The following is a 55,524-nucleotide window of genomic DNA, read 5'->3' as shown; positions in this document are numbered from 1 at the left end:
ATTATTAATTTATTAGTTTAATTAATCAGTCAAAATCATTACTTTGAGCTGTTTTTTAACACTTAAATCTGAATTAATTAAAAAATAAATAAGAAACGATTAAATTATAAAAAAAAATATTAACAACTAAATTATAGTAAATACCAAAATAAAATAAATAGTATTAATAATAAAAATTTTTATTTAATTTCTTTTTCATTTTAAACATGCTTTAAAAGTTTGATAAATATTTTATTCAAAAAAATTTAGTGAAAGATTTCTAAATTTTACTTATTGTTTAAATCTATAGGAAATAAAAAAAAAAATTATTATCGTACATGCATAAAGCACATATATTTATGTTATTAAATTTAACAAAATATCTCTTTAAAGAAATAACTTTATAGATTACATTTTCTATTTACAAATAAATTAAAGAAAAATTAAAAATATAAATAAAATTTGAGCACTTCACTAAAATTTAAAAGAGAATATAATTTTAAAATAAGATAAAATACAAGTGTATATAAGAATAAAATTGAGTCTAAATAAGGATTTAATCATATTTAAGACAGCTTAAAATCTATTTTAGGTAGTTTTATTCTGGTTCAGATTTTAAATTAATATTTAATGATAAAATTTGATATAAATATACTTATATCATCAAACCCACACAGTATGTTTCTCCACCCAAAAAAGAAAAAAAAAAAAAAAAAAAAAAGAAAACGATACACCATATGTGTATACACACATGCATACACCACATATAAACCCATACGATCAATACCATCATAAATTTTATAATTATAATCATTAAAACATGAAATAGTATTTTAAATTTGATCAAATCTAACCCATCATTTCTCACGGCAAGGGATGAGATCTTGAGACTCTATTTAGTATACGAAGATATAAAAATTTTAAATGTCGAAAAAAATTCTAATATATAAGTATAATAAAGTCGATAATTAATTTTAATATATTAAATTATCACGAATTTAATATGTAGAGATCAAATTATAATTTTTTTAATTTAATTTAAAAAAAGTTATGGTTTCAATTTAAAATTATTTAAAAAAATTTCTTTCTCTATTTAATAGAAAAATTTACAGTAATAAAACTGAGAATTTGGGTAAAACAGTAAATTACAAAATAAATAATAAATTTTGGTACTTTGTAATAATAATTATTATTCAGAGTTGAACCCCACGGTAGCGCTTTATAACGTTTTAATTCTGTATTTGATTTGTAAGGGATTGCAGCAAGCAAAAGAAAGTTTGTAAAATAAAAATAATTTATGTGAAATTTGTAGGGCCAGTCGTTTCTTTTTGTATGTGAAAAATGCGAAACGTGGCCCATTTCTCCATGGTCTTCGATACAAATTTTCACTTTACAATTACAACTTCCTTTCAATTCTATCTTTTATCTCTCCTATTTCTTACACAAAAATCAGAAATTTAAAATAAAAAAACAAAAAAAAGCACATCACTATACCATTTGATTAGATCAAATGGAAGTCCACTCAAATATTATTTTATCCTCGATGCCCTACATTCATCTCCCACCTCAGTCTGTTTAGAATTAGGGCAAAGGGAGGGGGGAGTGCCCTCTCTAGAGGATCCCACGGAGGGTACCCAAGCATTAAATTATGGGGGATGGATGATAAACCCACGAACCCATTATTAGTAATCACTAATTTAGGGACACTTAATAATCATCATGCCACTCACAAACAAGTATAGTGGAGCTATTATCAACTTATTCAATCTCTTACATGGATTTCCTCCGCCGTCAAGTTCATTCGAACTTTGTTCCTTAAGAATTATATACAATTAACAATTGATAAATGATTATGTTGGTCTTTTTCTTTTCTCTTAAATTTTATAATTAAGTGATGCATATTTTAATTAAAGAGATTTTGATGCAAGATTGTCTTGTTTATTAATTAATAATATATGCTTTTTTCCCCCCTTCCTTCTATGTTAGATACATATATATATATATATATAAAACCTAACAAATGATTAGGCAGTAGCTACAGGCAACGCTATCTTTTGAGCAAATTGGACCAGTCAATATTCTGTGTTTAGGAATTTTCAAAGGTTAGGTTTGGAAAAAGGCTTGTCAAATTTAGAAGGTAACCCATGAAAGGAAGGGAGGCCATAATGTCAAATTTAGAAGTTTAGGGCTAATAATTAAAACACTTCTTCGTCATAAAATCTAACTACAACTAAAACCCATTGAATGGTGTGTGCGTACCACAAACAAAATGGTCCTATACATACACTAGTCTTCTTTAATCAAAACACACAAAAAGGAAACAAAAAAAAAAAACCCAGAAAAAAATAACAAGTACCCTCAAAATTTGGACAATTGCCCTTTGTTCCAGAGACAGAAAACCTGAGATGAGTGAAGGAAAAAAAAAAAAAAAAAAGACAGGCTGCAGATTGGTTAGCAACTTCACAATCATTCAACATAACCAAACATGCACAATGCTCCACAATTACATATAATGTTAAAATATTATAGAAATGGAGGGTAAAACAAGACAAATGTATATGTATAGTTTGTTTTAGATATTGTGTAAGATCCAAAATTTTCAGAAAATCCTAAAGAAACCCAAAAATAAAAAATAAAAAAAATGGGATCTTCTTGTCAACATCCCTGATCCCTTACACAAGAAAAGAATAAACCCAGAGAAAATTTGAAAATAATAAAATAAAGAGAGGGAGACAAAATATAGTACAACTATACATAACTTCCCTTTATCTTTATCTTTCTTTAACTGCTTTTACTTTGATTGGAAGACCAAAATGACAAAATGTAGAGGGAGTGATGTTCTTCTACAGGGGCACATTACACACACCCTCCCACTCACTTTACTATCCGCTGTCGTTTTAGTCCACCTGCTCATTTCAACTAAAATTCCCTCCTCAATAAATATATATTTTTATTTTTTAAAAAAATTATTTATCTCCAAAGTTAAAAATGAAATCCTTATTTTAAAAAGAAGCCATTAAGACTGACTCTGTCTGCTCTCCTCTCTCTCTCTCTCTCTCTCCCTCCCCTCTGCACTTTATTCTGTTCAAATTCGATACTTTGCCGTTCGCTGAGAACGAGGCTCTTTGTTTTAACAAAGAGCCAGAGAGAGAGAGAGAGAGAGGGAAGGTTTAATGTAATGAGCTCTTTCTCTCTCTAAACAACTTTCTATTTCTCTCTCTATAATGTCTGCTGCAGCATTGTCTTCTTCTACTTCAAGAATCTCGCGTCTCACTTCCACGCATTCAAGTGTTGTCTCTATTTCTCTCTACTTTTTCTAATCGCTATTCCTGCATTCATATTTTCTCGGCTTCTGATTCTTGGTTTCCTGTTAACATAACAAAGCACTAGAGGAAGAACAATAAGACAACTTCGTTAAGTCTTCTTGGTTGCTTTGACTCGGATTTTTTAGCTTCTTTTGGTGGTCTTGAGAATTTGTTGGCGAACCAAGAGAAACCCAGTTGTTCATTTCCCTCTTTGTTACTACTTTTCAAACTTAGTTTGGCTATTTGGGAATTTCTCAATTTGTCCCTCCTTTGTTATCTTAAAGAAGCAAACTTGTTATTGGATGCTTGGAATTTGGGGGATCAGAGTCCTTGAATGTATGAAATTTTTTGGTGATTATAAGCGAAACCCAGAAATTGGGAACTAGAAAATTATAAGGGAGCTATATGAAGTAGACTTGAAACAATGAGAGATGGGAACTCCAAGAAAAGCAAGGTTTCTTACTCCCCTTTTATTTTATTTTATTTTATTTTTTTTACTTTCTTTTTTGAAGGTTAGTAACTGATTTATTGGCTCTGTGATTTTTGGTGAAGCTCTCGTGGTCCAAGAAAATGGTCAGGAAATGGTTCAATATCAAGAGCAAAACCGAGGAGTTTCAAGCAGATGATCCTGTCTGTGGAGGTGGGTACATGATTGGATGTTTAAACGGAATTCTGGGTTGGATTTCACATTCCATCTTCACTTGGTTTTCAGGAGTTTATGACATTTAAAATCAAACCAAGAAGCGAGTTTCTGTTTTCCCTGGATTTCATAAAAGATTCAAACTTGTAAACTTTTGACTTTCCATACAGTTTCTCGCCAACCAAACAAATCATTAGTGTATATTCTCTTTCTTTCCCATTTTTTCCTTTGGAAAGCAGGCCTAATCATCTTCTCTTTTTTTCTTCTTCTTTTCTTTTCCTGATACCAATCCTTCAAAAAAAAAAAAAAAAAAAGAAAAGAGAAAAACAACAAAATTTGGGATGATGTCATTGGCAGTGCGTTTGTTTGTTTGTTTTTTTTTTCTTTTTTCTTTTGATGTTAATTAATTCTTTGATTTCAGGAAACGAAGAGGAATATAGGACTAGCTTCTCAGAGAGAGAGCCATGCACGATCAAGAAGAGCAAAACTGGTGCGCTATTATAAGTTCTATTAAAATTTATATCTCCTCCAATATCCATTTTTACCTTGGCTAATGTTTTTCTCTCAACTTGGATGCACAGAGAAATTTAGCAAGAACTGGGAGCAGGCCAGGAGGGGGAAAATGAATCTGGATAACCCCCGAATCATTGATGTTCAGAACTACAGGTATCTTATTTAAAGTTGAACTTATATCTTGAAGTTATCCTTGTGATTTATGAACGCTAATTTCTTTCTTTTTCATTTGGAGCAGCGTTTTTGTGGCTACATGGAATGTTGCTGGCAGATCCCCACCAAGTAATTTGAATCTAGATGATTGGCTTCTTGCCTCACCGCCAGCAGACATTTATGTACTTGGGTATGATTTGGTAGTTTTCTCTTCAAGATTTTGCTTTATCCAACTTAAGATTTTTATTCATTGCTGACAAAAAGTTTTGCCTGTTTCTCTTCAGATTTCAAGAGATAGTCCCTCTAAATGCTGGTAATATTTTAGGTGCAGAAGACAATGGTCCTGCAAAAAAATGGCTGGCTCTCATCCGGAAGACACTTAACAGTCGTCCTGGAACTAGTGGGAATTCTGGTTATTACACACCATCTCCCATCCCTGAACCTATTGTAGAAATGGATGCAGATTTTGAGGGATCATCTAGGCAAAAGAACTCGTCTTTCTTCCATCGTCGATCGTTCCAGACAACAAGTAGTTGGAGAATGGAAAATGACCCTTCTATTTCACAACCACGGCTTGACAGACGCTTCAGTGTTTGTGATCGTGTAATCTTCGGTCATAGGCCTAGTGACTTCGACCCTAGTTTTAGATGGAACCAAAGGCCTAGTGACTATTCGAGGCCTAGTGACTATTCGAGGCCTAGTGATTATTCCCGCTGGGGTTCATCAGATGATGATAATGGACCAGGAGATTCACCAAGTACTGTATTATATTCACCAATGTCCTATGGGGGATCCACATCCAATGACCATGGATATCGGATGCCAGGGCATTCAAGGTACTGCTTAGTTGCCAGCAAACAAATGGTTGGCATTTTTCTCACTATTTGGGTGAGAAGTGAATTAAGAGAACATGTTAAGAATATGAAAGTATCTTGTGTTGGCAGAGGATTGATGGGTTATCTCGGAAATAAGGTACTCTTCAAGTGAATCATGCACTTTTTCTGCGTTGGTTTGGTTTTTCTTATTTAATGAATTTTCCTGAATAAACAGAATCATTAAGAGCACCTCTATTTGCTTGCTGTTTATAGGGATCTATCTCAGTCAGCATGTTATTGCATCAAACAAGCTTTTGCTTCATCTGTACTCATTTAACCTCTGGACAGAAAGAAGGTGATGAGATAAGAAGAAATTCTGATGTCATGGAAATCCTTCGGAAAACAAGATTTCCAAAGGTTAATGGTGCAGGCGATGAAAAGTCACCAGAAACAATACTTCAGCATGAGTAAGATTTTTGCTCATCTAATGTCACTTCTATAGTATTGCACTCTTTTTCGGCAAACAAATAAAACTTGTGGAGTAGAGAAGGGAAAACAAGAGATGAAAAAATAAAGTCAAATGTAATTATTTCCCTTTTATTGGAGTTTGAACTTGGAATCGATATTGCCAATCTCCTTCAAATTGGGGATGATTTATATGTGTAATGTTGTTTTCCGAGTTGATTCAGAAAACTTGAAATTGATGTTATCTTGAATCAAATATTAACACATTCGTGGACATGAAAACCGAAATTTCTCTTTGACATACTTCTCTTTGACATGTTCTGATTCTCTATATTTTCATGAATCCAGTCGAATAATTTGGCTTGGGGATCTAAACTATCGGATTGCACTTTCTTACCGATCTGCTAAAGCACTTGTTGAGATGCAAAATTGGAGGGCATTATTAGAAAATGATCAGGTATATTTTCATGTTTTCTCCTCGAATTCTAAATTGCTTTGCTTTAGTCTTGATAAATATTATGAAAATGATTCAATCTGATTTCTTCATGGGACCCTCTTGTAGTTAAGGATAGAGCAGAAGCGAGGTCGTGTTTTTGTGGGATGGAATGAAGGCAAGATATATTTCCCACCAACTTACAAATATTCAACTAATTCAGACAGATATGCAGGAGATGATATGCATCCAAAAGAAAAACGCAGAACACCTGCTTGGTAAGAACATCTCCCACCATTATGCTTTAGAAAGTACTGGAAACATGACAAAATGTGGCATGGAAAGAAGTAGATACTGCATATGCATGAGCAAATTTTAATCACTTCGAGGCTCTGATTTCGTGCATGCTTTTCAAGGTGTGATCGAATATTATGGTACGGTGAAGGCCTTCAACAATTATCATATGTTCGTGGGGAATCTAGGTTTTCAGACCATAGACCAGTTTATGGTGTGTTTTGGGCCGAGGTGGAGTCAACTCATAGCCGATTGAAGAAAAGTATGAGTTACTCTAGTTCGCGGATTGAGGTGGAGGAGCTCTTACCGTACTCACATGGATATACTGAACTAAGCTTTTTCTGAAGGATAAAGGAATAAATATTACACATTGATCAAGTAAGTCTCTACCCGACTCGTGGACACATACACAGAGAAAAGTTCCCTGACTTTGAGTGGGCTTAACTGTTGTTAGGCTAATATATTCTTGTTCCCCATAAGCTATACTATGACAAATTATAAATCTGTCTAAGTTTAGCTGCAAAAGCTTCCCCTTTTAAGAGATCCATATTACCCATAATCAGGTCGTGAATACATATCAGATATTTTAATTAGTTTCTACATATTGGTTAGAGTTTTGCATCTTCAATCAATCACATAAAACACTCCTCAACCTTGTCACTATCTATTTTCCATGTTGCAGCTTTCCATAATTTTGTTGACCAAGCACAGGAAAATGTTCAAGTACGCAAGATCCTTTATCATAGTGGTCCTAGGTATCAATGATAATTTTAGCCCCATGGTTTTGAACTTAGAAGATACCAACAAGAAAAATGTTTAAAGAAGGAAGGAATTGAATGATGCATCTTTTGCACATGGATTAATCCGAATCAATATGGAAACCCCAGCTATAAGAAAGAATATGCACTTGGCAAAATGAAAGATGATAATGTACTATAAATAACTCTAAAGTTTTCATTTTTAAGTCGTTGCTTTTTTACTCGCTGAACAAGTATCTTGCTTGAACATCCCTATTTATGTAGAATTTGGTCCCCAGTTGCAGGTGGGAAGCACTTTGAAGAAATTCATTCTTGAAGGGCAATAGTGATGTTCCGTTGCCCACTAACTGAAAAAGGTAGGTTCTTTTCTCTTTTTTCTTCTTCTTTTCTTGGTTTTGCTGTTAACATCAAAATTTTCTTTGCCTAATCTCGTCTTCTAATTTTTCTTACCAGGTGTACATTTTGTAATTTGCTGGTCAACTAAATCACTAACTCAGCAAAGCTTGAATCATCATGTTTTGTTAGCTAACGACATACGAGTTTCAGTACAATGCATCACTCAGTTCCCCGATAAACCTCAACGTTCTGTGGTCAGAAAATGTTCTACCCTCCATAATGATTAGGTACTTATTTACTTTTGTTAATTACTAGTTTTTCTTCCATACTTAAAACTTACTCCCAGTTAGTTAATTAAGATAAACCCTTCTGAACATTTGCAGGGTATGAAGGCGACCTTTCAGAATCTGGCAATAGGACAGGAAAAGGATTATTTTATTTTTGATTCTTTTGTTAGTATAGGGAATATTTTTGATGGTCAATATAATCATGTGTGCTTACTTTTTGTTTTAAATGCAAAGAGAAGGGGAAGTAGAGGTTTGATGGATATTAATACGCAAAGTGGTAAAAAAATATATATAAAAATTCAAAAGTTCCATGGTAAAAATCGGATTTCTCTCTCTTTTTTTTTTTTTTTCTCTTTCTGCCTCTCTTTATCTCTGTTGGTGCTAATGATATTTTACTGAAAAAGCTGGGTGTCTTGATAGCCTTCCATCTGCACTCGTAAATACTTTTTTTTAACCAGAAGAAAATGGAATAACAAACTTGAAAAGAAGGGGACAGATTTACAGGGGTTGCAGGTTATATTGGAAGGCATGATTTATAGACTTCTCTTTTGCAGGGAGTGTTTGTATGTTCATACTTGTCTTTTGCTGTCTGGTTTTTGAGCATTTGGGTGTATGGGCCACGGGTAGACATTTTATTAATTTTAAGCTTTCAGTCTTTTTCTTTCCATAAATTTCTCATAATTAAATAGAATTATCCTCGTAAAGAAACAAAAAGTAGAACCCACCAAAAGGAATTCCCAAAATCTTGTTTAATTTTTACTACTTTTGTGGTTAATTTTGTAACTTCAGTCTTTGGTTTATTGAACCTTGCTTCTTTTTTGTATTCTCCTAATATATTATATATATATATTTCACTGTAATGCTACTGAATTCCACCTAAAAAGTGTATAATTGTTTCATTGCATGTTGGCATGACTTAATCCATTAACGTTACGTTACATGGTTTACATTAAAAAATTGTATCCGGCATTATTGTATTTTGCACGCTAGAAAAACATGTATAGCCACGTGCTTTAGTCAGCACACTTTCTTATTCGCAATATTTATATGGTATTTATATAAATATTTATAGAGAATGCAGAAATATTTATTAATTTGCAATGTTAATTTTTTACTATAAAAAATACCCACTTTATATATTTATTCGATATTTATGTAATGAAAAAAAAACTAGCTTTTATCTCTTCTCTTCTCTTCTCTTCTCATAATTTTAAGTTAAAACTCTCTTTTATCGGTATTTATATACAGAGCATAGACTTTCACTTGTTAACATATTTAATTTTACAGAAGTTTTAAGGAAAAAAATTCTTAAAAATATAACTAAAATCTTATAGTTGTGTGTATGATATTATATGGATTCTTTTAAATCTCTCCCTCGTGAGAAGATAATAAAATTCTTCTTTATTTTGGGGGGTGAGAGTTTGGCCATATTTGAAAACGGCGACGTTTTTGTCCCTCTTTCTTTCTGGAACGGTCATGTTAAACCCACTGTCAATCCAGCCCAACTTCATCCCTCTTCCTTCCTTAAACGGTCACGTTTTGCGGAGATTTGCTTTTCCTAACGTCTGCTTCAAATGAAAGAGAGAGAAAAGGACGGAGAGAAGCTTGCTGAGAACGACGATAAAGAGGGAGCATAAGGCAGAGAGAGAGAGCGCGCGACTGAGGAGCTAAAGCATAGAGGCCGGCAGCGGAAATAAGGAAGAACTGGAGCTGGATAGATGAAGCAGGGAGAGTGCGAGTCTAGGCTGTGAGAAGCAATTGAAGCTGAAAATGGAAAGGAGCTCGGCTCGAGGACCTCGAAAAAATCGAGAGAAGGAGAGGCTGTGATTGGTGAAGGTCTGAGTCTGAGAAGAGGGAAGAGGGAGAGAAAATAGAACCAGAAAACACATAAAAGAGGAGAAGGGGATAAAGGAGAACTGGAGGGAGAAAAGAGCCAAGAGCTAAGAGGATAACTGCGGAGAAGGAGGGGCCGAGAGGGTCACCAAGTTGAGCTATTGAGGGATTTCCAATCTGGTTCCCTTTGGTACGATTTCGAACACCTCATATTCAATTTTAACTGTGGATTTAATTAAAGTATGTTTCTGTTAGGTGGCAAAATAAATTAAATTAAATTAAATTTGGGAGTTTGAATGTATTGTTGCTTGATTATTCATCTCTATATAATGAATGTATGGAATAGTTGTGGTGAACTTTGATTGAGTTTGTAGTCTAAAGTATGTTTCTGTTAGGTGGCAAAATAAATATGATATTTTGAACTTGATCATCTGATAGAAAGCATTTGCTGAAATGATGGGATGCTTGGCTGCTCTTTTCACTGTTTTAAGTTAGAATAAAAACTTCTCCTGCATATTTTGTTTGGTTTTCTTTTAACACCTTGAATTCCATTTTGAAACTTTGGATCTTCCACAATCACCTTTATATCATCCTTCCTCTAGATATCCTTTCGGTTAGTTTCAAATACATTTTCTTTAGGCTTTCAAATCAATTTTCACCTTAACAGATTTTAACGCCTCATCCCACTGAAGTCCTCCAGAGGAACTGACACTGCAACTATTCCAACCTGTTAGTGATATTAGCAAGAATGGAAAATAAAGAGAGGTAATAGGTTCCCAAGTTGGAGGGAGTACTTTTGACACGAGTGAGAGCCTTCTGGTGTCAGAGATATAAATCTTCTTCCACGGTGATAATCTCTTTTTTATCTTGCTGACCGTAGGATCGCAAATGCCTGGATACTTGAACTTGGTGTCTAAGGGAAGCCAAAATATTTGAGAGAAAATGAAGCAAGCTGACGTTCTAAGTTCTAGTGAACTCATCCACCCAAACACCAACGCCAAAAATAGACCAATACTGATATATCCAGATTTATATGGAGGCTTGTTACGACTTTGAATCAAAAGAGGACTCATCTAATATTCATCCAAAAAATCCATTTTATGCCTGCAATTGTCAGCAACAAGAAGTGAATGACCTCCATTTTGAGTCTCCCCCTCAATTCCTAATCGTTCAATGAGGTTATAAGCCTTGGCTTGAGGAAGCATCTAGTGAAAAGCCTCCATGACCAAGATGAAGAGAAAAGGGGAAAGAGGATCCTCTTGCTCGAGGATTCTAAGAGAAGCAGTAGAAGTTAGAAGGTTGCCATTAACAAGAACAACAAAGGAAGGAGTGAAAATATGTATATCAGCCCACTTGCACCATCTAGGATCAAAAGCTGTCCTCCTCAACAAGTGTAACACAAAACACAGGAGACATCATCATAAGCTTTCTCAATATGTAGCGTACAGGAAGACCTCTTTCCTCGGATCTAATAATGGAAACCACCACCTCATTAGCAATAAGAGCAGTATCAAGATTTTGGTGGTACTCCACAAAAGTATTTGGCCCTCCATCAATACAAGACTAATTTATAGCACCCACAGAAGGGAGATATTATTATCTCGCTTTCCTACTATTCCACAAAACAACTTCTTTTTTTTGTTTTCCTAATAACACTCCACAAATTTCTAATCACCTGAGTACTCATTCTGGCCATCTTCATCTCTTGAAGGCAGACCAACCCACCTTTTCAATCACCCTTTAATCACAACTCTCTTGTTCTGGTTGTTGAGACTCCTCATAGCCCATGAAATGATGCAACTAATAATTGGAAAAAGCAAGTGGCATAAGATGCTCTAGTCTATGAGCTAAACCTAGCAAATAGTACAACATAAGTGTTGGTAGACTCTTGTTGGTCGAATGAAGAAGCAGATGCTAAAAAGGAGAGGGTTGAAGTAGCAGTTGTTGAGCTAGGGAGCCAAGATGCTCTATTGACTCGACTTTTTTGCTCCTTGGATGGCTTGGAGGGGGATGTAGAGTGTTGTGTCTTGTACTTCTTGCAATCGCTGGTTGGTGGTCAGTCTCTTGGTGTGGGGGAGAAAGCAGGTGTGTTCATTTTTTTCCCTCTATGGTATCTCATCCAAATCTTGTAGGATAGGGGTGGGGTTTGATATGTTTGCATTTCAAGCTAAGAAGAAGGAAAACCACAAACTTGTAGTTAATTGGCTGAAGTCTACTCTGCTAAGCCCAATCTCGTAAGCCTAGGTTCAAAGCTTCATCCTTTGAAGAAGGCAATTGCATAGCTGGCTTAACAAAAGCTGTTAACTCTAAGTCCCATCTACTAGTCTCCCTTGGCTTTTTTCTCTAAGACCAAGCCTTAGGAGGTACAAACTTTAAAGAAAGGGATAATGGAAGATCATCTCTTTCTTCCTCTTTGTCTTTATCTGGTCTCTACAGCTTCTGTCAAAGTGAGGGGAAGCCAAGTCGATCCTGTTCTTCTGTGACAGGTTGTGAGAAGCCATGAATTCAGATCGTTCCTTGAAACCAGGTCTGTTTCTGATCATGGGTAAGGAATGGAGGCAGGAGATGAAGTGCCTCTTCATGCAGCCTTTCCTGTTGAAGAGGGTTGTGAAAATTGGTGGTGGGGGTTGATGAGTCATCCCTGCAGGTTGCTGAGGTGGGCCAAAATCACGTGCACTTAAATCATATATTTTCCTAATATTTTTATCAGAAGAACAAAAGAGAATTAGTGTCCGGTATTGTTTTGTTTTATATTCATTTGAATCAATTATGAGACATCTTTTTGTGATGTTTTTTGGTTCTTATGATTTATAAAGTTCATTTTGAATCAAATTACTCATTTATAATTTTTCTTTTCTTTGTGTTGTCTACTTTGATGTACGATGTCACCACTTCTTAGAGGAGAATATCTCAAGGGTACCATCGATTTTTTGACTGATTCCCTTGTATGATTTTTGTTCTCTTATGATGTACATGGTGGCACCCCCACAGTGCCTTTATACTAACATATTCCATGTTGTCTCAAAAGGAATTTGTTGATTGTGATTTGGTGCTATTTCAGGTTGTTGACATATTGTGGAGAACATTTTCTTTTTGAAATAACATATTGTGGAGAACATATAGATTTAAATGGGAGATAGAGAGGATAGTATAAAGCCCAGAAGGACAGTTTTTGTAACTGTGGGAACAACATGCTTTGATTCTCTTGTTAAAGCTGTGGATAATCAAGAAGTTCAAGATGAGTTGTTAAGGAGAGGGTTTACAGACCTTGTTATTCAAATGGGTCGAGGATCCTATATCCCAAGAAAGGTATCTCCAGATTCTAATTGAGTAGCTTCTTAATTTCTTTTTATTTGTTCTTTTAAATAAAATGCAAAGCAGGTACAACAGTTTTGCTAATGAGTTGCTGGGAAGTTATTGTAGGATGCTTGCTGTATTGATTAAAATAATACCTTGTTGGGATTTTGGCCTCTTGTCAAAGTAAAAGGAAAAAACCAAAAGCTTAGGAATTCTCTAAGTTTTTCTGTTGGGTGTTTATTTATATGCAGAACTGCTGCTCGGCTCTGTTGATATATGTGTTACTGAAGCTATGTGGATTGTTTGAACAGTCTTTCATCAGGCAGCTTAATAACGTATTAAACTAGGAATAATCTTGGGAAACCTTTACAAATTGGTTGATCTGATAAATTATCTTTTGGTTACTTGGTTAAGGAAAATCATATGAATGTAATTGCTAGAGAGAGATGTCAAGAAAAGATGAATGTTGCTTTTGGTGTATTTGGACAGTATGTTAGTTCTCTTTTAGAATTATTACCATCAGTTGGTTCTTTTAAAAGCATTTCTTGAATTATATTTGGATTCGGTCAAGATTGACTTTATACTAGAAATGCTTGAGGACAAGAACTGCAATGGACTTCGATTTAAAAATTAATAAAACTGATATTGTAACCAATTCAACAGATTTTCAATCTACTGAAATGATCAAATTAAAAAAATTAACAGATGATATTTTATCACAAACATACTGTTAAGATTTCATGATTGTCATTTTCACTGTCTAAATTTTGTCTAAAATATCTATGGATTCTCTTGTTGAATCTTTATCGTTATGTTTAAAAAGTCAACCTTTTCAGTTCAGCAGCAATTATAATTAAATGAGGATTTCCTCTTATGTTCAGAATATTTATTTCCTTTCTCGTCTTCCCAAGATTATTCTTTTGTGAGTTTCTCATGACTTTCTTATGAATTCAGTCTAATGGAGAAGATGGTTCCTTAGTTGTGGACTACTTCACTTTTTCATCAAGTATAGCAGATTATTTGCAATCAACTTCTCTTGTGATTAGTCATGCTGGTAAATTGCTGAACAATGAACTAATTTTCTTTCCTTTCGTTTAACTTTTTTCCCTTTAGCATTGGCTGCTAGCATTCTTATGATCCTATCTTATTTTCTTTTAAATTTTCTGCTTGCATCCAGACATATAATGCACATATTTTCTTAGTAGCCATATTGTTGTACGTTCTCTGTTATGATTTTCCTTTCAGTTCCTATTTAAGAGTCTGAGTCACTCATATTCACATAGTTCTTGAGATTAGTTATAAGTTTTATTATATATTCTAACCTGAATATCATAAAATTGGACCCTTTTTTTTGTTCTCCATGTGTTACCATAAGAAACCAAGACGCCAGATTAAGAAACCAGGGACACCAATGCACCATTAAGCACTTGAAGCCTCCTGGAGTTGGTTATTTTACTGTGATAGAGTAGCCTGTTTGCTTGAGACTAGGTTGGATAGAGTTTATTTGTTCTTTCCTGTCATGGGTTACCCATATTTTGACTGGAAAGGGGAAATCTCTGCAAGTTATTAAACAGAGCTAAGAAGTTAAGGCCTGTTTCAATTATAGAAATTGTTGGTTTTTCTCTGTAGTTCAATATTTTTATAAATTTAAGTATGTATAGCTGCTGAAAATGAAATCAAGATTCGAAACATGATAATGAAAATATAGCATGAGCTTGAAAACAACTCTTGATTCAAGTCAAACTCATGCTCTCTATAGTTTTACTATTATTTTTCAATAATAATAGTGGCAAAAGTTGAAGAAAGGCAGAAGCATCATTGAAGGGAGTAGAAACGAATGAAGATATATAATTGTGGCTGTTATGCAGGGTCTGGGAGCATATTTGAGAGCTTAAGGCTTGGTAAACCGTTAATTGTGGTGGTGAATGAAGAGTTGATGGACAATCATCAAAGTGAACTAGCAGAAGAACTAGCAGAGAGGAAGCATTTATACTGTGCTCGCCCCCACACACTTCATCACACTATAGCTCATATGGACTTCGACTCTCTCCTTCCTTACACTCCAGGAAACGCCAGGCCAGTTGTCAGCCTTATTAACAAATTTCTGGGTTTTCCAGATGATTGATAATACTCTGTTGCTTCCACTGGTGAGTTTGGATCCATATATATATATATATATACACACACACACGTATGATAACGCATGAACCCTAAGACTAAGGCCAAACAGCAAACAGTGTAGGGTATTTTGGCTCGTTAAAGTGAGCTTCTTTTGGATTTTTAATTTCATATATTGCAATCAGCTTTGATGGTTGTCACCCATTTCAAAGAAAATGCAGAGAGAGCATGAACCCTAAGACTAAGGCCAAACAGCAAACAGTGTAGGGTATTTTGGCTCGTTAAAGTGAGCTTCTTTTGGATTTTTAATTTCATATATTGCAATCAGCTTTGATGGTTGTCACCCATTTCAAAGAAAATGCAGAGAGAGCATGAACCCACGAGTTATCATACACGGCGAGAAACATGTCTGCATATATATATATATATATATATATATATATATATATATTGGCAAAAGTATCAAACTTATTCTGGTGCACGAGTATCCACCTCTTTATATACACGGGTAATAATGATGTCGGTACTTTCTTTTTGGATTGATGTTTTTTCTTTGACCTATTTTTTGATGTACTTACATTTATCTGTTATCTCTATTCAATTGATAAACATTATATTTATATTATTAGTTAATGATCTCAAATACATCTTATCTATTTTTTTCTGGATTGAATTGAAACTTTTTGCTACATGGAAATTGTATTAGGAAATTTAAATCAATTAACTTTTTTTGTGGGAAACATGATTCAAACTTCATTGATTCTACAATGACCTACTGAATTTGATATTATTGACGAATCAATGTGGACCTAAAGCTCTTGATAATGTATAATTTGTTATCTGATTTCTATTGTAAGCAGAAAAAACCTACAGTCCTGAGATGAGGTATGAACCAAATTTATATAAATAATGAGTAAATTACTTGAAATAATAAGTATTGATATAACACAAAATCTTTTTGCTATCAAATTCTTTTTCTTCTTTATTGATAAATTATTTTTGCCAATGATTTACAAACAGGGTTTGGCATATAAGAAACTTATTCAATTAGCTATTTTGTAGTTAGCATACTTTGTTTATTGCCTCTCATGGCTCACTTGACAATTTGAGAAGCTCTGATCATTTGACTGCAATTCTTGATGTTGATTTCAGGTAGATAAAATTGCAAAAAGAAAACAAGGAAATTGCAATAATCTAGCAGGTTCCTGTTTTTATTATTTTCAATTATAAGCCATAATATGTGAATGGAATTTACTATTTAATACATAAAGAAACTAGATAAAAATGAAAAAATATATATATATATATATATATATATACAATATTTGGTTTCTTCATTATCTGTAAAACTATAGTAATTGATTGATCACTCACTAATTTCTAAAACCATGTAAATAGAATTTATTCAAGTTTTTATTATCAAACAGAAGTGTGAACGTATATACACACACACACATATATATATTTTCATGTTAAAAAAAAATAAGAGTTTTATCTTTCACGAGGACGACTGTGAGACTGGAAACTAGTTGATTCGTATTTGTGTGTAATTAACACGTAAAGACAAAAACATATTTGGACTGTCATTCACATGCATCCCCCACGGGAACCGTAAACTTCACCGTACACCCGTCGCCATGCATGTTATGTTTCATCTTATGCGTAGCAAAACCACAAGCTTCTCCCCTCCGTCACTTTGTATATATATACACAATCATTTAATCTTAATCTTAAACAACAAAAAACAATGGCAATCAAGACTAGGTCCCCTCTGCTACTACTCTTCTTCCTTCTCTTCTTCCTCCTCTCCGCCGTCTTCCTCCACTCTTCCGCATCGGATCAATCGGAAGACCTAGACGAGCTGGAGCTGAATGGAGAACTAGATGAGAGCGAGGAAGAGTACTTATGGAACCAGCAGGACCCTGCTCGACGTGAGTACCAGCAGTGCCAACAACGTTGCCAGAGACAACAAGGTCAGAGCCAGCAGCAATGTCGGAGATCATGCGACCAGCAATTACAACGCCGCCGACAACGATTCAGGCAGTGCCAGCAGCAATGTCAGAGGAGACTTCCGCAGGAGAGGCAAGAGTGTCAGAGAATGTGCCAGCAACAGTCAAGACAGGGAACAGAGGTTAATCAAGATCGGAGCAATCCTTACTACTTTGATTACCAGAGCTTCCGCAATAAATACCAGTCTCCGTCGGGACACTTCAAGGTTCTACACATGCTTACTGACAAAAATCCTCAACTTTTTGAAGGCTTTCGAAACTATCGATTTGCGTTTTTAGTGGCAAATCCTAACACTTTTATCCAGCCACATTATGTCGATGCTGTGTCTATTCTTGTTGTGGTCCAAGGTCAACTACTTACTCTGTTTCTAATCTATCTTCATATAAATATATACACACATATAATATATAATAATAATAATAATAATCTGATGAGAGAGAAGAATTAAAAACTGTTTCAGGGAGAGGGACAGTTTCTCTGGTGTGCCAGGAGGGAAGGGAATCACTCCAGGTAGAGCGTGGTCATGTCATTAGAGTACCTGCAGGTGTTCTCGTCTACTTAAGTAACCCAGATAATAACCAGGTCCTCCAAATTGCCAGGCTTATCGAACCCGTTTTAATTCCTGGTTTATTCAAGGTAATCATTATTAATCAACTTATTTAATTAATTGTATTTGCAAGTGAACTTCCTCCCCTCTATTCAACTGCATAATTACCGTGGTTTTTTCTTGCAGGAATACTTCATTACTGAAATTGGAAATAAAGGAGGGTCAGTATTGAGTCAGTTCAGCCAGGAGGTTCTTGAGAGTTCTCTCAATGTATGCACTCATATACAAATCTTCCTTCTTTAACTCAAATGAATTCAACTTAAAATCATGTTATAGTTAGACCCTCTTGAATGATTTACTATAATATGTATATATATATATATGGTGTTAATTTTGTTTTGTTCCAAGTAGACACCAAGACAAGAGATTGAAAGGGTCCTGCAGAGTCAGAGGCGTCCGGCAATCGAGAAAGCCTCACCGGAGCTTCTGAGAAAGCTGAGTCAACAAGCAACTTCTTCGCCAAGACAGATAAAGGAAATTCTCAGACCATTCAATCTTCTCCGGCAGAAACCCGCTTACTCTAACAACTGGGGCCAGTTCTTTGAGGCTCATCCCCGCCAACACAGGCTGCTAGAGGACCTCGACGTCTCTGTTAACATCGCTCAGATGAAACAAGTAAATATCAACTTACCCATTTTTTATTATAACTCAAATTAAATGCTAATTAATTTAATTAATTATCGGTTAAAAAAATAATTCTGCAGGGATCAATATTTGTGCCCCACTACAATTCGAAGGCAACAACGGTTGTACTAGTGACAAAGGGACGCGTACGCTTTGAAATGGGTTGCCCCCATGTGTCGTCAATGCAGAGGCAAGGTGGAGCTGAACAGGGGCAGATGCAGAGAATCGTGGCGCAGGCTTCTGCCGGTGAGGCCTTCCTCATCCCTGCAAATCACCCGGTAGCATCCACTGCCGTAGAAGATGCCGAAACAGTCGGGTTTGGAATCAGAACGCATAACAACGAGAGGAATTTCCTTGCAGGTAACACGCATTAATTAGTTCTATATAATATATATATATATAATTTAAATGAATATCTAAATTTAAGTGAATGTTTGATTGAAGGACAAAACAATATAATCAACAACATGGAGGATGCAGCAAAAGCTCTTACCTTTGGGCCACAGCAGATAGAACAAGTGAAGAGGGTATTCAGAAGCAACCCTAATGAATCTTACTTTGTGGGGAGTAAACGAAGGGAAGGAGGGCACCATGGAGTTTCCTGGATTTTGGAGTTGGAGGGGTTAGCAGGCTGAGAGAGTTTGTGTTAATAGTAAGCTAAAGAAAGCTGTATGAATAAGGCCTTGCTCCTAATAATCTTGTTAAGTCAATAAATCCAGTGCATGGTTTTTCTCTCGCTTTGATTTTTAATCTTTTTTTTAAAAAATTATTATTCATCTACAAAATTTTAAATGAGTCCATCCAACTTCATAATTTACTGTTGAATGCCTGTTTGTAATTAGACAATCTCCAATCTAAAAATAAGGGCTAATGCTTCAGCCATCTCTATCAATCCAAAAACCCCAAAGGCTAAACTAGTTTATAATGGAATCAGATTTCAAGTCTTTCGTATAAAAAGTGTGCAGGTATATTAATGCAAAACCTGAGGTGGGTTATTATACCTCCACACTATAACAGTATGCACTCATGTACTATTTCCATTTTTCCACACACACACATATATATATATATATTTATTCTTTTTTGAGTTTTCAACTAGTTCTTGCAATTTTTAAATTTTTCTAAAAGCATATTATATTCTGATTTAGCAGATGTTATTTTGTTTTGCCACGTCAACAGCTAAATGAAAATACATGAGATCAGCGAATTATTATTGTTAGTAATATTTTTATTTACGTGAAAATATTATATAATATATATTAAATTTATGTATGTGTTAAAATATTTAATTCAAATAATATAATACTTTTTTATTTTTTAAAAAATTTATTGAGATCAATATAGAGAAATACATGAAAGGAGAATTGATCCATCATCCACAATAAATAAATAAATAAGTACACAAAGAAGGAAAAAAATATTAGAGTTCCCTAGGGATGATTTGAAATTAAATGAATAATTCAAAATAATTAATTATTTACTAGTATCATGTATTATAATTGAAACAACGATTTCGATTTATAGATTATTGTCTAATTAATTAATTTAATTAATTATAAATTTAGTAAACAAAATTATTTTAAATTTTTTACTTATTTTTTTAGAAAAATATTGAACGTATAAGAACTAATTTAGTAAAATAATAATAATAATAATTTAAATTTAAATAAAAAAATAAAAAAAAAGTACATGAAGGGATTATATATTTAAACCTTGAAATATCAGTCCAATCCAATGTAGGCCGAACCCATCTACATCGAGCCGAACCAGTTCAGCCCAGGCCCAGTTTACAGCAGCTCAGGCTCAGGCTTAGGCCCAGGTCAGGGTTTCCCTTTTGCAAAGACTATAATACCCTTTTATTTCTACCCAATTTGTACATCCTATTTCTCCTTTTCCTTCTTGGTGAAAAACTTGTTGGCCAAGTCGCTGGAAAGGAAGCGGAAAAAAATTGTTCTCTCAACATTATAATTGAAATTTGAAAAGAAAAAAAAAAATTAAAGGTAGACGAAGATCACAGACGAAGAAATCGAACGGATAAATCCAAATCCGAAAACGTAATAGAGTAAAGAAGAAAGAGAATACAAGAATGGAGTGCGTCTTTGGTCTGGTCGGCAATGGCTTTGCTGTGGTGGCGGCGGACACATCGGCAGTGCATAGCATCCTCGTCCACAAATCTAACGAGGACAAGATCATGATCCTCGACTCTCACAAGCTCGTAGCAGCTAGCGGTGAGCCCGGTGATAGGTAAATCCCTCCTTTCTCTCTATCCTTCTCCCTTCCGTATCAGATGCGTAACTCTACATTTATACTTATGTTGTTACCTGTTCAGAGTTCAGTTCACGGAATACATACAGAAGAACGTGGCTCTCTATCAGTTCCGTAACGGCATCCCTTTAACTACTGACGCTGCTGCTAATTTCACTCGCGGGGAGCTCGCCACTGCTTTGAGGAAGGTAAATCATTTTGTCTCCCGCTAAATTAACTTATTTTTCTGTAACATTTTTGGTTCCTTTTGTCTGTTGAAACTCTGGCTTTATTTCTCTCTTTTCCTCTTTTGTTAGAATTTCCAAGTTAGTTTCTCTTTTTCTTTTTCCTTTTGCTTCATACCGACATGGTGTTACTGATGGTTTCAAGTTGTTGTGGAAATGGTGCTGTGAATTTATATCTAGTTTGTTTTACGTTTCTTTGGGGGATAGTTTGTTTTATGTTGCTGGTGATAACTCTGAGCTTTTTGTGGTGTGCTCATTTGAGATAGTTCCTGATATTTATAGGTGAGATTTAGGGTTAGATGCACCAAATTCACTTTGATCAAGTACATAGCACAGAGGCATAAGAAATGTTTAAGTTCTGTTACAACAAGCTAAGGCCATTTGTTTTTACTATATTTGGAAGAAATGAATTATTTTCGTAGAATCTGATTGAAAGGATATATTTTAAATTCTATAATATTCTTTACAGTTTTAATTTAAAGAAAAAGAAATTCTATGAAAATTTAGTAATAGATTTTCAAATTGATTCTGCCAAAGTAGTTACTTCAGAATCATCATCCTTCATAATGCAATCCTAGTGTTAAAATGAGCCCACTTTGCCAAAGTTACATTTTATCTTTCCAAAGGTATTAATGATTCCTCTTGATCCACTTTGTTGATTAAATCTAGTTGTAACTGGTGCCACAATGAATGCTTGAGAAGACCTATAATACTTTAGTGGAATAAGAAAGGGAAGTTGAAGATGTAAGTCATATGTGAAAACCACTCTCCTTCGACCAACTGTCAAGGACATGGTGTCCAGTGAAGTACATCCTTAATGTAGGTTTATCTCATTTAATAAGAGTGATGTGAATGTTTTTATCTCCTCATAGATACATGGTGTATACTATTTCGAAAAAAAGATACATGGTGTACAGTAGGACTTTCTAGGTAGGAAGATTGGATTAGAGTTTAACTTCAACTTTTCATAATACTTATTGACGTCAAGTTGAGAGGTTATGAGTTTCCTTTTGAGATAAAGCGAAGTTGGCGAACAACATTGTTTTGTAATAAAGTTTTGGACCTCAATTTTTCTGAGGAAAGAAAAGTTTTAGATTGCTAGTGCTAAGACCTCCTTAACTTTATTATAGAACAATGTTCTTAGCACTTGGTTCCTATGTAAAAAAGTGCTTTTTGGCATTCTCAGAGAGAGAGAGAGAGAGAGGGGTTGTGAATTCCCTCCCTTTCATGGTAGTTTCTCCACCGAGGAAATTCTTAGTTATCAAAGGGAAATCGCTTGACCTCTTTTAAGTGAGAGTCAGAGTTGTCATGGATTGTGTTAAGATTCATAGAGCAAAAGAGGATCTATGCAGTCTATCATCCTTGTTGGAATTGAAGACCGGCTCATTAGATTTATGTTCTTTCTTCTAGGAAAAATGTTTCAAGTTCATTGGTTGCGAGCTTGGCAGGGGCAAAGAAGACCTTGCAGGCCGCAATGGGTAAGAACAAAGGGGAGAAATTTTTTGTTCTAATAGAAAGTAAACGGGAGATGAAGGGAAAGATTTTGGAGGGTTTGAAGGTGAACAGTTGGTGGAGATTCCTTCTTGCTCTAGGAGAGGTTTCAAGTAAGGATCTTATTATCTTCAAGTTTGGGATGCCTGGTCTTCTTTGATTGTTTCCATTTTTGACATCTTCTATAAAGGAGGTTCCTCAATGTGACATCATTGTTCCTCCTAAGGTCTTGCCGAAGATTGGATGTGATGCTACATGCCCCTTGTGCAAGGCTTTGCTTTATATATCTGTCACAATCTGCAGTGAGAAGAGGTGGAAGAGGGAAGTGGTGACTTTTGGTAGATTTGGTAAGGGCTTCTGCCAAGAAAAAGGGATTCGAGTTGGAGAATGATAGACCAATTTAAAAATTAGATTCCCTCTAGGTTCTCCAATAAGGCAGGCACAAAAGTTTTAAACCTCAGGCCTCTTCTAGAGAGAAAGGAAAATAGTTGAGGTTTAATAGGTCAAGTCCAAATCAAGCCTTTTCAAGATATTTCTAAAGGACCTAGTCCATCTAATGAGTTATGCATAGTTCCTCTTATGGTTCCCTATCTATTGGCTCTTTCTTTCGAAAAAAAGGAAGATCCAGTAATAGGTCTTCCTGCCCAACCTCTATGGGAGCCATTCTTGACTTGGAAGAAAAACTCTTATTTTTGGAAGACTGTTTTGAGTCTCCTTGTGGTCTTCTTCTTTTGACCTGGTCGGATGGAGATAAGAAATTTTTTTTAAAATATTTTTCCTCTTGATTAGGTGGACAATGGAGATCAATTCCTGGATGGGAGATGGTAGTTCTGGCCGAGAGTATGGTAGTTTATGCGAAGGAAGGAACTTTGAGGAAGAGGTAGAAATTTTATTGCTGGTTGAGGAGAATCAGTTTGATTTCTAGGAATAGTTGATTAATAACAATGCAAGAATCAACCAAATATTGTGTGAAATTTTGAGGTGTTAAAGAGGGATCGAAAGCTCCACAGATGCAGTGAGGAAGAAGCTGGAAATGGACATATCTAGAGAGCGAAAAAGATTGCATGGTTCTGTTAAGCATGATGAGGGAAGCAAGATTGGAAAGGGTGGAAGGGTCTCTGTAATGACGAATTTTCACATTAAACAAAATGGTACTCGGAAAATGAGTGGTTCGAAAGCATATGGATATCAAGAGTTGCTTTTCTAAATGGAAGTAGGTTATCATGTGTCTCTAAAATTTAAAATAAAGGTTTGCTATGATGCTTTAGCCCACTGGGTGTTGAATCAAAAGGTTTTGGGTGGAGGACCTGTCAACAATGGGGACTTCAGGGGAGTTATTAGTTTATGGGATGGAAGTTCGATGGAGTTGGTAGATTAATATGTAGAAAAGTGCTTGATGACGAGTTTTGATGTAGACTTCTAGGTGGGTTCGGATGATTTCTTGGTTATATGGTAGAGCATAAGATACAGTGAAGGAGGTTTTGTGGGATGGTATAGTGGGGGAGGTTTAGTTTATTGGTGCCCTTCGTTAAATAGTTTGGATTTTGGCTCCTTGGTGGTTTTGGGGAGAGGTTGGATTGAGAGGTCTATTGAGGATGAGGTCCTTGATGCTCTTAGAAGTTGTAAGGTTGATAAAGCCCTAGGCACTAATGATTTTCATGGCATTTCTTTAGAAGCATTGGGAAATAGTTAAAGGAGGATCTTTGCGTTTTTTTTATCACAATTCTTCAAGAACTGAGAATTTTCCCTCTAGTCTCAATTCAAGCGTTTGGTTCTCATTTTGCCAATTGAGGATGTCTCTAAGATCAAGGATTTGGGACCCATTAGCTTTGCAATCAGTGTCTATAAACTTCCCAGAAAGGTGCTTGTTCTTCATGGGGCTTTTGACTGGTGATGTGGTTGTTGATTCTATAATAACAAGGGGTATGAGGGCCCTTATCTGCAAGTTCATTGTGGAGAACCCCTATGATCACGTCTTGGGAGTTTCTTCATGATATGTTAAGGGGATTTTGGTTTGGAGAGAGGTGGTGCTCTTTGATTTTAAGTTGTATTTCTTTTACTTCCTTTGTGGTTCTTGTTAATTGATGGCTTTTTTGTAGTTTCCTGGGTTTGAGAGGTTTGAGTTGATCCTCTCTCTGTCTCTCTGTTTTTTTTCTCTTTCTTTCCATCACATTTGTCAAGTCCCTCAAGAGTCACTATTAGAGCAAGGAAGTCATAGTTGATTCGGAGATTAACAGTTGGTTTAGGATAGTAGTAGAAATGGTAGATTTGTTGATGTCACACTATTGTTTTGTAGTCTAAACTTTGAAACCCTCCTTAATAATAGTTTATGTATTCTTCTTCCCATCCAAACTGTTTCAAGCTGGAAGATTGATTTGGTGAAGTTGGAACTAGTCCCTCTTGGGGAAGGGTTGGAGTTTGATTCTTATGTGAAGATTCTGGATTCTAAAGCTGTTGTCTTAGTTGCCAAGGTCTATTTTGCCCAACCTCAAGGACAAGGCCATTGGGATCATATGGTGTCTAGATTTGAGAGAAAGCTTGTTAGCTAGAAGAGGTGATTTCTTTCAAAAGGAGAGTCCCAAAAGGGGGAGGCTTACCCTTATCGAAGGCACTTGTCTATTTATTTGTTGGCCCTATTCCCCATCTTTGTTAGCTTGGTGAAACTATTAAGTCTCTTCAATTTCAGTTCTTATGGTGAGACTCAGGGGAACAAAGGAGATGTCATTTGGTAGATTGTGACAAGGTGAATGAACTGCTCAACTTGGGTGGTCTTAGCATGGGATCTCTTATTCACTTCAACAAAGTGCTTCTGAGACATTGTTTATGGAGATTTATGTCCTCTATAGGTGTTCTGTGGATGAAGGTCCTAAAACCTAAATAAGGGACTGATATGAGGGGCTAGAGGATGAGGCCTGCTAGGTGTCCTTATGGGATGGGTTTGTAGAAAGGTACAAATAAGGTTGGGATGTTTTTCTTGGTGTACTAGCTTGAAGGTTGATAGTTAGAGCGTGAACTTTTGGAGGAATGAGTGGCGTAGAGGGGTCTTTTCGTACTCTTGTTTCCCTGTTTTGTTTTCTCTTGCAATAAGGAAGGAGGCTATGCTTTACCTGGCACTCCTTTTGTAAGCTGATGTGAATATTCACTTTGTCTGAAATTTGAATGAATGGGAGGCTATGTTCACTGCTGGTTATACTTGCCTAGACTCCTTTTGTAAGTAGAGTTCTTGGTTGTGCTATAAATTCATTGAATAGCTAATTCTTTTACCTGGTTTTTCAGAATCCATACTTTGTGAACATACTTATGGCTGGCTATGACAAGGAGATTGGTCCTTCGCTCTACTACATTGATTATATTGCTACCCTTCACAAGGTTGACAAGGCAGCATTTGGTTATGGCTCCTATTTTTCGCTCTCCATGATGGACAGGCACTATCACAGCGGCATGTCAGTGGAAGAGGCAATTGATTTGGTTGACAAATGCATAATGGAGATTCGTTCCAGGCTAGTTGTGGCACCACCAAACTTTGTGATCAAGATTGTTGATAAAGATGGAGCAAGGGAATATGCCTGGCGTGAATCTGTTAAAGATGTTCCAGCTTCTGCAGTCTGAGGTTTCTTGTACTGGACATGCTTCGAATTTTTATTTTCTTTTGTGGTTTGTTTATTACCTGAACCAATATGGAAATATTACTCAAAACTAGGTCAACTGCATCTGCCTTAAACTATTTGTCAAAATTCCCATTAGATTGATTCAGAAAATGGATGCTATATCTATCTGCAGCTGTAACATTTTAGCATGCTGAAGTTTTATCCTGTGTATGTCTTTCCTCAGTTTTTTTTTTTATGCAGATGGAGATGGTGCGCTGTTATGAAGTAACACTAGGTTTTTATAAGAAAATATATAACCATGATAAGCTCTTATAGTTAATACTACAACTAAAATATTTAACATAACTCAGTACACAACTCTTTACCATTGCGGGAGCTAAGAATTTATATTACATGAATTTTCAGCAGTTGATTTTTGGGAATTAAGGATAGAGGTGCTTCCTCAAAATAGGCATGAAATCCTTGCAATGCCTGTATGTACATACATCTGATCTCAAATTTAGAAAGTTGGTGAAACCAATTCGTTTGGACACTAAAAATTCAGGAACTTAGAAAATTTGTTAACAGGATATATCAATCAGCATGAGAATCCATAGCAGTGAGATGGGTGTAATCCTACATAAGAATGTATATAAGGTGGAAAATCGGAATCCTGGTCAGGAAACAATACTTGCTGGAGCAGCTGTGTTTTTTTGCAGATGAGTGTGTGACTGGATCTTCAATTGAAGTTGGTACTGGTGGAGATCTGACAGCAGATTCGGGTGGCATTCTTATTGAAGTTGATGCAGGACCTGGAAAATTGCTAGTTGGTTTAGTAGCAGGATGACATAACCTGGGAAATTCTAACATGATGCGAAGGCATTTTGGTTGCAGAAGTTGTAAAGAGAATTTTTTTTTTTTCTAAGGTGGTAAAATTTAATTTATTTCTGGTGAATAAGTTGTTTTACCCGCTTTATCTAAAGGTTCAGAATTATAGAATTTGTGTCTCAGAGACATGGTAGCAATCACTGTAAACAAATAGCTTCTATTCGAAAAGTAATTGTGAGTTTGTTACCAGAATCACTAGCTCCTGAATTCTCTGAACCAATGGAGTTTTGAAGAGGTGGGAGAGCTGGCGCTCCTGTAAGTATCATCAACATAATTAATCTTTATCACAACATAATAGTTTTGCCATTAAAATTGAATCCCACAAGAAGCATGATTATCCTAATTAATTGTTGATAAATTCGAAAAAACTAACTAATCTCCAAAATTTACTGAAAGAAGCAAAGAAACACCGCGAAATCAAAATTAATTAAAATCAAACCACTCGATTAAGATTTCATAGGAAAAGAAATTTTGGTTTTGAAAGACAAACTAACCTGCGTGGCATAGGGAGTCCAATGGATCATACCCACTGCTCGTCAAATTCCCACGCCTTTTCCTACAGAGCAAAGGCAGCGAAAGGATTCTCGTTTGGTTCAACGGGAAGCCAAAGATATTCGGCTGCCGGAGAAGGTAACAGAAACAATTACCGAAGCCGGACTCAAAACCAGAGGAGAATACCTCGCAGCACTGAGGACTTACTGTGGCCGTCAAATTATTAGGCGGTGCCGACACGTACGACAGACACTGCGACAACAACACCAGCTCTCCAGCACATCCCGATGGCCATGGTGGTGGCGCCGCAGCCGCAGCAAGGAAGACTAAATTGGAGTTGAAGAGACAGAGAAAGAGGAGGAGAAAGGTGGTCATGGTTTTGTTCATAGTCTTCTCGAGGTTTCTGTAATTTTCTCGTTTGTTTTCCATTTCTGGTGAGTGAAATTTGGTTATGGGGAGCTCCTGTTAGTTCTGGTTGTTGAATTTCTGTTTTAGACGTTAATCACTTGAGGAAATGTGGCGGGAGAGGATATGCAGTTTAACTTGCTTGTTTTACAAATTTGTCCTTCCATTCTCCATTCTCCATTTTCATTTTCATTTTCGTTTATGAATAATGATTATTTTATAGTTTAAATTTAATTTTTTGAAAAATATTTAAAATAATTGAAATAACCCATTGATATACATACATACATACATACTTTCTAACTCGTTTATGATCATAAAAAATGTAATAATTATCTACTTAATTAAAATTTTACATAATAAATTTTAAAATTGTATATTTAATAAAAACGAAATATGTTTCTTTTATTTTATTTTTACAAGAAACATAATATTTCTTCATAAGTTATTAGGATTCAAAACCGAAATGCATAAAAAAATTTCATATTCTTATTTGGTATCCAACTACTTAAAATTTCAACTCACCAACTATCTCATAATCTAATCTGAAATACTAAAAAAGATTAAGCCAACAGTACATCAGAAAAAAGAGCCAATAATAATAATAGAATTGGCATTTGTTTTTTTCTATTTGATGTATCATTCCCAATTTGAGGCGAACTTGATTTAGGAATAGCATTTTCATTGGAACCATGGCTTCCCCCGGTTGAAGAGGTAATGTTCCGAGTCGAGTTCAACTTAGGCGGATAAGGAGTAGGAGGAGCATGAGTATTAAATGTAGCATTAGGTGGCACGAAAGGCGGTATTTGTCCAACATTCTTTGGGATATTAGGGGGAAGTACTATTGGCAATGGAGTTAGAACTGCACCAAGAAAAGGAGATTTGTCAAAAAAATATGTATATTATAGTATAAAAAGAGATTATAAAAATATATTTTATTATACTTATCGTATCTGTTTAAATGAAAAAGATAATTTTTTTTTATTCGTTCAGAAAATTATACATATAATCTCTACCTCAAACCTTTATTCCTTAAATATACTTTTAACTTTTAAATAGTTGGATATAAATTTAACAATTTTAAGAGAAAAAAAAACATACAATAAAATCTAAATTTACTAGTATTTTAATTTTATAAAATGAAAAAAAAAAAATTATTTTAACATAAGATCAACATGTAACTATACCTCGACAAAGTGTTAGAGAAGGCACGGATATGTAACAGCTTTGAAATGGCAGCGGATATAGAGACTGCGAAGAAGGTCGAAGCGATAAAGCTAACAGCAAGCACAAGCAGTTATAGCCAGCTTGAACAGCTTGGTTAAGAGCTGAACAACATGTATCGCTTGGAAAGCTACTACTTTGCTTCAAACACTCTGTTAAGTCCATTGCTTGAATTGAGCAGCCCAGGCTCTGGCCTCTAACCACATGGATTATACCACACAACAACAAAACCAACACAAGCTTTCTTGAACCCATTCAGAGGAATTCTGCTAATTGTTTATAACTATATCACTTTGATACTAGTGGATATATTATATTTGTGATATTTTGCATGTAATAGCCAACTCATATAATTCCAAGATTACCCTCATAATTTTTTTGTATTACTCTTGAAAATTAACTAAGAAATGCATTGTAAAATTTAGGGATTGACAGGGAGGGCAGATTGGTAAATTGGAGAAAATCACACAGATTGCAAGAAAGTGATGAAATGCATATATTCAACAACTTCTTAACAACCTTAATGCTTTTTATGCTATGACTGACTGAAGCATGAATTGAGTAATTATCAAATCCATAAATATAATTAATTTATTTCAAATTTTCGTTAAAAAATTATAAAAATAAAATTTAAAGCGTAATAATTACATTTATAAGTTTGTCAAGTTACTTTAAGATTTCGTAATTAAAGGAGAGGGTATGTATTCTCGAAAACAATATATAAACCGTATCAAATAAAATAATCAAAAGTTTATTGCTTCAATGACTTGCATAATACAAAAATGTAATTTTTCACTCCACCCATGAAAGAATATTTCTCATCACACCAAACAAAAAGAGATGGGAAGAAGAAGAAGAAAAAGAGACCTAGCTAATACTACTTAGAATCCAACAAGTCCAAATGCAAATAACAGAAGAAAATAAGGAGAAAGGGAGGAAGCAGGAGGTGCTGCCGATGGTGTCAGAACAGGGCGGCTTCCTGCTGTTGTGTTTGGTGTTTCGGCATCAACCGGCGGAGTTAGAGATGGTGTTGTGTCTGATTCTGGTGGTTGACTGGCGGATGGTGTTGGTTGAGGAACTTCAATAAACATAAATATTCAATATTAGTTTAACTAATTCACCGAAGTCAAAATCATTTTAATTAACTTTAATCGCACATTATATGAAAAAACTTTTTTTTACCTTCTGTACTTGAGGATGGTGAAGCTCCAGGTGAAAGAATAGGGCCGAGAGCAACAGGACCTGCCAATTACATGTATAATTAAATTAATTATATTAAAAAAGGATTTTAAAAATTCATTTCCAAGTAGTAAAAGGATTAGAAAGCCATGTTTACCTGGAGCAGGAAGAGGTGCAGCAGAGGCTGCAGAAAAGAAAAAGAGATGAAATTCTCATGAGTGTAAGTTAACTGAAACTCTTCAAATGAAAAGATAAGTTGCAAACAATTGAAATTGATTAAAAATTTAAGCTATCCGATTCATTATTTATATTATATTATATATTTTTCACGTGTAAACAAAGCATACACTTATTAGATCTTATTAAAGAGATGCTTATAAAGTTTTACCTTTACATTGTAGGGGAACTCCGGGCATGTTACAAGCACGGGGAAGAGAGATGGCTAAGGTTCGGTTGATTGGTATCGTAAGGGGAACATTTCCGGTGACAACGAGGCAGACACAGTCCATGCTGTTTCCGGTAAGAGACTTAAGTGCATTGCAACAATCTGAGGTTGGTGAAGTACCATTTGCAGTGCTGTTAGTAAGGAAATTCAAGCAAGGAGTGACTGTGGAAAGCATGGAAGCTGTGCATCCAGTGGTGATCTGCTGTCCATAAACAGGCAAAATGAAGAGTGTAAATGCAACGATGAGGCGTGAATAAAACTCCATTTTGGTCTGAGAATTTTGGAAAACGAATAAAGAGAACTGAAGTTGAAGATGATTAGGAAAGAGAGAGGGGGAGGGGAATTTATAGATTAATAGATGAAGGTAAAAAAGACAGGTGGATTTCAAAGTTGGTTTTGGAGTTCAACTACCTTAACTAACTTGTGGGAAAGACAGTTTTTAGTAAGCCAACCATATATATATATATATCTTCTGTGGCCCTTATTTTGACTTCTTTTGTGTCTCTATCCTAATTAGTTAAAAATCTTAGTAAAATTAAAAACTATTTAATTAGACCTAAATAACTTATTAACTTTTAATTATGTATTAATTATCCAATATTTTTGGAATGTCCCCTCCAACATTTTTATTCATGTAAACTTACTTTAGCTCCATTTTTAGATGTTTTATATTTATTATTGAAAAGATTATACTTCTTTGAAACGTTATCTCAAATTATACTTTGTTTCCTTTTGTACTTTAAATTTTTAATTGAGTTTTAATTATTTATTTAAATATTTTATAAACTTATTTTGAATAAAAATAAAATAAAATAGACGAATTTTATGATCGATAACCAGAAAAAAAAAAAAAAAAATTATTCATGGGTTCGAAGCAAAGAGCCAGTCGAAGATATCAGCTGCTGCTCCATTATTTCCACCATTCACATTATATATCTCTAATACTCTCATTACTTTTCCCCTACAGAATTTTCTGCTTTCTAGACAAGATTTAGACTTCAAGAGAGAAAAAGTAGAAAGCCAAATTTCTATGCAAAGATAAAAGAGTCAGACACACGCTATGCTTTCTTCTTGGAATAATCTCCAGAAGTATTTTCTCCGAAAACTCAAAAGTCCCAGGTCCTGATTATCAACCTCAAATAGGTGACCTACGTTCAAATGTTTCTTTATAGAAGCCACAATTATTTTCCAACACTCCAGGTTTGAAAACGCACCTTATCACAAGGACCCAATAGAGGAAATTGAAAGTTGGTCACCAACAAATAAGCCCCTCTTTGATTTATCTTCCCTCTTTCCTCCTTTATAAACCACTACGAGGCAAGAAGAAACTCAAGCAACCTAAGGAAACCGCCATAACTTCAATTACCAGAAAGAGAAACTAATGGCAAAGGAGAAAACAATTATGGGTCTGTTCCTGGCCGTTCTTACCATGCTGTGGGCAGGAGCTGCAGCCCAGTCAAGTTGCACAAACGTATTAATAAGCATGTCCCCTTGCCTCAATTTCATCACAGGGAACTCCTCAACCCCATCTTCACAATGCTGCACGCAGCTGGCCAATGTTGTTCGCACTTCACCGCAATGCTTGTGTGAGGTCCTAAATGGTGGCGGCTCGTCTCTGGGGATCAATATCAACCAGACCCAAGCTCTGGCCTTACCTGCTGCTTGCAATGTTCAGACGCCTTCCATCAGCCGCTGTAACTGTAAGAATACATTAAATTCTAAACTGATATCTATTTTATCTAGATTTTCCTGCAAGACAAAACCATTTACCTGGCCTAAAGAATGGAAGTAAAATCTCCATAGTGATTAGCAGGAACTTATTTTAATGATGAAGACACTTTTTAGGAAAGTACAGAAGACTAGTTGATACAACTCATTCTCTCAAAGAAAAAGGAGGGAATTCCTAATATTCTACTAACTATTATACATGTGCATGTCCAGCTGCTGCTCCTGCAGGATCGCCAGAATCTGGAAGCATAATTCCAGGTATAGAATTATCCATGACTCGTTCCATTTTATCAAGGGCTGCTACTTTTTCATTATTCTGTTTGTAGGTAACCGAAGTCAACTGATGTAGAAACTCGTGCAAAAAAAGTTGGCTAGCAAGAGTCAATTTTCATATATTTATTTCCCCACACTAACATCAAATGTGAACTTTCGGTTTCCAACTTGCTGTAAAGTCATTCAAAATTGACATTTGGGTGCAGGAGGTGGATCTAAAACAGTACCGTCAACTCAGGAAAATGGCTCATCAAATGCAAGTTCCATCAACTTAGGACTCTCCCTGCTGCCTTTCCTTCTCTTTGTAGCATCATACAATTCAATCTTTAAAACATACTGATTTTCTCTTTTGATGTTTCAGTTCCCTACTTATTTTAATGATTGTATTCTTTATTTTTGTTACTGTTGAGCTTCCATTAAGATTGGGGTATAGTAACAACCCGTTGTTCATGGTGGTTGATATAGCTTTTTTTTTGTTGAAGAGAATCTGGGATCTCTCCCCTCGCAATAAAAAATATGCTTCTGGTTCATGATTGCAATCTGTCAAGTATCCCACTTCCAGATGAGAAGAAACAAACACCATTCCACCAGGCTTTAGCATGTATACCGAACAAAATAAGGAGTCGCACTGCTAAACAAGTTCTTTCTGTTAATTCATATACAAGAACATAAAATTTTATGTATCAAAGCTTGCTGATTTCCTAAATTCTCTAGCAGAAATTAACATCAACCCACAATGGAGAAAAAGTATCTTAAGAACCGACCTCATATCATGCTGGAAGCCAAAATCTGTACTCTGAACATAGAACACATTCCAGCAGAGTTTTTGAAGCTGACAGCTGAAACAGACCACGGTTTGATACATGCATATTGTGTGTTGTGGAAGGCATCCTCTTTGCCCTGAACCTTATACATGCACATTGCTGTAGGCCATAGTTTCCACCTCCATCCTTGTTCCAGAAAGTATTAACTTAAGCAGTATTTTTAATTCAATGTGGCAAGAGCATCCAGATAACATTATAAAGCTCAAATCAGCCCCCCCTGCATGGGAACATAGGTCAGCAGAAATATATTCACCAGTCTTAAAAGTCTTAAATCCATCATTGTGAATAATTTGACAATTTTTAGGAAGTACAACATAAATAATAAGTTAGACCTTTTCTTGACAGTTTAACCTTTTTGAATAATTAATCACAATATTGTTTTACATGGTACTAAAACATAAATTTCTGATGTCAATATCTTGCTTGCATGTGAGGGAGCATGCTAGAACCTTATAATAAATAATGAAGTTCAGATATTCCTATCAACTTAGACTTAGGATACCTTTTATCAAACTCAATTATATCAAAATTACAAGGAACTTCATTTTGCAGTTAATTTGTTTAGAGCAAAAGATATCAATTAGAGAGCCTTCAATAACACAGGTTGGAATAGCTAGAATGACAGCTATCAATTGACAACCTTCAAGAACAAATAGGCCAGTGAGGCAAATTAACTGAGGAAGTAAGTCCAGCAGCAAGTTAAACAACCTAACGCAATCAAACTTTATTATTTGTGTGGCTAGGTGCACAAGAGGAAGTCAAGACATCCTTTCTATAATCAAATGTCATATTCCAAAATTTTCTAGTCCCAATTCAGTTCAAGACTCATTAAAGCCACACGCAAATATTTTTTTTCTTAGAAGAAAAGAGAATCTTGAATAGAAAAGCATCAAGACGATGCTATTCAAGTACAAAAGATTTAAAATATAAACAAAAGACAAGAATTTACCAGTTTGTTCAAGATATATATAATGTCCCTATATCTTCCTAAATCTTCTGTTGCATGGACCCAATTAAGATGCTGCTTGAGGGAGAGAAGCAAAATAGTTAATGGTAATTCCAAGCAACTGTGACTTCTGTCAGTTTGAACAAAAACTTGAGACTCATTTAATTCAGTTCAATACTTGCCTAATTAAAACTTTTGAAGGGTTCAGTTTGAACCAATCCACCTTCCATGATCACTTATTGGTCCCTCCACTTCTGGCTAACTTTCAGACATCCGTCTATATGAAGCTTGGAACTCCCTCATGGAAGAAAAATACTTCTCGTTTCCTAGGGAACTTCAGCTGTATTAACCTAAGCCAGGAACAGTGCATTTATCCACTGTCCTTCCTCCCCCCACCATACTGAAAAATTTGAGACTTTCAGGCTATCTTCCCTATATTGTCTCAGAGTATACGCCCCTTGGAATAGACCCATAAAAAAAGAAGGGACAGAATATAATATCTTCTAAATGCATCCTGTAAATAAATTAGTTTTTTAAGATTAAAAAAATATAGTATATAAAATCACAACACCAAGGGGGTGCCACCCATTTACAAGATATTTATAACTCTGTTAATTTATCAATGGTATTCTCAAAACTTTCCAACCTATAAATGTCATTTTCTTTTTCTGAAATAAAAGAAGAGAAGATGTATTAATGTGAGGTGCTAAGAGAGCACCACCCATTTACAAAAAATTTACATGTCAATTAACATATCTACAATAGAATCTACATCTTCAAAACATTCTACATTATGTCATAAAACAGTATAGCCAAAATAATAAAACCATTTATCTTTAATGGTATTAAAATCTTGTTCAAGCCCCTCAAAAGCCTTGTTGTTTCTCTCCTTCCATATAACCCAGAAAATGATAAGAGGGATTAATCTAAGCGCTTTGTTACTACTCAGACCTTCCCATGCCAGAAGTTCGAAATAAACAGAATCTGTCATTACCCAAGAGATCCCTAGAAGCCCGAGTATCATGCTCCAGAGTTTGTGAGATATTTAACATTTCAAGAGATCTCTTACATAAGAAACACCCATTAACAGTATGCCATCTTTTCATCAAATTGTCTATTGTGAGAATTTTCCTTTTCACAACTTCCCAAATAAAAAAAACAATTCTTGAGGGGCACCCGATTTCCAAATGATTTTAGAGGGGAAAGAATATATTTCATTAGAGTTATAACCGGCCAGAAAAGAGTAGAGAGAGCTGACACTGAAGAGGTCATTCTTTTGTAATTTCCAATGTAGTTTATCTTTTTGATTTTGCAACTGTGTATTTGCCAATAAATGAAGTAAGAATTGATAATCTTCTAGTTCTCAATCTTGACGGTTCCTCATTACTAGGGCACTCCAGGAGGCAAGAATGATTGAACCAGCAATATCATATACAATGACAACTTTGTTTCTAGCAATCCCATAGATAAGGGGATATTTGTCTTTTAATTTTTCTGAACCGCACCAAAAATCTTCCCAGAAACAGACCTTAAATCCATTACCAATATTCCATTTTGAATACTGAAATATCGCATTATTTAGTGTGATGATATTCTTCCATAAACTGTAACCATAGTTGTTTTTGATGTAAGAGAGATTTTGTGGATTGTTATTATACCATTTTGAGTCTATCACTATTTTCTAGAGGCTGTCATTTTCATTTCAATATCTCTAAATCCATTTACCAAGAAGTGTCTTGTTTAGTTTGACTATTGATCTTAGTCCTAAGCCCCCTTCTTTTAAGGGTTTTTTTTATCTCCAACCAATTCACTAGCTGGTATTTCTTACAATTTTCACTATTACTCCAAAAATAGTTACATTGAATCTGCTCTAGTTTCTTTGCCACCTTATTTGATATGTTAAGCATCGATAAAAAGTAAATCGGGAGATTGGAGAGTGTGCTTTTAATCAATGTCAATCTACCTCCTTTTGATAGAAATTTTTTTTCGCAGGTAGATAATCTGTTATTGAACAAATCGATCACAGATTCCCAACAATTACTGTTATTGTGCTTAGTGTCAAGAGAAACCCCAAGGTAAGTGATAGGTAACTGTGTCTGCTTGCAGCCCAAAACCACACTGAAGTCTTCATTTGTGGAGCTGTTTCCCAACAAAACCATCTCAAATTTTTGGAGATTTATATTTAAACCGGAGACAGCCTGAAAACATAGTAAAATACATTTAAGGAAGATGAGGGAGCTGAAATCCGGTTGACAAAAAATTAACGTATAATCAGCGAAGAAAAGATGAAAAATTTTCGTTTTGTGATCTTTGTTACCTACAGTAATCATTTTAATCAAGTTCGGTGATTTTGCTTTCTCAATTAGTTGATTCAATGCCTCCATCACAATAATGAATAAAAGTGGAGAAAGGGGATCCTCTTACTGTAGATCTCTAGAGGCATTGAAAAAAGTGGAGGGTCCGTCGTTGACAATCACAACAAAACTAGTAGTGGAAACATATGTTTTTATCCAGCTTCTCCATTTGGGTCCAAAACCAAGTCTCAAAAGCATATAATATAGGAAATTCCAGTTAATGTGATCAAACGCCTTTTCTATTCAAGGTTATACAAAATTCCTTCCTTTTTGTGTCTAATGGTTTCGTCAACTGTTTCATTAGCAGTTAAAATGGCATCAGCAATCTGTCTTCCAGGAATGAATGTGTGTTGACAGTTTCCAATTATGTTCTTTAATACCTTCGACAATTTTTTGCTAGAATTTTGGATATCATTATAATTCTTTGGCTAAGCTATTTTGGGGATCATGACAAGAAAAGTAGAGTTGAGTAATTTTACAAAAGTGTTGTGGCTACAGAAATCATTGAATAGCTCTAATATGTCACATTTGATGATATCTCAAAAGGATTGAAGGAACTTGATGTTGAAACCATCCAGACCTAGGACTTTGTCCCCATTACATTCCTTAAGGCAGCCCAAGATTTCCTCTTCAGTGAATTTTTCTTCAAGCTGATCTCTTTCACTATCGCTTAAAAATGGAAGATTATCAAGATTGGGTCTGTCGTTATATTCTTCACAAAACAATTTCTAAAAGTGTTCTTTTACCCCTTCTCTCAAAACTTCATTACCTTTGATGTATTTGTCATTCAAAACAAGTTCGTCAAAAAAATTTATTCTTCTTCTGTGGCTAGCTAACATATGAAAATATTTATAATTCTTGCCCCCATCTCTAAGCTATTTCTTTATTGATTTCTGTTTCCAAGAAATTGCTTCTTGTTGAATATGATATTTTATTATTTTAGTTTACTATTTAATTAGTTAGTATTATATAATTTGAATTTTACTACAATAGTAACCTCATGTAATTACAATTCTAATAGAATAGTTATTTCCTAATTAGTATGTTAAGAATTTTATAAATATTTTAGGTATAACAACCTAAAATGTAAGAAATAAAATTTTTTTTCTTCCAAATTTTACATGGTATCAGTGCAAAAATAAGGGTATTTTAGGATTTTTAATTTCAAGGTTTCTTTCAAAACCTTAAAATATTCTCACCACCTAGCCAAACGGAGTCCTAACCTCACTGGAGGCCTGCCGCCCTATTCCGATGAGCATCTCTGGCCTACCCAATCTCTCTGCTCCGACCGCACTCGGTTGTTCGCTCTGCTTCCTCGCGCACAGCCTCTAGTTTGCAATATTTTCTTCTCTGGCTCCCTCGCACGCAGCAACTGGTTCGCATACGGCCTCTGATTTGACCTCTGCCTCTTCTTGCAGCTTCTAATCCACGATTTTCACTGTTTCTGCTTTCCGACTTCAGCGTCCTGGTGCATCTGCGTCTACGTCTGACCAGAAGATACTGGTTCTAGAGACTTCCTAGTTGCCAATCAGTTTGTGCTTCGGTTCTGCCTTCGACCAAATCGGGAAGAACAGAAGGTCTGATCCGATTGTTTTCCAGTTTCGCGAATTGGATCCAGATCTACACAGTCACTGATGCGCGACGCGGCGGAATAAGAACGTCAGCGCCGCAGCAAGTCAGTTCTGTCCGGAGAAGGAGAGGAGCCCTAGCTGTTTTTGAGCCGACTTTGAGCCATTTTGAGCCGAGTTGTGTTGCTACCTTGCCAGACAAATCTGCTTCTTTCGCATGCGAGCTGCTACGACCAACCTTCTTTGATCCTTTTTTGGCTCCTTTGCTCGCGACCAGGCCTTCATTGCGCGCGAGCCGCTTTGACCAGCCTTTTCTGGTCCTTTTTCTCGTTCTTTTACGCGCCCCTGCCTCTAGTTTCGTGATTCGGCGCAGATCCGCTTCTTTTACATGCAAGCTGCTCTGACTAGTCTTTTCTAGTTCTTTTTTGGCTCTTCCGTGCGTGTATGTCTCGGATTTGCAACTTGATATGCAAGTTGAGTATGTATGATATCCTTGCATCAACTTGAGGGGAGGTTGTTAGATATGATATTTTATTATTTTAGTTTACTATTTAATTAATTAATATCATATAATTAGAATTTTAGTACAATAATAATCTCATGTAATTACAATCCTAATAAAATAGTTATTTCCTAATTAATATGTTAAAAATTCTATAAATATTTTAGGTATAACAACCTAAAGGGTGGGAAATAAAATTATTATTTTTTCTCCAAATTCTACACTTCTAAATATAGTTTTTGTGCCAAATCAGTTTTTTAGTTGATCCTTCTATTCGCATCAGTTACAGACAATGAAACATTTTCCTCTTTTTTGTTAAGGAAATCAATCTCTGATAGGATGTCGTTGATACTTTCCTCTTCCATTCTGCTTGCATTTTTCTCCCAACTTTTGATTTCTATATTAAGTCTTTTTAATTTTTGAGCAATCCTGAAGCTGATGGTGCCAGAAATATGAGTATGAGTCCAGACATTTATCACCAGAGATTTGAAGTTGTTATTACCCAGCCATTTATTATCAAGTCTGAAAGGAATAGGACCCCATTTGATTCCGTCAGAGGAGAGCATGATTGGGAAATGATCTGAAGTGGGTCTAGAGAGCACATTTTGATTGATCCCAGCTAGTTCAAAAAGCAAGTCAGATGAAACCAAAAATATGTCAATTTTTGAATAAGATAGATGTTCCCTTTGATCGCTCCAAGTCCACCGGCCCCCTTCCAATGGAAGATCATTAAGATCCAAATTGTCAACCAACTTTTGAAATTCCTCTATATCAAATTGTGAAGACATAGTTCTACCCGCCCTTTCAGAACTTCATAAAACCATATTGAAACCACCTCCGACAACACCCCTATTGCCTCATAAGTTTCTGATAACAGATAATTCTTCACCAAACTTTGTCCTTTCATCATTGTTACCCCTACAGTATACACCAGAAAAATACCAAAGGATTCCATAATTTAAGTTGGAAAAAAGACATGACAGAGTGGTCTCACCTAGAAGGAAGTTGTGACATAAAGCGTGATCTTTTCTCCACATAATTAAGATCCCACCAGCAGACCCTTTGGTAGGGAGAAAATGCCAGTCCACCTCGTCCATTTGCCAAATGCTTTTAATTATCTTCTCAGTGATTGTTTCCATTTTTGTTTCTTGGAGGCACACAATGGAAGGTTTCCATCTGTTAAGACAGCCTCTAATGATACTTCTCTTTCTCTGGTCATTTAGACCTCTAAATTCCAAGATAGAATTTTTTCTATTATTTGATAATTTTGGTTTCATCACCTGATCCCCTAGTACTCTTGCTGTGTCCATCATAGTTTATGGAGGAATGGAGTATCTTTAATTCTCTTGGCACATTTTCGTTCTGTTTCTTCTTTCCCAATTGCAGTAAGAGAGGCTCAGAATTTCTTCCTTCTTTTTTCTTTTGTAAGTCAAAAAATAGATTCTGTGTTTCCAATTCATAACCAAAGAAAAAAGTACCTAATTCTTCACTGATGCATAGAATATTCTGTGCAATCCATTCAGAAAATAGTATATGGTAGTATCTTTTGTTGTTGTTTAACAGCTTGTAAAGAGAGGCTGTAATTTTTTTAATATGCGTGATTTTATCATTATGAAGAATGTTTTCTCCGAGTATGTATCACCATTTCCATCCCCATGTTCAGTTCCGGTGCATGTATCATCAATCCAAATTGAGAAACTTCATCTAAATTCATATCTGGGTTAGGGATTGATGACATTTCATCTTGCCATCTGTTTGAGAGAAACATGGTCGAGGCAAGATCACATTTGGGCTTCCCGATTCCTTTTTGAAACTCAGATGAATTATGGGAAGGTGTCTGTTTAGGGTTCTGGGTTGCTGCATTTTCTTCTTCATTTTCTTTGCTCAGGCATTGCAGAGATTCTTCCAGCAGGTTTGAACATGCGTTCAGGTTTGAGTTTGTGGGTTTTTTCTTTTTACTCCAGACCCAATTTACCTTCAGTGTTTTCTTGATTGGGCCGCTCTTCTTGTTTGGGACTCTGCTCGGGCTTGCTTGATTGTGCCATTCTCTGCCCAGCTGTATTTGGGTCTTGGATTGTTTGCTTTCTTGTCTGGAGTTGATGAGTATTTGAGCTTTTGGACTATAGTTTTTCTGAAATTGTTTTGGAAGCATTCTCGCCCAAGTGGTTTATAATTTGAATTTCAAAAACCGAGTTTTTCAACTACGGGTCAAGTACTTTCTTCTTCACCTGACTATGGCAGAGCGTAGTGGTTTTCAGCAGTTCTGCGTATGATTTATGTAGAAAATGGTAGAATAAGGGTAGTTTAGTATTCACTATTTCTGAACAGGTGGAATGTCCACCACCATCACCAGAAATTGGTTACATTTGTTACTTATTTTTTTTTCTGTTTTTCTCACACTCTCACCTTTGGTGTGACATCAGGGCAATGAGTGCGGGCATAAATGGCACCTCACCCTCTCTGTTTTATACAAGCAAAAAGGAAGAGAAGAATCACTCATTTTTATCTCTCTCAAACTCTACCTCCATTAAAATCTTCATGGTATCAAAGCTCCTCTAATCCAGAAATCTCCTTCCGCTTGTGCCAGATTCTTCAATGGCCACGGATGACCGAAACTCTTCATCACCTGAAGTGATTTCGGGTAAGTATCTCCCCAACTCCATCAACACTGGAATGGTGGAGCAACATTCATCATTCATCACCAGCCATCGACTCAATTGCGATAATTACCTCTAATGGTCGACGCACATGCGAGTATTCACCCAAGGGAAAGGACGCGATGAATATTTTACGGGAGAAGCTCCAGAACCTCCATCGAATGACCCACATGCTTGGACTTGAAAAATCGACAACAACATGGTGATGTCCAGGTTGCTAAGCTCCATGACTGCTGAAATTAGTGAAAATTTTCTCTTGTATGAGACAGCTCACGAAGTTTGGGAAGTTGCTAGTGAGTTTTACTCCAACTGTGAAAACACCTCAATAATTTTCGAAGTCGAATCCACCATCTACGAGCTGCGGCAAGGTGAGCTGAACGTTACTCAATATTACAACTCTCTCACCCACAACTGGCAACAGCTCGACATCTTCGAAGATCATCAATGGAGATGCCCAGAAGATGCTAAGAAGCACATAGAAATTGTGGAGCAGAAAAGAATCTTCCGGTTTCTCATGGGGCTCAACAAAAGCATAGATGAAGTGCGGAGCCGAGTTCTAAGCACGAAACCACTTATGGATATTCATCCCTCAAATCCCATTGACATCGTCCCAGAATATTCATATCCAGGAAACCATAAAAAAACCAGAATCCACCACAGATACTAATGACATAGATACTGATGGCACATTACCTGTAAAAAATAAGCTACATGTCTATACAAGGAGAAATAAGACTCAAAATAGCAGAATTCTTGAATCAACCAAGCAAAGTCGTGAGTCATCTCCTGAACCGAGCACTCATAATACTACAAGTAATGAAATTTCTGACTCATTGGTTAATATTGACACTAATGTTGAACTTCCCATTGCTTTGAGAAAAGATTTCCGGTCTTGCACCATGCATCCCCGTATAAGATTACGTGTCATATGACAAATTGTCTTCAACATACAATGCACCTGTTAGTAAGCTCGATAACGACATTGTCCCAAGAACTATTCATGAGGCACTTGAGTTCCCATAATGGAAAGCTGCAATCCAAGAAGAAATCACAGCGCTTGATAAGAATGAGACATAGGAACTATCTGATCTACTTTCAGAGAAAAAGCCTGTAGGGTGCAAATGGATCTGTACCACAAAGTATAATCCTGATGGAACTGTGAGCCGTCATAAAATTCGCCTTGTTGCCAAAAACTTCACTCAGTCATATGAAATTGACTATCAGGAAACTTTTACCCCAGTTGCTAAACATAACACAATACAGGTTCTATTCTCCTTGGACTCAAACCTTAATTGGCATCTTCATCAACTGGATGTAAAGAACGTTTTCCTCAATGGAGATCTAGAAGAAGAAGTTTACATGGAAATCCATCTTGAACTTAGCATCGAGTCTAAGAAGGTATGCAGATTAAAAAAGACTCTCTACAGTCTTAAGCAATCTCCGAAGGCATGGTTTGAGAGATTCTCAATGGCAGTGAAATAGATGGGATATGTTCAGTCTCAGTCTAATCACACGCTTTTTGTCAAAAACAGTGTCACGAGAAAGAAATCTATCCTAATTGTATATGTTGATGACATTATCTAAACAGGTAATAATGATGAAGAAATTTTGAAACTCAAAAAGTTCCTAGTCAAAAAATTCGAGATCAAAGACCTTGGGTTACTTTGATACTTTCTTGAGATTGAAGTAGCTCGATCTAAGAAAGGTATCTTTGTTTCACAACGCAAATATGTATTAGATCTTTTAAAGGAAACAGGTATGCTTGGTTGTAAACCTGTAGGAAGACCGATGAAGTCCAATGTCAAAATCGGTCTCAAAAGTGATAGCAAACCTGTTGATAAAGAGACATACTAGATACTTGTTGGCAAACTTATATATCTTGCTCATACCAGACCTGATATCAGTTTTACTGTGAGCATTGTAAGTCAGTTCATGGCTAAACTAACTGAAGAACATATGAGTGTCATTTACTGAATTTTGAGGTACTTAAAGATGACTCCTGGACAGGGGTTGTTCTTCCAGAAAATAATAAACAAAGACATTGAGATTTTCACTGACGCTGACTGGACAAGATCAATGACTAATAGAAGATCAACAACTGGTTATTGTACATTTGTGTGAGGCAACCTAATCACTTGGCGAAATAAGAAACAGTCAGTTGTATCTAAAAGTAGTGCTGAACCTGAATTGAGGTCTCTTACTCATGGAATATGTGAAGGTGTATGGCTGAAGAAGATTCTATTTGAACTAAGTTTTTGCATTCCAAATCCTATGAAACTCTGGTGTGACAATTAATCAACCATCAGTATAGCTAAAGATCCAGTACATCACTATAGAACCAAACATGTGGAGATTGATCGTTATTTCATTAAAGAGAAGATAGAAGACAAGATCAGTACCCTACACTATATTTGTACTGATCTTCAGACTGTTGGTATCCTTACAAAGGCATTACCAACAAGAAAATTTAATAACATTGTATCCAATCTAGAATTACTCAATATATATGTAACCTATATTGAGGGGGAGTGTAGAAAATGGTAGAATAAAGATAGTTTAGTATTTACTATTTTTGAACAGGTGGAATGTCCACCACCACCACCAGAAATTGGTTACGTTTGTTACTTTTTTTTTTCTATTTTTCTCACACTCTCACCTTTGATGTGACATCAGGGCAATGAGTGCCTACAAATGGCACCTCACTATCTATTTTATGCAAGCAAAAAGGAAGAGAATAATCACTCATTTTTATCTCTCTCAAACTCTGCTTCCATTAAAATCTTCAATTTCTTATCAACCATTGCAAAAAAGACGCTGAAACTGCTTTTGCAGGTAGGACAGCATAAAGAAATCTGAAATGCATCTACTAGTGGCCGCTGGAAACATGAAGGAGGCTTTTTAGTGTTTGTGGGAGCTGTGAAAGGGTTTTGCAGGGGAGTTTCGGTAAGTTCAAAAATAGCTTTCATGATTTTCCACCAACCCCCCGCCTCAAAAACCATCAGGAAAGAAGATTTTCTTAACTGATTTTTCATTTTCTTCCGAGAGGACAATAGTTTGGCCTCGTTTGTTCCAAACCATAGCAATAAAGAGATGTCGATTATGACTTTTTATGTTTCTTCCCTAGGTTTTTCCGCCTTTGTTCCAGTAAAAATCACTCAGACCTTCAACTATCCAATCAACTTCTTTCTTGTTAAGCACAATGGATAATTTGTTGCCTCTTCCATTCTCGTAGATTCTCAGTCCGTCTAGGTTCTTTCCATCACAGACAATATCAAATGATTTTCTCCCAATAAGTACAAATCTTTTGGCATTTGTTGGAGACATTATGGGGAGAGGAATAAGAGTTTGGTCGGCCAAAAAAAATGTTTAAAGTGTTAGCACTATTATTTATGTTTGGTGAAAAGAATAGGAGAGAAGAAGAAGAAGAAATGGTGATCTTGGTTGGTTGGGTACAGTTACAAATTTTTTTAGATGAATATACTAGAGTGGGGCAGGGAGCTCCTCAAATGTCATAACCCAAAACCAAAGAAGTTCCGAGTTCTGAATTGGACCTCAAAAGAACTTTTTTTTTCCTTATAGTTCCTTAAAACTAGTCATTTATCCAACATGTTTGACCTCACAAAAAACATGTGATTATGCAACTAAAACAACTACTTATGTGGCTTTTCAACGATTGTATGGAGGTAACAAAATCAAATTCCCATTTCAGCTTCATCAATGACTCCAGGGATTGAAACGGACTACTCTTACCCTCAAACCTGACTTTGCCTAAACCTAACCACCCAAATTTGGAAGAGTTCCTTCTCTTTCTCCTTATATATTTATATTGAATACCATATTTTATTATTTAATTATTTAGTATTATGTAATTAGGATTTTATAAAAATAATAATCTCATATTATTAGAATTATAGTAAAATAAGAACTTCCTTATTAATAGGTTATGAATTCTATAAATACCCTAAATGTAATAATCTAAAGAGTGAAAAATAAAATTATTATTTTTTCTCCATAATCAATATGGTTCAAAGCCGAATAAAATTATTTTAGAGTTCTAATTTTAGGGTTTTTTTCAAACCCTAAAATACCACAATATGCTAGATTGATACCCTTTTATCCATATCTATCTCTTAAGTTGTCAAGCTTAAGAATGACAACAAAGTCTTGGTCTTCATTAAAAATAACCTTTAAAAACACTAACTTAAAGTTGAGCTTGAACCATGTTCAAAAAGGATACTACAGACCAAAAAGAATCAAGGCCATTAGTAAGAGCAATGGAGTGAAAATTCCGGATTTGCATATTTGGAACGTGAAGGCACCACTGAGAACTACTCTTTTTGCCTGGGAAACGGGTCGGGAATGCATCCTCACCATTGACAAGTTGATGAGAATGAGCCATATTATGGTTAATGGTTGTTATTTATGCATGGAGGCAGCTAAATCATGCAACCATCTCCTCTTGTGGTGTCCGGTGACATATAGTTTATAAAATATGGAGTATAGTTTACGGAGTATCAATTGGGTGATTGGGGGTTTGGTGAAAAATGAACTTTGGGATTGGGATGGAATTGATAAAAAATCAAAAATTGTAAGACTCATTTCTTTAACTATTTTTTGGGTGGTGTGGAAAGAGAGAAATAATAGAGTGTTTAATGGTTGTATAAGGGATATTGGTAGAATTAGAGATAGGTGACTATATACTTTTGGGGTTCTAATTCTGGATCATGATGTTCATGAATGGGATATTTTGGGAAGGTTTTTGATGTTTTAACTGACATATAAATATTCAGTATAGGAGCAGCGCCCCTTTGGTGCCACATACTTAATATACTTGTTTTTATCTCAAAAAAATAGACCAAAAGAATCAAGAGTAGAATAATTAATCCTACTTTTAAAAGTCATAAAACATGGTGTGATCACCATATGAGTTCAAACTGATTCCAAATGCTCCAAGCTAATGAGGAGAAAATTTGGCCATTTAATATAGCAATGTTATGACATTTTGATCACTATCCTAATGCTTCCTATTTCCATCCAACTGCATGCGACATAGATGCAGCTTCTAAACATTTTTTAAAATTTCAGGCAGCAACAACCTCTTCAATCTGCTCAGTTTCATAAAAATTACCAAACTGAAGATCAAGAATTGGAATATTCTTTACATTAGTAAGGTAAGTGATCAAACCGAAAAAGCATTCACCAATAACAAGAAAGGGAACAATATTTTAATCCCCACATGGCACAACCCAAATCATGTTTATGTATGATTTTTAATTGATGTACAACCCACAGTTCACAAACATCATGGCATATAATCACAATTGCAAAAGGAAATTCCGGTAGAGAAAGAGCAAATTACCCTATTCATTTCCATCAACTAAGCCCACAAAAGAGATGAGAAATCATTAACATAGCACAGCACCATATAATATCCAGTTTGACGGGCTTTGGCATGCTCCATCAGGACCAAAAAAGTGGTCAATGAGATCATCAGTTATCAAAAATTAATGAAGTGCTTTATATTGCAACAGCATTGAAGTTGCATGAAGCATGAAGATCAGTTTGAAGTATACATATACATATTTCTTACAACGAGCTGCAGTCTCTAAGAATGCGAACGTGACCGCACAAATTCTTCAAGTTTTTCCCAGACCTCCAGTGCAGCAGCTCTGTCCTGGTGTCTCTTGTTCTTGCTAATCTGCACATTTATAGAGTATATAACAAATGCACACAACAAAAGCAGACAAGATTACAAAAATGTCAGCAGATCCGGAAACCCTTAACAAAATAGAAGATCAATGTATTAGTTTCTCTACAAGAGTATGAAAGCTCACCGAGATTATCTTTACATTCCACTGCTTCACATTCTTTGCTGATTCCAAACTGTCATCTTCAAACCGCATGTAAAATCCAATAACTGAGGAAAAAGAAACTCAACATAAGCATATAGTTTATTAAAGAAATTTGGGGGTTTATCAGCAAACTCAGATGCAATCTTGTCCTAAAAAGTTGTCGTAGAAACAGGTGGCTCTCTGCTATAAGCTAGTAGTTCTCTCAGCTAGCTGTCAAACCCAAAATTATTCCCAGATAAGGAATAGACTCTTGACTATGATTCACGTTGATTGGTGCTTCTGAGGTCTGCACCAACAGTTATTCTTCATAAGTACCTATATGGGACAGAATTCAAGATATCCATGCCAACAATTAGTCCTCATAAGGGTCTACACATGGTTGTATTTTCAACCTTCTAGGACAACGATCTATCACTTATTAATAAACTCTTAAATGTGATCAACCATCCAACAGGCGTGGTGTTAAAGATCTACATGCCACCAATTATTCCTCATAACTCCTGTAGAGACTCTAAATTCTAGCATAATTGTTTTCTTTAAAAGTAAAACAAAACTATTTTAAGTAAAAAATAAAAGCAAAAACTCTTAGCAAATTTGGGAGCATCTTAAACATCCATGCAACAATTAAATCCAGACTGAACGCCAAGACCCTCACTTCCTTCACCTAGACACAAATATTTTAGGAACAAAACTAGATAATCATAAACTGCAACCTTGGATAGTCCAGAATGTAATTCCAAACTTCATATCATAATCCAATTCATTTTCAAAAACTAAAAAGCATGCCGAATGCAGTTCAACAGAAATGCAGAAAACCAAGAATCTCCCTCCAAGTAAGATCAACCATTCTTCCAAAACAAACCGTACCCAAAATGGATAGCAATTCCAATCAGAACTAAAATTTAAATTCTAACAACAACTCAAAACTATCCAGTCGAGGTAAAATTAAACATGAGAAGAAATTTGACTTACTCTTATTGAAAATCTCAACATGGTCCTTGAATGGCCAATCTTTGAACTGCCACTCCTTGCCCAAAACGAAAACGGCCACCACCCTGTCCCAGTCCTCGGGCTTGAGCGCAGACGGCTTATCTCTTACCTCATAGGCCGTCACGACCCTCTCCCTGTCCCTACTGAACTTCTTCTGCACGGTGACGCAGTCCGGCCTAACCCCCTTCATCTGTTTCACCTTCAAATCAGTTGGAATGTATATCCCATCCTCCAAGAACTCCTTCACATTGTATATGGTGATCAACGTCTGGAACGCGCTGGGCACCAGAATTATCGGCACTCCTTCCCCAATCTTGCCTCCCTTCAGGTGAAGCTTAGGTTTTGGAGTCGCATCATATCCAATATCATCCCCACCACCGTAACCTAAGCCCCTCTCATCCGCACCCATTAACCTGCTCTTCGCCACAAGCCCATCTTTCCTCTGCTGCGACTCGATCCTCTGCCGCTCCTCTTCTCTCCTCGTCGAAGCTACAAACACGCTATAGAAATCCCTGTTCCTGCACTCCAAAATGGCCTCCCGGTTCTTCAATGGTTTTTCCACAGACTTGATCGCTGGTATGTAGGTCGAGAGTTCAACAGAATTAGCCGAACCAATGTTCTCCATCAAGCTGGGAGCCACGGGAAACATGGAATCGTCATCTGGGCGATACTCATCAGCTGCTGGTGCTGATATAGCAGGTAAGGAATTATGATAGTGGGGCTGTTGGTTTGATTGAGGGGGATGTTGCTGGGGAAGAAGGAACTCAATGGAATCGGATGAGGCCACCTTGCCGGTGAGATAATCGAGCAGGGGCTTACGGTCGGGGAGGGTGACGGCGGGGACACTGTTCTTGACGGTGTAGTGCATGTACTCGCCGTGCTTGAGGTGCTGATTCTGGACATAGTGAACCAAGGCCTCCAATGTGTAGAGATTGCCTTGCTTGGATCGATACGCTGTCTCGGCGCTACAAGGAAATACGTACTCGGAGCCGAATCGATACTCATCATTGACCCGAACTATCTTGTCTAGCTCGCCGCGAATCGTGAAGTCCCGGAGCACCGAGAGAGGATCCATTCAAATCGAGAGGTATGGAAGAAAGTTTTTGCAGGTTTTGCTTTCGGGGGATGTCCGTGGCAAAGGGAAAATGAAGAAGCCCAGAACGAAGTGAACTGAAGAGGTAAATAAACACTAAACAGAGGCGCTATCTCCCCCTATCGGATTTAGGTGCGAACCATTGGATTGATTCCTTAACATAATTTCCCCTCGCTAAAATACCATAATGGCTCTTCTACTTTTTTTTAATGTTCAAAATCGACTTTTTACTTCAGAGAAGCTGTTTCAAATCAGCCTCTAGTCGTCAGACACACTTAGCACCGTCGACTATGATACATGTGACAGCTTATATGGTTCTTTAAAAAAAAAAAAACGTAAATGCAGTAATAAATAAAATCATATGACGAAATCCCCCCGTAAGGGGGATTTCCCCAAGTGGGAAAACATTCCCCAATTGTTTAGTCACGAATTGAGCAGGGAATAGTATATGTGTAATTAAAATTTAGCAGAGTGAACCCAATCATGAATAGAGATATAAAACCTAATTCGAACATAAATAAGTATGTGTGTGATGTGTTCTGAATCATCTAATAAATGTACTGTTGTGATTAATATGTGATGTGTGTGAGTACTATCCATATAGTAAAGAAATCTGATCGTCTCTCTTGATAACAATATAAATGATATCGCACAATGAAAATTCTAAATAAATTTTGAAAAATTAAATATATAAAAATGTGAAATTCGAGTAATATAAATGTGTGTGTGTATGGGTCCGATGAGAATTCATTTGTGTGAAATATGTAAATCAGTGTGAATATGTGAAGTTTTGAAAAATAACATTTGGGTAAGAAAATATTACAAATAATAAAAGAAATTAGTAATAACTATAAATAAAGAAAGAACTCGAAAAGATTAGTAACGTATTTGAATGAAGAGAAAAATGTGATTCGAAATAGAAATAAGATTCAAAATATGATAATAAATTTTGTTATGATGTTTTACTTGGTATTTTCTTAACTTTAAAATTTGTGTTATATTTTATATATTTTTGTGTGAATGTATATATGTAAATGTCTATTATAGAATACTCCTCGTTAAGTTCGTAAAATCTACCCCAATTGACTCCCCTTTTCATATCCGATAAGATCAAGAGCAAGCTCGAGATCAACATGAGACATTGAATGAAACCTTTTAGCTTTTCAGTTTTAAATTTGTACAATAATTAAGAATTAATTGGAGATTAGCATTCTATCGTTTTAATATTTTATGTATTTCTGATTTATCATTATTATTTTATTACAAGAGATATGTAACAATATGTAGTGTCGCTACATGCAATTATAATTTTGTTGTTTTTAATAGTTAGAAATAGTGTACAAACATTCATATTCACAGACATTAAAATTAGGACGTTACATAAGTAAAAAGAGATATAAGTAAGTTTTTTAAAAAATAAAATAAAATATCACCAAATAATACTATTCATTAAGAATTATTAATTAGTTTTTTACTTTCTTTGTACCTATAAGAATATTAAATAATAATGTAATAATTAGTTAAGTTTAAAATCTGTATTCTTTTTCTATAAAAATCAAATATAATGCGTTAAAAACTTAGATGTCATGTATATCAACTATAATTAGTATTTTTATTTTTAATTAAAATTTGAGTTAGCTTTTCTCATTTTTATTAGTGGGTATTTATTTATTATTTAATTTAATTAATGGTAGGTCCATGAAAATACAAACTAACTAAAATGAAAAATATATTCAAACATATATCTACCTCAAAACCACATTCGGGCCAGATAACAAGAAGCCCAGGCCCAACACCCTTCATTAAACGGCATCGTTTGAAGCACGAAAAACAGAGACGACGAGGGAAGAAGAAACTGGAAAGAGCGAGACGCAGAGAGCTGCAGGTATTTCCCGAAAAGTCAGAGGTAAGGAGCTGCAAATTCATCACTATTATTATTATTATTATTATTAAATATTTTATAACATAAAAACTTGTTTTAAATTGTAAAGAGCCAAGAAATCAGTCTTCAATCCAAGAGTAATATATTTGAACTCATTTTATTTCTCAAGATACCCGCAGAGCAGCTCAAAGAAAATGGAGATCACGATCCGTCCATTTAAAATCTCAGACATCGACGACTTCATGGTCTACGGCTGTGATGAAAGGGTGGCGCGGTTGACCCGCTGGAATGCTTTCAACTCAAAGGAAGAAGCGTTGACTTTCCTCAAAGACTTTTGCATCCCACAACCATTTTTCAGATCAATATGCATAGACGACCATTCGATCGGATACGTCTTCGTCATGCGGGGTTCAACCGAGTACGAAAAGTATAAGGCTGTGTTGGGGTATGCGGTGGCTGCAGAGTATTGGGGTAAAGGTATAGCAACCACGGCGGCGAAGATGACTGTTCGTCAAGCTTTTAAGGAATTTCCAGATTTGGTGAGGCTTGAAGCTTTTACTGCAGTGGAAAATGAAGCATCACAGAAGGTGTTAGAGAAACTAGGGTTCACTAAAGAGGGTGTTCTGAGAAAATATGTGTACATCAAAGGTGCGAATGTAGATTCAACCATATTTAGTCTTCTATCTACTGATCCTATGCCTTAGATCCTTCATCCTTCAATTCTTCTTTTCGGTATAATGTTTGAAAAATCTTAGTGACGTTTTCATAAACTGATAATGAATGTTGAATCTTCAATTCTTCAAGCTAAATCTCTTGAGGCTACTAACCCCTCGGATTAGACTTCAGAAAGAGAAGATGAGATTCACTTTGGTTGGAGGAGAAGATGATGTTTGTCTTTTAATTAGGTTAGTGTTTGCGTTCTGTGTTGGCAAAGTTTTTTGGAAATGACTTTTAATCAAAATAATTCCAAGGTAAAAAGATATTAGATTATATTTAATTAATTGATAATAACGAAAATTTAATTATTCTAATGACTTACATAATATTATTTTAAAAAATTATTACAATAATTTGATTTATTTTAGTGTGTATTTATTTATATTATTTGATATAAAATATTAATCTCAAATTAATTAAACTTGTCTAAAAATATAATCATGTTTAATTTAACTATGAAAAATAAATAATAATAAAAAAATTGACACCCTATATAATTTATTGAGTGAAATTGAGATAATATATTTCATGTTCCATGAAAATTAATAGAATTTAAAATATATCCTATCAATCACAATTAGAGTTATTTATATGTTCAATTTTTATCATTTTGTAAAGGATATTCATCCCTTATATTTTATATCTATGGGTTTAATTTCCATTATAATTAGTGGAATTTGAAATATACTAAACTTCACTAAGAATTTTATTTTATTTTTATAATTTTATAAAGGATTTTCACCCCTTATGGTTAATATATACATATACATACATAGATGTAGATATTCCACACAAATGAAGTTCATTTGATTCAAATATAGCAAATATTATTAGTTTATCCATCCTAATTGGTTAATTATCAAATAACTTATCATAATAACCATTATTAATAAATATATTCACGAAAGTGCCCCTCTAATTTGTAACAAATTAGGAATTTAAAAACACTATAAACTTATAAAATAAATAAGTGATACAGACAATATCAATGTGCAAAAAACCAATAAGTCAATTAAGACAAGGGAGTTATCGCATTTATTAAAATAGAGAATCAAACATTCCAGTCTCTGTAAACCTGAAAGATATGACCATGGCGATTAACAGAACTTGGAATTTAAATGATTATAAAGTTTTATCATGAGTAGAGAGTAAGCTGAAAATCATCATATCTCTAGACCTTCCTTTAAGAATGAAGTATTTCTTCAACACACCTTCTCTTGTAAACCCTACCTTCTCAAGTACCCTCTGAGATCCAACATTACCCACCTCAACCAGAGCCTCTAGTCTCTCCAGATGCGGCCACTCGTCGAATATGGTGTTCACCACCATTGACAGAGCTCGCGTGACAATTCCTTTCCCCCAATACTTTGACCCCAACACATAACCAACTTCCCCTCTACATCGATCGAAGCCGGAGTTTGCAGTCACCGAAATGGCGCCGATCGGCCGGCCGTTGAAGCATATTGCTCTGAACCAGGGATGGGGTATTACCGTTTCCTTGATGTATTTGATGCCCTCTTCTTTGCTCGTGTAAGTTTCCCATGTGCAGAATCGAGATACCCTATCATCCGTCGCCCACACCATGAAATCGTCTATGTCGTCGAGATTCAACGACCGAAGAGAGATCTCACCTTCTCCGACCTCTGCCTCCATGCTTTATATCAGATGAAGAAAATCAAATTAACTACTGAGACGGAATGTAGGAGAGTATTGAATTTATGGAAAGAAAAAGGAGGATGAGCAGAAGGAAAGAGAGGTTAAGCTGCCATGGTTGACCCGTTTCCTTGCGAAGGGGCGTAAGTAGAATAAAGGAAGGAAGTTTCGTAAGCCGGTTTACTCGGCAAGCTGTAAAGAATTGATAAAGAAGGGTGACGGAAATTATATTGGTTGTTATAATTGTTTAATTTTAATTTTTACAAAAAAAAAAAGAGATTAATTATTAATTAATAATATTAAGTATTAATTAAAGTTATTAACATATTTATGTATTAGAGTAGAGAAGCGCAATTTCAAACTGACCACTCAAAAGGGAAATTCCATGATAGAATGAAAAGAGTTAATTTGACAAAAATTTAGAATAACAATAACATTAATGTATATATATATATATATATATGAACTAAATAGTTGGAGATAATTATCCTCTATCCTAGTTTTAGTCCCAATAAGGTAAAAAACAAAGAAAAAATTGTGAGAAGCAAAGAATAACATCCATAGCCTCGAAGAAGCTAAGTGAAGCTTTTCCTTAAATAACATAAAGGAACTCATTTTTGTCTTCGTATACTTTGAAAAAACAAAATGCATCAAAAGACTCGATTTTTTTAAATGATAGGTTTTGGTTATTTGAATTTAGCTTAATTGTAAGAATATATATAATTTTTACTAATATAATACTAAAATAAGAGATAAACGAATGAGAAAACATAGTGATCAATGTAAGAACTGAAGTACTATCAAATCATTAAGATGATTAAACGAATGTGATAATCCTTTAAGAAGATGTAAGAAAAGAGCATTTATGTTTCACCATATTAAGTGATAATCTATCAAGTGCAAAATGATATGTGAACATATATCCATCTAAAGTGGTCAAGTGCCGATGCACTCGATAGATTATCTAACTGCATATTTCATAATGTTTTTAATACTAATACTTCTAAAATAAAATTTACAAAAAATGTAAAAATGTGAATATTCAAAACATCTAGCTCACTCTACCTCTTTGTTTACTATGTAATTAAGGCCAACAGGAATTATCGTGAATTAAATGCTCAAGTTCTTGATTTCCTTATTCGCACTATCTCTGTTGCTATAAAAACTTGAATTATAACACAAACAACATAGAGGATTGTTGATAATTACTATTTTATTATTGATTGTATGATGCTAAAGCCATAATTTCCCATACTAAGAGATCTTATAGTTATGCAGAAGATCGTATATTCAAGTTCTTTAGGATTTCCTTAAGGTAAAGTTGCTATCAAGTTAAAAGATATTTTAAATGAAGAGAGATATGAAAAGATACTTGAAATGACTCCTAATGAAGGCATGTAAGTAGTGTATTTCTTTTTTTTTTTTTCTCTTCCATGCTTTCTTCGTTTCACATTTTATTGATGGTTTATGGACTATAGGTTCTATCTCTACAGTTGTTACATCAGAGTTTGGGGAGAATTAAACATCTTATCAATAGTGCATTAATGTTTTTTATTTTAGAGTAATCTTGATGAAATTATAAGTTCAATTGCCAGATAAATTTGTTTTAGGTCTTATTCATTCACATGTTAAAATTAGGGGTATGCAAATTGCTTTTTGCATTTATTTAACTAAATTAATTGAATTTTTTCAATTCAAAATCTTACAAAATTTAACTATATAAATCAGTTAACCACATAGAATATAATAAACTATTAATTAATCAGTGAGAAGTACTTGTGTAAATTAGCGCAATTTCGTCATAGACCTCTTCAATTA

The 55,524-nt window shown here is 35.3% G+C and overlaps 9 protein-coding genes and 1 long non-coding RNA gene across 25 annotated transcripts; 6 read left to right on the top strand and 4 right to left on the bottom strand.

Moving 5' to 3' along the window:
- Window positions 1-2,993: 2,993 nt before the first annotated feature.
- Window positions 2,994-8,298, top strand: CVL1 (CVP2 like 1). Of its 2 annotated transcripts, none has more exons than XM_088215154.1 (13): window positions 2,994-3,738; window positions 3,837-3,924; window positions 4,346-4,414; window positions 4,506-4,590; window positions 4,676-4,780; window positions 4,875-5,562; window positions 5,679-5,872; window positions 6,219-6,327; window positions 6,433-6,581; window positions 6,720-6,975; window positions 7,640-7,711; window positions 7,809-7,978; window positions 8,075-8,298. In XM_088215154.1, the coding sequence occupies exons 1-10, from the start codon at window positions 3,709-3,711 to the stop codon at window positions 6,940-6,942; spliced, it is 1,740 nt and encodes a 579-aa protein (XP_088071280.1). In that variant the 5' UTR covers window positions 2,994-3,708; the 3' UTR covers window positions 6,943-6,975; window positions 7,640-7,711; window positions 7,809-7,978; window positions 8,075-8,298. The 2 variants fall into 2 exon arrangements, with proteins under 2 accessions (XP_088071280.1, XP_021897176.2); XM_022041484.2 differs by having other exon boundaries at window positions 2,995-3,738; window positions 7,634-7,711.
- Window positions 8,299-9,479: 1,181 nt separating this feature from the next.
- On the top strand, window positions 9,480-15,854 carry LOC110814114 (glycosyltransferase family protein 28). 2 transcript variants are annotated; one of them, XM_022041470.2, is made up of 5 exons: window positions 9,480-10,001; window positions 12,873-13,120; window positions 14,063-14,162; window positions 14,977-15,255; window positions 15,412-15,854. In XM_022041470.2, exons 2-4 carry the CDS (start codon window positions 12,941-12,943, stop codon window positions 15,231-15,233), a joined length of 537 nt encoding a protein of 178 aa, XP_021897162.1. In that variant the 5' UTR covers window positions 9,480-10,001; window positions 12,873-12,940; the 3' UTR covers window positions 15,234-15,255; window positions 15,412-15,854. The 2 variants fall into 2 exon arrangements, with proteins under 2 accessions (XP_021897162.1, XP_021897161.1); XM_022041469.2 differs by having other exon boundaries at window positions 9,481-10,001; window positions 14,977-15,854.
- Window positions 15,855-16,648: 794 nt separating this feature from the next.
- On the top strand, window positions 16,649-19,203 carry PAP85 (cupin family protein). Its single transcript, XM_022041339.2, has 6 exons — window positions 16,649-17,583; window positions 17,697-17,872; window positions 17,970-18,053; window positions 18,195-18,458; window positions 18,548-18,827; window positions 18,912-19,203. The coding sequence occupies exons 1-6, from the start codon at window positions 16,974-16,976 to the stop codon at window positions 19,100-19,102; spliced, it is 1,605 nt and encodes a 534-aa protein (XP_021897031.1). The 5' UTR covers window positions 16,649-16,973; the 3' UTR covers window positions 19,103-19,203.
- Window positions 19,204-20,365: 1,162 nt separating this feature from the next.
- LOC110814050 (proteasome subunit beta type-2-A) lies at window positions 20,366-26,243 on the top strand. Its single transcript, XM_088215151.1, has 3 exons — window positions 20,366-20,711; window positions 20,797-20,920; window positions 25,724-26,243. The coding sequence occupies exons 1-3, from the start codon at window positions 20,554-20,556 to the stop codon at window positions 26,054-26,056; spliced, it is 615 nt and encodes a 204-aa protein (XP_088071277.1). The 5' UTR covers window positions 20,366-20,553; the 3' UTR covers window positions 26,057-26,243.
- A 122-nt stretch (window positions 26,244-26,365) lies between these two features.
- Window positions 26,366-28,102, bottom strand: LOC148266614 (Bifunctional inhibitor/lipid-transfer protein/seed storage 2S albumin superfamily protein). The gene is made up of 3 exons (XM_088215150.1): window positions 27,417-28,102; window positions 27,110-27,175; window positions 26,366-26,846 (listed from the first exon to the last, which is right to left on the bottom strand). The coding sequence occupies exons 1-3, from the start codon at window positions 27,841-27,843 to the stop codon at window positions 26,671-26,673; spliced, it is 669 nt and encodes a 222-aa protein (XP_088071276.1). The 5' UTR covers window positions 27,844-28,102; the 3' UTR covers window positions 26,366-26,670.
- Window positions 28,103-28,290: 188 nt separating this feature from the next.
- Window positions 28,291-29,624, bottom strand: LOC110814051 (uncharacterized). Its single transcript, XR_015817598.1, has 2 exons — window positions 29,007-29,624; window positions 28,291-28,681 (listed from the first exon to the last, which is right to left on the bottom strand). It is a non-coding gene; the product is annotated as an uncharacterized LOC110814051 (long non-coding RNA).
- A 154-nt stretch (window positions 29,625-29,778) lies between these two features.
- LOC110814094 (Bifunctional inhibitor/lipid-transfer protein/seed storage 2S albumin superfamily protein) lies at window positions 29,779-31,444 on the bottom strand. Its single transcript, XM_022041441.2, has 4 exons — window positions 30,611-31,444; window positions 30,380-30,406; window positions 30,226-30,285; window positions 29,779-30,121 (listed from the first exon to the last, which is right to left on the bottom strand). Exons 1-4 carry the CDS (start codon window positions 30,930-30,932, stop codon window positions 29,925-29,927), a joined length of 606 nt encoding a protein of 201 aa, XP_021897133.2. The 5' UTR covers window positions 30,933-31,444; the 3' UTR covers window positions 29,779-29,924.
- Window positions 31,445-31,958: 514 nt separating this feature from the next.
- PHP (PLANT HOMOLOGOUS TO PARAFIBROMIN) lies at window positions 31,959-49,725 on the bottom strand. Of its 14 annotated transcripts, none has more exons than XR_015817592.1 (7): window positions 48,344-49,722; window positions 47,354-47,436; window positions 47,110-47,217; window positions 46,879-46,974; window positions 33,433-33,709; window positions 32,096-32,365; window positions 31,959-32,005 (listed from the first exon to the last, which is right to left on the bottom strand). XR_015817592.1 is itself a non-coding variant. In XM_022041436.2 (4 exons), the coding sequence occupies exons 1-3, from the start codon at window positions 49,434-49,436 to the stop codon at window positions 47,125-47,127; spliced, it is 1,269 nt and encodes a 422-aa protein (XP_021897128.1). In that variant the 5' UTR covers window positions 49,437-49,722; the 3' UTR covers window positions 33,271-33,709; window positions 47,093-47,124. The 14 variants fall into 14 exon arrangements, 3 of the variants coding, with proteins under 3 accessions (XP_021897128.1, XP_021897127.1, XP_088071275.1); XR_015817596.1 differs by having other exon boundaries at window positions 32,096-32,359; XR_015817595.1 differs by lacking the exons at window positions 31,959-32,005; window positions 32,096-32,365 and adding exons at window positions 34,442-34,513; window positions 34,621-34,952 and having other exon boundaries at window positions 33,271-33,709; window positions 46,879-46,964; window positions 47,093-47,217.
- On the top strand, window positions 32,004-33,198 carry LOC148266613 (Bifunctional inhibitor/lipid-transfer protein/seed storage 2S albumin superfamily protein). The gene is made up of 3 exons (XM_088215153.1): window positions 32,004-32,367; window positions 32,609-32,653; window positions 32,875-33,198. Exons 1-3 carry the CDS (start codon window positions 32,049-32,051, stop codon window positions 33,006-33,008), a joined length of 498 nt encoding a protein of 165 aa, XP_088071279.1. The 5' UTR covers window positions 32,004-32,048; the 3' UTR covers window positions 33,009-33,198.
- A 1,413-nt stretch (window positions 49,726-51,138) lies between the features above and the next one.
- On the top strand, window positions 51,139-52,139 carry LOC110814104 (uncharacterized). Its single transcript, XM_022041456.2, has 2 exons — window positions 51,139-51,360; window positions 51,516-52,139. Exons 1-2 carry the CDS (start codon window positions 51,175-51,177, stop codon window positions 52,038-52,040), a joined length of 711 nt encoding a protein of 236 aa, XP_021897148.2. The 5' UTR covers window positions 51,139-51,174; the 3' UTR covers window positions 52,041-52,139.
- The last annotated feature ends 3,385 nt before the right edge of the window (window positions 52,140-55,524 follow it).

This window comes from Carica papaya, chromosome 3, assembly GCF_054855325.1.
Source record: "Carica papaya isolate Zhongbai chromosome 3, ASM5485532v1, whole genome shotgun sequence".
NCBI classification, from domain to species: domain Eukaryota; kingdom Viridiplantae; phylum Streptophyta; class Magnoliopsida; order Brassicales; family Caricaceae; genus Carica; species Carica papaya.
This window is presented reverse-complemented; position numbering and strand designations above follow the sequence as displayed.

Bases quoted from the DNA above. Each gene is read 5' to 3' on its own strand.
- LOC148266613 (XM_088215153.1), top strand. From the start codon at position 32,049: ATGGCAAAGGAGAAAACAATTATGGGTCTGTTCCTGGCCGTTCTTACC. The intron at 32,368-32,608 runs GTAAGAATACAT...GTGCATGTCCAG, and splicing joins TTCCATCAGCCGCTGTAACT to CTGCTGCTCCTGCAGGATCG. The intron at 32,654-32,874 runs GTATAGAATTAT...ATTTGGGTGCAG, and splicing joins ATCTGGAAGCATAATTCCAG to GAGGTGGATCTAAAACAGTA.
- LOC110814114 (XM_022041470.2), top strand. From the start codon at position 12,941: ATGGGAGATAGAGAGGATAGTATAAAGCCCAGAAGGACAGTTTTTGTA. The intron at 13,121-14,062 runs GTATCTCCAGAT...TTATGAATTCAG, and splicing joins GATCCTATATCCCAAGAAAG to TCTAATGGAGAAGATGGTTC. The intron at 14,163-14,976 runs GTAAATTGCTGA...GCTGTTATGCAG, and splicing joins TCTTGTGATTAGTCATGCTG to GGTCTGGGAGCATATTTGAG.
- CVL1 (XM_088215154.1), top strand. From the start codon at position 3,709: ATGAGAGATGGGAACTCCAAGAAAAGCAAG. The intron at 3,925-4,345 runs GTGGGTACATGA...CTTTGATTTCAG, and splicing joins AGATGATCCTGTCTGTGGAG to GAAACGAAGAGGAATATAGG. The intron at 4,415-4,505 runs GTGCGCTATTAT...TTGGATGCACAG, and splicing joins GATCAAGAAGAGCAAAACTG to AGAAATTTAGCAAGAACTGG.
- PAP85 (XM_022041339.2), top strand. From the start codon at position 16,974: ATGGCAATCAAGACTAGGTCCCCTCTGCTACTACTCTTCTTCCTTCTC. The intron at 17,873-17,969 runs GTAATCATTATT...TTTTTCTTGCAG, and splicing joins TAATTCCTGGTTTATTCAAG to GAATACTTCATTACTGAAAT. The intron at 18,828-18,911 runs GTAACACGCATT...GTTTGATTGAAG, and splicing joins CGAGAGGAATTTCCTTGCAG to GACAAAACAATATAATCAAC.
- LOC110814050 (XM_088215151.1), top strand. From the start codon at position 20,554: ATGGAGTGCGTCTTTGGTCTGGTCGGCAATGGCTTTGCTGTGGTGGCG. The intron at 20,712-20,796 runs GTAAATCCCTCC...TTACCTGTTCAG, and splicing joins AGCGGTGAGCCCGGTGATAG to AGTTCAGTTCACGGAATACA. The intron at 20,921-25,723 runs GTAAATCATTTT...CTGGTTTTTCAG, and splicing joins TCGCCACTGCTTTGAGGAAG to AATCCATACTTTGTGAACAT.
- LOC110814094 (XM_022041441.2), bottom strand. From the start codon at position 30,932: ATGGAGTTTTATTCACGCCTCATCGTTGCATTTACACTCTTCATTTTG. The intron at 30,407-30,610 runs GTAAAACTTTAT...TCTTTTCTGCAG, and splicing joins AGTTCCCCTACAATGTAAAG to CCTCTGCTGCACCTCTTCCT. The intron at 30,286-30,379 runs GTAAACATGGCT...TGTAATTGGCAG, and splicing joins TGCACCTCTTCCTGCTCCAG to GTCCTGTTGCTCTCGGCCCT.
- LOC148266614 (XM_088215150.1), bottom strand. From the start codon at position 27,843: ATGGAAAACAAACGAGAAAATTACAGAAACCTCGAGAAGACTATGAAC. The intron at 27,176-27,416 runs GTTAGTTTGTCT...TGATACTTACAG, and splicing joins GGACTCCCTATGCCACGCAG to GAGCGCCAGCTCTCCCACCT. The intron at 26,847-27,109 runs GTAACAAACTCA...GCAATTTTCCAG, and splicing joins TTCAGGAGCTAGTGATTCTG to GTCCTGCATCAACTTCAATA.
- PHP (XM_022041436.2), bottom strand. From the start codon at position 49,436: ATGGATCCTCTCTCGGTGCTCCGGGACTTCACGATTCGCGGCGAGCTA. The intron at 47,437-48,343 runs GTAAGTCAAATT...CTTTTTCCTCAG, and splicing joins TGTTGAGATTTTCAATAAGA to TTATTGGATTTTACATGCGG. The intron at 47,218-47,353 runs GTGAGCTTTCAT...ATAAATGTGCAG, and splicing joins GGAATGTAAAGATAATCTCG to ATTAGCAAGAACAAGAGACA.
- LOC110814104 (XM_022041456.2), top strand. From the start codon at position 51,175: ATGAAAAATATATTCAAACATATATCTACCTCAAAACCACATTCGGGC. The intron at 51,361-51,515 runs GTAAGGAGCTGC...AGATACCCGCAG, and splicing joins TATTTCCCGAAAAGTCAGAG to AGCAGCTCAAAGAAAATGGA.